Here is a 72,089-nt window from a genome sequence, read left to right as displayed (position 1 = left end):
TAAAACGTTTTGACACTATAATAACCAGCCTGAGCATTCTATATAACTATATATTGATGATTCAACAAAATCATTTTCTGTATTTAGCTGAGTTTTTTAATATAATACTTCAGTCAAACTATACTTTCCGTGTAATTTGCTTAACCTAAAAATTAAATTAACAGAGATAAAAAAAGATAATTTATTATTATTTATTTTTCTTTGATATTAAAAAAGCTCAAAAATAACAAATTATTCGTTTTGTACAAATCACTAAACATTACTAGTTGTATATCCAATTTGTATAAAAGTTATTTTTGAAGTATATTTGTCGGAAGTTTAAAGCAAAAGTTTAATCGCGTCAAATATAAAAACCCCGTTCGTGTGATAGACCGACTGGATCGCAAAAAGTATCCCGAAAAGTCATCCTACGCCTACCGCGTCGCATAACGTTACATCGAACTTTTGCACTGTTTGCAAACAGTTTTTTCTGTCGTATCGCAAATATGTTTATTCATGATTCACGTTGTTTTCGTTACACCAGCAATCTTCGTTGGTTCTCAAATTACTCGAACAACTCTGGCAATGCCGTGTACCAATCATGATCGACCGAGCAAACTCGATCAGTTGAACGGCGCACTTTATACGGCGCGACACGAGGACTCGTCCCGAAATGGCTTCTTCAAGGCTCCATACTTCCGCGTGTTCCTCCTTTTTTTCTCACTATTTCTCTGTCGTTCATTTCTTTCGCATTTACAATTTTTATGTTTTTCGCGCCTGGCATGATAACCTATCATCACGTCGTAAAATTACTCTAGCCTTTACATAGTTTGGATTTTCTGGCGCCAGCAAATTGGCTAGAATTCTAGTCTGTCAATACAGTTTATTTCATACTTTCTTTTTTTCTTATTACATAATTTTTATTTTCAATTTTCAAATATTTAATATATTCTAGGTATATACATATAAATTTGGATATAAAATAAATTATATAACGTTATACAGTTATTGTAAAATAAGAAATGGAATTCTGTCTAGTCCGACAACAAGTTTTATAAAGCACGGCACGATGGCTCTTGGATTAAAACAAAATCGAATTTTTCTCCACTATATCTACTGTTATGCTTAGAGAACTATCGCGTTTCTTGTTAGGTAGATACTATGTTGGAACGAATGTACCGGAATGCCACTAAATCGGCGACGACATCGTAAGTGTCGCCCACGAGCCAGATTTCCGAACAATACAGCCACGATGCGGAACGGAAATGCTGTCGCGCGGCGCGAGGTTCCGCGTATATAGAGATAGCGGCGGCTATATTTATATATCCGGAATATATCCGGAGGTACATATGTACATACGTACATATGTATATGCAGTATAAATATCGCGTCATAAAATCGAGGCGCGCCGCTCCGCGCCGCATTCATCGTCAATCAAATTGTGCACCGCGGCTGCGGCATAATTAAATGTAATGCCATACATGGCTATCGGGTTATATCGTTAATAAGCAATCGACCACCCCCCCCTCCCTCCCCCCCCCCTCCCCTCTCAATGGTAGGAAGTCGTCTTTTCGCGGCTCTCCGAACACGCCTTGAAGCATTCGGATAAAAGTCATTACTATTAATTAATGTATTGATCGTTTTGTACGAAGTGTTCTATATATATCTGGTGTCTTTTAAATTCACGAATTTTTTGGACAAATTCTGAGTCAATTTTTAAAGGGAAAATGATTGAATATCAATGATTTAATGTGAAAATATATATTGTATTTAAAAATATTAATTTTTTCCGTAAAAATCAAATATTTAGTTTGTCGTAAATCTAACTTCTAATCACACTTAATTTCTCTCTGTTGTCTGTTACCATTGAAACATCCTGTATAAACGTACATAATTCTGTGAATGCAATTTAAATGTATAGTATAGAGTGTAACGATTATATTATAATAGAACTGCAATTCATGGTGAATCCATGCGAGGCTTATTAACTTATTATCTTATTTCTTAAGAATGTATTATAATTCCTATACAATTAGCGCTATTGAACGGTTGTTCAATGAAAATCGTTTCGTGATAAATGATCCCTTTCCTAATGTCCCTTTCTCGGATCAACATCAGACTGATACGCAATAATGATCGATTAACATTTGGTAACAAGTGGCCTTTCCTCTTACAACGCTTAAAAGCGTTGTCATAAAAAAAAAATGTTATGCAATCATTTCATATATAATAAATGGTTTTTTCATAGCTTTTCACTCGTAATAATTAATCAAAAACCATTTATATCACGAACATAACGGCAAATGTCAACGCAATATATTTTTTGAAAATAAGACTCAAGAAATAAACGATTTAGTTACCGAAGTTTGTTAATACGTTATACTCGGTCACTATAGATCGCTGATCTCGCTACACGCTAATCGATCTTTCAATTGCGAGACACGCGGAAAAGCGATTCTCTCAGGCGACCAATGCGAACTGAATCGCTAAATCGGTCGCCCAAAAAAATTGTAATCCCCGCTTGGGTTTTGCGGTCCAATCGTTCCCGTTATTGCCGATCCTCGACGTATGCAAGCGGTGTTCGCTATTGTTCCGTCCGTCAAGCCTAATTGCACGCATGCGATACTCACGTCGAAGCTCGGCCGCTCGCTCGTTCGCTTGCTACCGGCGGCGATCTCGCGTAATCGCGTGAGCATTTATCGCGCACGTAGCATTAATCATTTCCAAGCACCTGGCGAGAGTAAATCGCAGCGCGAATTTCGCGACCAACATGCACGCCGGATTATTTAACCCTTTCGCTTTCAGTACTCCCGATCGCATACTTTTTCTTTCATTTGTGACATGTATATAATTTGTTGTTGTGAAACGTAGTCTTCAGTGTTGTTCTTCCAATTCGTGATCATATTCTGAATTATGATTTCAAATTTTTAACAGTCTTGCCCTTAGACTAGACTTGATAGTACATTCTGCAAGATCACAGTTTTTTTAATGTCTACATCTCTGATCACTTATTTAAAATGAAATTGATTTAAATAATATTAGTACTCCAGTAATTTCAGTTACCAGAACTGGCAATAATATGTAATTGTATTATCATTAGTCTCTAATAAAATACTTTATAACTTGAGAGATTTGAGTTCTAATATATTAATTACACTATTATTGTTTTAAAAAGATGACAGTGTTAATTGTCCGTACCCAAGCAGAACAACACAAGTTACGATAACAGATCAAAATGATGTAATAAAATGAATTGTGATTGACTGAAAAAAAAAAAGACTTTTAATTATCATTTTGGAGTCATTTTGATGTCATCATGACTTCTTGTTTTGCTTTTGTGTATATTCTATCTATTTCCTCGTAATCATTTCTCATATCCTATTGTAAATATTTATAATTTTTCATATAATTTTTAATATAAAATAATAATTTTTATATATAATTAGATATTTACTTATTATACAAATTTATTATATATGATATTTAAAAAATCGGGAAATTGCAATCAAAATTATAACATTTCTGTCCGATTGAATTTTTATTTTTGTTTTTTCGCGTTTTGTCTAAATTTTCACAGAAACAATTTAGAACGAGACAAAAATTTAACTTCTTCTCTTATTTGATAAAAATGAGATATTTTGAAAGGGTTAATTTGCTCACACGTATTCCCTTCGGCGGCTCGATTACAGTCGACGTGTGCGGTGTTTCGCTCTTCGCTCGCTCGCTCGCTCAGCGATTTATGTTTATTTAATTTTACGTAATGACGAGGAGAGCGCGAGAGCGCGGTAAACGCCTAACCGCGTGTCAGCGCCAAAGAAGTCGTGTTGCGCCGAGAGGTGTTTAGTAATGCCCGAGACCAGTTTCTTCCGCCGTGTTTTTCCCCCCTTAACGAGCTCGTGCCCGTGCGAGCGAGAAACGCCATTCGTGGACGGTAGACACGCGGACGTCGGGCTTGTTTCGCGTCCAACTGAACTTAATCGCACCACAGAATATTTCAGTAGCGACTGCGGCGCGACTTAGATCATTAGCGGTACTCATAAAATGGCAATTTTATTCACGTCAGTTAACAAAATTATTATTTTGTGATTAATGGTATACGCTGAATTGGCTTGCGATTAGCTCGGGACAGGTATATCTAACATCACCTTTAATCTAAAAGCAGAAGAAGGAAAATACTTCCGGAATCGGCTGTAATGATTCTCGACGAGAATTCAAATCGCTCATTACAATTTTTGGAATTCAGATATCTTCTTTTTCTCAAAAGATATATACTTCACTCTTCCATCCGCTCGAGACGCAAGTTCTATTGCGATATTTTATATATATATATATATATAGATATATATAATTTATTTCACAGAGATTCCGTAAATTAATGTTAACAAGAAAACACTTTCTCCGCGTGCGAGCCAATTTTGCGAACGCCAACGATTCATCCATCTTTGAATTAAGAAAGAACTACGGAATGCGCGGCTCCCTTTTGCATTACGCGACAAGGAGCTCTTTAGCAGCTCGTTGTCCGAGTGCCTGAGAAGACACTCTCGACGCGCTTCTACTTCAGACAGACACCGACTGCGCCATTAACTTCTCATTAGCCGGCAACGACGATGAGCGCCAGTGTCTTTGTCTTTCGCGATTCATTCGCCGACGCAAAAGCATTGTACGTATCAGAGGTTTTTCGTGGATAGGCTAAGATTAAGAATTTGATTGTAAGATCCTTATGAGAAAATTTCCTTTTCTTTTGGAATTCTATACAGCTCTCCTCTTAATTCTTAAACACTTTTTTGATACGACATATATATCCAACATTTTTCCAATGCTTTTTCCATTGCGTATAACTTTTTTTATTGATAAAAATACATACATTTTTTAATGTCATTATGTTCCTTAATCGTTTTTATCGAAAAAAAAAAAAGTTTACAATGTGGTCATTTTTATGAAATTTTCATAAGCAATTGAATTAATGATAGTCTTATATTGTAGCGTTTAAGGATTGAGATTCTGAGCAATACTTAAAATTACTTGAGCTATTAAAACAAAGAAGTAAAAATACGATTTTTTATTTCTTAAATGATAATTTCTGTGAAAAAAAATTTTTCCATTTCAGTATTGATTTCTAATAGTTTGTGACGAGAGTCCTTGAAAGTTATTTATAGACCGCCTAGATTCATTTCTTAATACTTTCTAGAATTGTCGTCATAAATTATTAAAAATTGATATTGAGATGAAAAAAATTACAAGAAACTTTTTTATATATCTTTTCGAAGAAAAAAAAATTAAAATTTCATATCAATTATCTTGAGAAACTCTGAAAATGTGGTACTAACTTTTACACGAAAGATGCATACGACATTAATATTTAAGATGTAACGCCAGAATTGATACAACGCGTAGAGCAAATGTTTCTCATTAACTTTATCGTCAGTTTGATTTACGCGAAGAAAGCCCGTGTCTATGCTCCTTTGGCTATTAAAATAGCATTATTCCGTCGTTACATCTGTCCGTGTGTTTCAATCTTCGCGCGCGTGCACATATTATTATATTGTAATCAATTTTAACGACCGCGTCGTCTTGCTCCACGTGAACCGTAAATCCTATCTCGCGACGAATGCGGATCTTTAACGAAGGAGTATCGTTACATCCTGACGGGGCGCGTGATCTCAAACGATAACCATTCGTCTTGTGCTGAAATAAGAGATATGCCCCTTTCTCCTTAATCGCGCGGCGAAAAACGCGACGTGCTCGATAAAATTCGTATTCTCGGTATTATTTCTTGCAGACTTATACCCACATGCATGATTCATGCGAGGTGAGAGCATGGGTGCGGAGGAAAAGGTTTAGAGCGTATACCTTACCATACACCTTACCTGCGTGCCGGTGGGCGTACGCGATCCTTCTGCGGACCTTCGTGGTGCAAGGACCTTCAAGGTTACCTGCCGCTATTTCGATCGATATGGCATGCACGTAACCTACTCTCTCTCTAAACCTCATCCTTCAGGACCTGCCATTGACGATCATGGGAATATCGTTCAAACTAGTCTAAAATTCCCTCTTCGTCTCTTTCTTCTCGTGAATACTCTGCAGTCTTGAGAATTCTGCTTGTAATAGATAGGCAATCTTAACAAATGCAAATTAATTATGTGTAACATAATGTAATTTAACATTTAGAACATAAAAATGTTTTTATTACGCGAAAAAAATGGTATATTAACAGCATTATTTGACGATAGTTTAATTGAAAATAATGTTAATTCAATGACAGTATTAATGGAATAAACACGCCATAATTGGAATAAATGCACTTGGCGTATACTTTTTCTTTTTTTAAAAAAGGTTTTTTTTAAAGGAGTTCACTGCTTTTTATAAATTTACTTTTTAAATTTTAGTTACAAGTTATATATATTAAAAAATATTAATATTATATCGTACTATCGTACTATTTCATTCCTATTTACGATTACTGGAAAGTTACTTTATAGAAATAGCAGTGATAACAGTAACGTAAATAACCCTTTATTATCTTAATAAATAATTTGAAAGCTTTAAATTCCTTTGTTGCTTTGTCCTTCTCTACACTACTTTTTAATAAAATGCAAAATTTTCTCTCTTTCTCTCGAGCTATGACTCTCCTCTATACTATTCTTCTCTTATTGTTATGTAATCAATGCCTACCAAAACAGCACTCACCTACAACAAAACTTTAGTTACATATATATTAAAAAATATCAATATTATATCGTACCTACACGATAATCTGTCAGATTGTCCTTGATAATGTTCCTGAATCTCTTATCCTCACTTTACTTCCCTTTCACTGCCTTTTACTTCACCTGTGCATCACACGTGGTTCATTCGAGACTGATGAACGTGCATCGCAACGCACCGTGAAGCATGTTGTATTTTCGTGTAGGTAATTAAGACAGTCACTGTGACAACAAACCTGCAACAAAAAGCAGTTTTTTCCTCTACGATGACTAATGATTCGTCGTGCCTTTTGTTGGATGATAAAGAGCGAGCATAACTTACGTATTTTAGTGAGACAATTGCGGCCTATACCTTTTGCATTAATACTGAAGAGAATATAACCGATCGTAATCGTCTCATAAATTAATTGCAGTGAAATTAAAACGAAATGGCTTAGTAAATTAATGTTATCGTTAACAACGCTCGCACACGACGACGGCGGCCTCGTCAATCTATTTCGGTTACGCTTTATGCCCTTGCACCTCGTCAAGGGACCGATTATTGCTTATTAACGAAGCGACCGGTCGCCAGCAGAGAGCTATTGGAAGCGCGCTGTGATTGCATTTAATCGACATTTAATGGATCCGGAGAATCCATCGCGGATGAGATACACCCAGCAGTCGGAGAAAAATTATTTTATCGATCATTCTGTTATTCTATTGGACCCGACACTCATGCAGTATATATATATAAAGAGAATTCCTAGAATATATAGTGAGCTATATTAAAATTAATATTAATGAAACTATATGAAACTATATTAATCTTTCGTGGTCACACCGGAGTCTAAATAATCCCAGAGCACAACCAAATAATTAACCAGTGACTTTTTTTACTTAATAGAATAAAAACTATGAATATGGCAATCGGTTAAATGCGCTGTGGAGTCATTTAGATCCTGCATGGTGTGACCATTATGGAACTTTTGGGAAGTGTAACCACAAAGGATTAAAACTAAATTGATGAACTATTATATTAGTAAAAGACTTTAAAGCGTGATTTATATCAGCATTTTTTATATGTAACTTTTTATATATTATATCGATTACAACATTACTAAATATCATATACCACTTTTACTTGAATCTTTTTATATTCTTTTCATAAAATAGTTAACTATAAACTTCGTCAAAATGTCCCTATTAAATTTCTTATAATTAGCGCACACTTTCTCTCTCTCTCTCTCTCTCTCTCTCTCTTTTCGAAAGAGCCTCGATATTTCTTTTGATATTAGTGCCATTTTCCTAGAAGCAGATCCCGTGATTTTTCGCCATGCTCGACGAAGAGAGGTGCCGCAAAGATGCAAATCGCGTATCGCGTCCCGTTCCCGCGGCGATTTGCATATTCCATGCTTTTCGATATCTGTCCAAGCTGGTGTACCACATCTGGCGTTTCGAGGTAAGTATTACACTCTCATGACGGCGAAACGTAGCCAGCCCAGCAGTGCCATTTCCCACCGATATCTGCCCATCGCGGCTCGGACTCTCGCGCACAACGACGATTTTCCGACGAACGTCAGTAAATCGTTTTTCCCTCGCTTACTTTTTTTTTTCGCACGCGAAGATCACGTTTGGAAATAAAATTTCTAAATTCCCGTCCTAAATTCACCGCGTTAACGATGAATCTTCACGCGAGATTTCCCGCGCGGCACGATCATATTAACGGCAATTTCGCACGCGAGATTTTTTACGCGCCAAGGATGGTTTCCTATGCAGGTTTTTTCCGCACGACAGTCGTTGAAACTGACTTTGCTCGATATGCATGTTTTTGCACGCGAACAACAATAAGGCGCCAACACAACACGCTACATTTTTCTGGCGAAATTCTTCATACGGCAAATTTTTCGCGACCTCTAGCTTTTGCGAAAGGTCGCGAAACTAAAAGAGCGCGCGTCGTCTGTTCGAGTGCTAAGAGCGAAGCGAAACAAAGTCAATGACCGGCTGTTAATCGACTTTACATGATAATAGGCCGAAGCGAATCGTGCCACGGTTGCCTCTCCTCTAGAAAGTTCGATTCGTGTGCAGGAAAGTCGATTACTCCGAGAGACAAGAGGCTGCTCGAAGACCTACGACGACGTTCCGATAGAGTCCCTTTTAAGCCGGACTTGCTGCAACGAGCTCCAGAATGAAAGAACGCAAGCACTTCCCGCGTTCTCCAGTCTTCTATATCCTCCCGGAATTGAATCTTTACTTATTATAGTTTCATTGCGCCGTTCGAGTTCCACTATCCTTTGACCCATTTTCATTTTTACAACAGTTCTCTACGGATTATCCATTCTAACATTTTTATATTTTACTTTTATTTTTAAGTAAAGTACTTGCTTAATTTTTAAGTTTTCATTTCTGGGGTTCAAAAAGTTTTACATTTTCCAAAAAGATCAAATGCTTTTTTGTTCAATAAATTTTTTAGTAACTTTTTTAAAGTACTTTATTGATGATAGAATTATTAATTTTCAAATACCTTTTATGAATTTACTCCATATAACTGAACTGAGCCAGTTTCATCGTCAAAAAATTATTTATAGCATTTATACAAAAGCAAACTGCGACAAATTCTTTCCCTTATTTTCTCGCTTCTGACGTCATAAAACCAAACTCTTAACTCCGAGGTGAGGTAGCTCGTAAACATCGCATAAGGAATAAATTCTTAAATTAAGGAGCACGTACTAAGTGAAGAATCTTTCTTGAGTACGTGAAACATGTATTTGAGTAATTTCGCAACGCCATTATATCCTTGGGTCACAAGGAATACGATTTTTATTTTCCGAACGTAGTTTTCTGTAGTAATTAACAGTCGCGCGTTGACAACGTACTTTTTATTAGCATCGTGAAATTGTAAAACTATTTAAGTACCATTGGATTTTGTGACACACATGTGTGTATGCTGTTGAGCACAAACCTTATTGTCCTGAGATAGAATAAAAAAATTTTATTAATAATTTTTTTCAATATATATACAAAACGTATAATTACGACGATAATTAATCTAAAAATATAAAATCGACTATTTACATTTTCAAGTAAAATTTCTAATAAAGTAATAATTTTATGTGAATTTACATTTTTAAGAGTAAGTTATTTTCTAATAAATATCTCTATAAAAAGTAACTTTATTTATTAATACACTATTATTAATGATGTTAATAATATTACTTATTAATACTTGCTTCACAAGATTATTATGACAAAAGTTTTGCACATGCGATATTTTGAGTCGCAAGAGAGTAAGCAAAGAACTTTGGCGCGTTTGAGTCGATCGCCGGTCTCGCTGGTATTCAGTCGTTACTGGACCGTGGTGAGCACCAAGCATCAGGTGGGCGTAGGTAGTACCTACGCACTCTCGAGAGAACCCGGAGGCACCTGCGTGCCGCCCACGAGGCAGCCAAAGCACTTCGGGCAAAAGCGTCTCGGACAACCGTTGCCCATTCGATTCGATTAGCTGGCGAGCGATGAAGATCTTAATGTTATTCGCCGCGTAATCGCCCATCTGAAATCTCCGCTTCTTGAAGATAGATAAATAGGAAAACGCACGCGCGCGCAGATAATGAAGCTTCCGTGTACATTGTAGCAGATGGCCGAAGAAGATGCCAACTACCAACTGTCAACTGTCATTTTCTGTTTTTCCTATGAAAGAGATTCTTGCAGACGATGCGATTCTAATGTGATCGTCATTAATCACTCTAGGACATTATTATAACAATAAATGCTTCGATTTTATAACATATATTGTACATTTTTCGGCTCATTTATTTTTTTTAACTTTAATTACTTAAATCTAATTAAAAATTCTCTCTATGGCTGGTATATTTATAGTTTATTCTTATTTTAAAACCGTCTTAAGTAATGTCTTAAGATACTAATTAGCCTTCTGATTGGCTTATGACAGTTTTAAATATAAGAATCAACTATGATTACCACCTTCTGAATGTTATATTCGAAGCTCCTGAATTGAAAGGAAAAGTGTTCCATGGACTTGATGAATGAGAGAAAAAAGGACGATTATCTCGTCAATAAATTCAACTTTCGAAATACACATGCGTATTCGTAATGACTTACATCAGGAAGTGATATTAAAGAGATTAGACTTTGCGTGTGGCTTTCGTGATTTTAGACGAATTGCCGTTAGCTTTGGTCTTTTAGGTTCTTCTTGTTACTATTATTGCCGAGAATGCCTTTCCTATCAAATTTGATGAATGTGAGCGCACGATCGGTTACTTGAGAAAAAAAAGCGCAGATTTCTCTTCTTAATGAAGTTCCACACGAACGCAAAATAAACATCATTGAGATACTTATATGTACTTTTCTAATTGCACGCTTTCCCATTTCTTTTGACAAAATTTCGCTTCGCAAATCTCCTTTACGAAATTATTGACAATAATTTTTTTATATTTCACAAAATATTGTTCTATGTTTATATGTATATGTCATATTGTAATTATATTACATTATCTTGTAAAGAGATTTAAAGAAATTTGAATTGCTTAAAATAAATTTATTACATATTTTACTATATTAATACTTTATAAATGCGTTTTGATACGTGAATGGCTTCTTATTACATAGTAATTTTAGAAGATAGAAGGCCGACCACCCAATATAAAATTATACACATATATGATATAAGACTTAATCATTCCAAGAATCATCTTTCGAGCCACGATTCAATATCTCCGCGTTACTTCCATAAATCATGAATCGCAGCCTTTATGATTGCTTTTGTATCATAAATCACATGGGTATTTTAAGGGTATTTTAACTTTATTAATCGTATCATTCGCTTTATTATCTACGTTACGTAACGTAAGTCTAGGAATCTCTATATAAATGAACACAAAAGAGCGACTTGCTGCTTCATGGACGTGGGCTAAAAGTCGCCGACAAAAAGTAACGATTACGCCATTTGTCGGAAATGTTGAGTATCCGTGATCACTCATATCATCCATTAAAAAAATGTTTAAAATATTCCTATTAATATGCACCTTGTATTCTACACACAGTTTGCTCGTTTCGCCCACCTTCGATTAATTTATCGAATAGCTAATTGTATTTTGATCGCTTCCAGACGGCAGTCATTAGCGCTTCATGTACCACGCATTACACTCCTTACCGCAGATGACAAGAGAGAGAAAGAGAGAGATAGCGTGACAAATTAATTCAGATAATGTTATGTCTAGTCTACCGCTTGTAAATATGAAATCTATACGTCTCATATTTGCATAAATATCTTTACACGAGTATCAATAGTTAAAACACATACTACTAATCCGCTCGCATTCAATCAGTGAAATCGTATCTATAGTAATTAATAAATCGAAAATTGCGGTTGTTATTTTGAGTAAAAATTTAAGAATATGATAAGAGTTGGCATCAATCAATCTTTTTCTCTTATATGTATGTACATTTTTCTTACACGTACACGGAATAGCATGCTTGTGTGTGAATGAATTTAATATTTTTTATTGTGGCACGTTTTACGATTTATTTTATTGCGCGTCCTTCAACGACACAAGTACATCATCTTTTTTTCATATCTCATTTTTATACAAAATGTAACTCGTTCCCAGGATGGGACGTTCTTGGAGTTACTCTTTCTTGTTGAAAATTAAGATTTGCTTACGCGTCATCACGTAAATAATTCTTCTTACGGTGAGATGCACGCGTGCGTACATACGCGTGCGTGAGTGGCGCGTTCTATTTATACGCAATCCGCGTGTTCGCCAGCAATAAAATCGTGGCGCAAATTCGGATGAGGTAAGGTCATCAGCGTGAGAGCGTGGGAGTACTTTCACCGCGATGTAAACGTTATTATACGGCCGAAGCGAAAAACGCGAAACGTAATACCGAAGGCGTGCTGGTCTCACTGACAAGAGAAGCGCCCGTTAAAATTCCACACGTTGACAAATCGCGGTAGCCCCTCTCCAGTGCTCGGAGTAACGTCAAAGCGCGCAATACCTGGTCTCTCTATCGGCGTTAATCACGATTCAACAGCTGGACCGGTACCAGTGTTATAGTGTTATCGCTCGCAGTCAGTCCGATTTTTCTGCAAGATCTCGTTTCTATACATATTCGCCCATTAAATTCTCTGTCTCCACCTGGACTTTACGATCCGTATCTATTTGTTACATAATATTTATGGTTGATATAAAATTTGCCGTAAAATTGTTATGCTCGAACGCGAGGTTTGCGATTGAATTCCTGATGTCAAAAAGTTACGAATATTGTCCAAAGTAAATACTCCACGACGCACCCGTTCGTGTAATCTATAAATATCTTTTCTCTTGAAGTAAAATAAAAAGTGAGACGTGACATTTAAATATGACTTTTATGCGACACACCAAAATGTAATAATTTCTGGTTCATTAATAACATAACATGATCGGCAATTAGCATTAATGAGACTTTATGCATGACGGCAAATTGTAAAACTATCGTGAAAATGTCATACAATATGTATAATGACGTAAAGATTCATTATGGTGTACAGTTAACAAATATTTTAATAATTATGATAAACATTGATAATAATTCCAACTGTGCGATATTTTTGTGAGGACACGCGGATACTATTACGTCTATCGTAACTTCAAAAATGATTTATCCTCAAACATTCGGATAACTTTCTATTTAAATATTTAGGAAAAATTTCGGCGTAAGATTTTTCTTGCTTATTCCAAGCTATTGCAATTCTCGCTCTTTCAAGGAATAATCAAAATTGCTTTGATTTGACGAAAAGAACTCTCGTTGACCAGAGAAAATGCATACGAGCGTTCTCGTGGCTTTTATGCTAATACCTATAAACTTCGACCCAATCGTCGCTGTTATTATCGAGGCTACTACGACCGATCGTAAATCTCTCGCACGACGGCTGGACGTTTCAAAAATGGCTCCTTCCGAGATTCGCGCGCACACTCGGACTCGAGGGGAGTCGTGTGTGCATGCTGATGCACACATACACACACACAAATCACGCGCATACCGCTCGTATACACCATTGTTGGTACTCTCGAGCAGAAAGCCGTCTCGCCATATGCGGCAAGGCCGCCCGTCCGTGTAGTACTGGATCTCATAACGGGCTCCGCATACTGTCTTGCTGTTATCGCAGAAAAAACACCCGTGCGAAGCTGGCCCCCCAATATTAAAAAATTGATTTTTTTTCTTCATGCATTCGTTTGCTCATCGTTTGCTCACGAATGCTCAGTTGGAATTTTCGTTTGCTCACCCTTAGTTCAATAAATATACGAAAATTATGTTTTGGGGGGCCAACTTCGCACTAGCCCCCCAATATTAAAAAATCAATTTTTCTCTTTATGCATTTTCGTTTGCTCATCGTTTGCTCACGAATGCTCAGTTGGAATTTTTGATTGCTCATCCTTAGTTCAAAAGATTTGTGAGCAAACGATGAGCAAACGAATGCATGAAGAAAAAAATCGATTTTTTAATATTGGGGGGCCAGCTTCACACGGATAGAAAAAAAACCCGGAAAATATGACTGATTTTCGCATCGTTCTCTTCGATTCTCTGTACGCCAATATTTAAATGTCCCATTTCACAGTGTTATTAATCATTATGAATTAATTATTTTTCAAAAAGCATAAATACATAACAAATAAATGTATAATAAAGACGGAATTTCTGAAATTGAAAATTATAATTCAGTAATGATACTTCATTAAACCTATTGCTTCTAGTTTTCCGTTATGATAGTGTATCATCGTGGGATATCTTATATATAAATTAAAAGATAAAGTGAACGCAAGAGAAGAGGAAATTAAAACAGACACGCCTGATGTTTTTTGTTAAGGCCTTTTATTAATCTTTTTATATAGTTTTTGGTCAATTTACAACTGTTCGTAGATAAAATAATGTAACATAGGCAACGTTGCATATAATAATAATAGCAATTAATCTTCATTATTCTCTTGAGATGATAATAATCGTAATAATAATACTAATAGTAATCGTCGTCATCATCATAGCGATAGTTGCAATAATAATATTAATATTATTGAGATAATCGTCGATATTGCTTAACGCACGGCCGTGAAATCGCTGGGGTTACAAAAGCTTAGGACTAAGGATTAGCCGTCCGGCGCCTAATATTACGCGCTGTAACGAGGAAACGAATAAAATATTTCTCTTATTACCAAATCGTTCTGGTACACTGTTACGATGCTATGACTCTTAAGAAAAGCGAAACTCAGCCGAGCGCAATTTTCGCGAAAATGCAGGAATCATCGTTTATGAATCGATCGCCTCGGATCGATTGTGTCGTATCGAATTATCAACACGTCGATACGCGAGTACTTGAGATTTCACTGCGATGCTGCAGAGTACGATTCTTCGTATATGAATAAATATATGTTTTTCCAATATAGACAAATATAATATTTTTATTTTTATTGTTTCATATATTTATATAGACAAATATAGTATTTTTATTTTATTGCCTTATACACATTCGTCCTATCTCAAGATTGGAAAATATGATAGATGACGGTGTGAGTATTCGATTGAATTCAAACCTAAAAGAATTGGAGTTTTAAGAAAAAGAGGATTAAGGAAGGTATGACTTTTTTTTTTTTTTTTTAGATAAAACTGATTATCTTTAGGCATTTATGCGCGCGCATGCGATATGAATCTCTCCAGTGCTCGGCTACTTCTGATTTTCGCTGAGAATGGTGTTCGGTAATTCAGTATCTCGCATACTTAACCCTTCAATGACGGATACTCAATTCTTCACAAAAATGCAAAGAATTTTCATGAGATATGTGTATGCTACGTAACATTGACATATTTGCATTATTACTTAAGCGACTTTTGATTCTCCTGACATAATTTTCCAAGAATTATGCCGCATATACTACGCTAACGTTCCACGTGTTGAAAAGTCCAAATATAAAAATATGTTTTTTTTTTCTTCATAAACTAACAAGACGCAACAAATAACCCGTGTTAATCGCGACGATGATTATCGAAGGGTTAAGTCAGCTTAACTTAGCAGAACATATTTTACACTTACAAAACGAAGATATGCTTCTATAACAACGCATTCATATATTTACAAAAGATGAAACGCCCTGTTCGCGCAGCACCGAACTCCAGTCGCAGGTAAGCCCGCCGTATTTCCTCGACCATTTGTTATGTGCATGTGTGCACATTCACTGGACATTATCGCGAGCCCTTTCGAAGCGAACTAAGTGGTACACGCAATGGCTGTCTACAGACTAGAGATCAATTTAATAATTATAAGCCAAGTAAAAGATTTGTCGCCGAAAATTCTTCAGAGATATTTACAGGCAATGTTAGTCTGCGCGTGTAGCAAACGCGACATGTCGTTATATATACGCAAAAGACGTATACGGGAAATCACTCGAATTCCGAATAAGGCAAAAGACGGCTCGAATCCATCGCAGCTAATCCCTGATTTATCGGAATATTCGTCTCGATTCTTGCGTATTTCCTATATAGCGATCGATAGCTGTAAAACGTATATCCAACAGACAATTAAAGAAGACTTTCTTGAAAATTTCGGCGACGAAAACAAACGGAGGAAACAGACCGGCAACATCATTGTTCAAATATCGGAAACGCTCCTATTCGCGGCTGTCGTATATGACTGTCCACTACACACTGTGATACTACAAAATATCCTTCTTTCATACTATTCGTCGACAAAATAAACCTTTTTTTTTTTCTCCGCCTTAATCCATTACTAATTGTAAGACACTTGGTAAAAAACTTGGCGCTACGCTTGCGTTTGGTATAAAAAACAGTTAAACACTGGAATGGCATTTGTCCGACGACATATGTTGCTATCTACATAATGCAGTCTGCTCCAGATTGGGCGGACGGGGAAGGAAGGGGGGGGGGGAGGTTCATTTGATTTTTTTATTCAAAAGGTTTCTTAATCGATCTTCAGCGTCTAATCAATTCCTTTTCTATCTTTCTCGTTCTCTCTTCCATTCTTTTCCCCTCTTTCAGTGAGGTCGTTAACGTTTAATAAATCATCTTTGATAAATATATCCAATAAACTATATAATTCTTTAAATAAAAATGATTAGGCATTATTGAAACGATAAAACAATTGAAACGATGATGCAATTACTATTACGGTCTTTTAACGATCGTTCAAATTTTCCGATTTCATATGATTTTGGGAATCGGCATCGATTTGAATGTATTTTATTCTTACAATCTTTGACTTGTTATATAAAGGATCAGGATAGGATTTCAAAAAATTATAAAAATTGTTGATACATATTCTCAACAATAGTTGCTTAACAATGCGATAAATTATTACTGTTTCAAGAAAATTTTATATAATAATTTAAGAATTATTGTTTTAAGAGCAGTAATCGATAAATGTACAGGAAGCAATTAATGACTGGAAGTAAATCAATTGGAAAGTCATTAACGCAAGACTCGCCATAGAGCTAATTGCTTACTTTTGATTCCGCATTAATCAACTGAAAAGTACGGAACGAATTTAATATTCGTCGACACTCTGTCTCTTTCTCTTTTTCATTTCATTGTCTATCGTAAACGTCGCTTTATTCTTCAGCACCATCTGAGCACCACCCTGATACGTGACTACTAAGAACTACTAACTGATTGACCCCGTACCGTTAAGGCCCGTTAAGTTACTCTCCAGTCGGACGTCTTCGATCTATGATGATAGTCGTTGAAGGTGTAGGCAAAGAGCAAAAATAGAAAGCAACGCTCTAAGCATCGAAGTATTTGATGGCGATAACTCGAGCGTAAAATACAAATTTAAACGTCATTAATGTACTTAATATTATTATGATTTTTTAACATTTAAATCTCAAATATCATCAAAACTTGTGGAAGTTTAAATTTTAGGTTTTTGTAATCTCAAAACGCCTGATTTTAGTCAATTTAAATATCAAACCCTTGAATCAAAATTTTACAAGGTTTTACTTGTTATAAAGGTAATTAAAGAGAGAAAATAATTTTTTAGTGCATTTTAAAAACATTCTTCCAATATTAAAAACTAAAAAACAATTAAAAATGTTAATCAATAAAGTGTTAATTGTAATTAATAAAACAGTTTAATTTGTTTTAGTATTCTACCTTAATTACTGACCAAAGACATCTTATAATATGCTGTAAAAGTAAATAATTTATTCTAAAAAATGATCGGCATGCAATCAAATTCAGTCTCATTCAACTTCATTATCATACATTCTCGATTATACTCATCGCTTTTACTATAATCTATGAGCTATAGATCTTCTTTGAATTCCTCAAATACCTTTTCATTCAACTATGAAACATATTCCTATCCTTATTGTGATCAAGACGTCCGACCTGATCTATCAAATCGAATTAAGATTTAAGCACGGCGAAAAGTGCAATTACTTACGCGCGCGCCTGGTTGTCCTCATTGACATCAGCACCTACTCGATCAGTCTAACTTAGCCTAACACGCGAAGGCTACCTGGTATATCTCGATTCTCGTGGCTAAAGAAAAAGAAGAACCACCCTCAAACGCTGTCCGACGCCACGGACATCGGTCTCTTGTAAGAGAGGGCACGAGGTACTGGTATCCTCGAGCATCCTTCTTGGGGTTTCGGATCCTTCCTGGGAGTGACCGATACCTGAATATCCTGCGGCACTGTCATCGCCCCGTTACTATCCACCCACACTTTGGCAAAGTCCATATCTACCGCATTATCGGTCGTACTAGTCTGGTAGTCTCTCAAGAGACCTTGCAATTTCTGCACCATTTGTCGCTCGTCCTTCAAGTCGCCCAGTTTCTGTAGGATTTGGTCGAGCAATGGATTCGTTGCTTTAGTGGGCGATGATTGGAGGGAAGCAGTGCCCATAGTGGAAGACCTGATCCTCCTGCCGTTTCTGTCATACTGGATACCTAAATTCGGACTTGGCCGAGATTGCAGGCTCTGCCTACCTGGACTCTTTCGTGAGAAATTCGGCGTCGTGGCACACGTGGCCGGTGTAGATCTCGGATCTAAGAAGGTGTCCGTTTGAATGCTGGCTCGCCGCCTAGTCTGTCGGCCATTCCACGTGGCACTACTACCGATTGGAGCTTTGGAGGACTTGGGTGTAGTTATCGGCGACAACACCTTACTCAGACTTCCGGTCGGCGTTGACTTTCGTAGCGTTCCGTAGCTTCCGTTGACCTTGTTGCGAATCGAACCTCCTCGGTTCAGTGGGCTACCTTCCGGACTGGAATTACTGTCTTTAGGCGTCTTGCTACCGGATGATGCTTTAGATAAATTACTATTCTCTCGCGCAATGGAACCGGCACGAGGAGTTCTGTCGCCTGTCGACGAGGATGCCACGCTCCTGGACGGAGACGAAACTCGTAAGGGGCTCATCAGCCTATCTTTTCGGACTACCTTACGTAACCCTGTCTCGATGCTGTCAGTTTCCACACCAGATTTTTCCTCAGGTTCCGCTTTCGGAGGTTGCTCTGAAACAGGAAAAGAGGAGACACATGTTTACATTGGAAATCCGGAACTTACTTCGCGATTCACGATTATCTAACAGTTTTGCTATTTCAATATTAATTACTAGGAACTCAAATAAGTTTAGAATAAATCAAAAAGTAATATCGAAATGAGGAAAATACAAATCAAATGTTGGATAACCATCTTTTCGTATTAAGAAAATAGAAAAATATATAATTTAATTTACATTATGCATAATTGTGTAACTAACAATTTCAGCAAATATTCATATAAAATAGACGTAAAACAGAATCGATTTTTAATTATATTTTCTCACAAATTAACGTTAATATTTTTATTATTCTTACATGTCACATACGCATGCTGCAATTTTCATAGTATTATTATCTTTATAACATTACAATTATACTACTCGTGAATTTATTACTAATTGTACTTCTAACATCTACTATAATTAATAAGCTCGGCGAAGTTCAACATCTTTGGAAAAAATCTCTGCTCCTGTCATTTAAATTAAAAACTAGAAACCGGAAATTATATAAACAGATGTTATATAATTTTGTAATTAGCATTTCAGTCTCGTCGTTTCCGTGTAGCAACTTATTAGCGTCGTTATAACGACATTTTCGATAAGCATGTATATAACAATTGATAATTGTTATTGGCACTGAATTGAAGAATACTTTTTATTATCGCGAAGAGTGTCAATTTTTACAAACACGTGTAACTTAGAAGCCAAAAAATATTAACGATCAATCGATCTCTCTTTTTAACACATTTAATGTAAGCAAGGTAAAGGAACGCAGGCCCTGACACAAATGAGAGTGTCGGTCCTCTCGATTTGCATCGGCAAGAATTCATGCACCTGCGATGAAAACAAGTATTAAAATCCAAGGCAAAATAAAATCGCTCATTAAAACTTCTAAGAATGGTTATCATAAATTTTCTACTTCTGCTTTATATAACATGAGCTTGAATTTTTCATAATTTTTATGTAACTTGTTATGTAAAATTTTATAATATATAGATGTTACAGTTATGTTTCACTGATTTCATATAATTTATGTTACGTTACATAATATTTATTGATCATATATTTACGTGTTTATTATTATTAATATTAGACTCGTGAATATTGTATGGATATTATATGTATAAGGTTATTATCATCAAATGAAATGTACCTATTTTTTATATTTTTATTTAATATTAAAATTTAATATTGTATATTTTTATTACTGAAGAAATAACGATAAAGAAAACTACATTATATAACTTTTTCACAAAATTATCACAAAATTTTTACAATTTAGAATTATAAGAAGTGCATATTCTTCGCATAAGAAATTGAATTTATTAATTAAAATATATTTATTTAATATATTTATATAATGAAAACAGACTTTCGTGTTTCTCTTATGAGATGATGTCACGAATGCTGCATTTCGTCCTACATTTCATTTTCGCACATTTTGTACTCACCCACGTTTAAACTATAGAGAAAGTCCATTCTTCGCGGAAGAGGAGAAATTAGATTTTTTAATTTCATGTATCGATGTCATGTGCGAATGGCATCTGTCAGAACAAATGTACGAATGGAATAATCATAGGACCTTCTCTCTCTCCCTCTCTCTCTCTCTATCTCTCTCTTCGCTGATTCTGAAGAAACTCCTCAAAATACGGTTCGCCGATCACGTTAAATTTAATCCTCGTTATAGTTTTTCAAAAGAATCAATCAGATTCTCGATAACACTTTGCATTTTTTAATCCGGTCAGCAAACCGATGCTAACGCAAAAACGTTCACATAAATATTAACATATCCGGTTGAAGATTGTTGAGCTACAGCCGATATACGTATATCCACGCGAATGCGAATATAACTTGTAATTAAAATCCGAGAATCGAAAATCTATTTCGAGATCTCGTCCTAGTAACACGCTGCTGGTCAAACCGGATTTAACATTCATCGATCTAACGAGTCCTTGGAACTTGTTATTAAAATTACGCAAATGAATTACGAACTGAATTTGTTGAAGAAACCAGTGTTGATGTTTTCTGCTAAATGCAGTTAATATTAGGTTCCATATCACGATATCTATTTGATATCGTATTAGACATTTATAATAATAAAAAAGATAAATGCATAATTTACGCGATTTGTAGTTTATAACAAGAAAATTATAGATTTCTTTAATGTAGCTACTGAATCTTTTATTTATATTATTAGATCTACAATTTTATTTTCACAAGAAAGATTTCTTTTAAAATATAAACTTATCTTTCATCTACAAAAAAATTCTACTAACACAATAGTCAGAAGGCATCGATTTTACGTCTAAATTCTAAAATATAATACTAAACATAAAAATAAGTAATGTTTTACTGGCAAAACAAAACGTAATGTGAGAAATTAATCGTCTTGTATTTTCATCTCATTTAGGAACTACCGTAACGATGTTACACTGAACTGTCAGATGACGATAATACACTTAGGAATGTTGGAATTGAGTGAAATCGTGAAATTATTTTCGTTGCCTTAAAAAATTACTCATCGTTACCACCAGATCTCATTCTCAATAATACTTCATGTAAGACACGACGAACGAGCATTCTCTAAAATCAACTTATAAGATAGTTTCTTATAACTTCCAATTTTTTTATCTTTTTAATTTTGCGATGGTGTTTAGTAAAACTAGATTTATCATTGAATAGTAATACAATATTGAAAGTTTTATATCTATACAGTATATGCTTAAAACATACACAACTATATAAGTTAATTATTGCAAATTTTTCAAGAAAACAATTAATGTAATTTAACAATCAAAATTTAATCCTTTAAGTATCCGAAAAAACTTTCATGACTACGGTCTTAATATACTTTCACGGTTGTCTCGCCTACCTGTCTTAATCGCACGATTTTGTTTTTACTCTCGATGCCAAGGAGAAGTTCTCTCGCCCGAGTGAACGCAGATCTCCTTCGAAACTGAAGCGAAACGCTCGATATCGCGAAAACGTGCTGACGCGCATCAGAGAGCACATTGCGTGCATATTGCTGTTAAAAAGAATCAAGTGCCTCGATGCCACATTTTCAAAAGGTACCCATATGCTTTAACGCCTTCGCATAAATTAGAGATGTTGATGTAAATGAACGCAAGTCATCGGAGATTGCCTCTGGCGGCTTCGCGTAAATCTCAATAAAATCTCACAGGAATGACTGATTTGTATACAGCCGTTTAGGCTTAGAACCCGAACTTGGTACACTGCGGTTATTTACATACATTTATACATCATATACTCACAGACTCTACATATATACTCCCAATAAGAGTAGTGTGTTCTTGAGTGATAGTGTGATAAACACGTTTCAGGATAAGTGAAATTAAGATACAATCTAATCTAAAATTAATAAGCAAAATAGAAATAAGTAGATCCTTATACATATTTGATGTAGATGAAACAGAGAAAGAGGGAGAGAAAGAAATGGAGTGAAAGCTAAAGCTTATTATATTTATGATACGTATATATCTCTCTTAATTTTTAGAATTTTAATAAGACATTTGTTGCCTAGAACACCCACGGATTGTCCTATCATTCCTCGTGAAATGTGTAACGCGAAAGTTCATCTCTCGTGTCAATCGAAAATTGGCTAGAACGATATAAAACCGTGAGTCAGTTTTAAATTTATAAGAAATTATTATATTCTACAAAAAAATCATTTATAGATAAAAGAAAAACGTATACAGATATATCGTTGTACAATTCTAGATATTTTAAATGTCGCCTGCGCCTTATTTAGATAAATTTTTCTGTTGATATATGAGTGCTTAAATATCGATCTTTATAAACACGATAATTGATAAAGAAGGATATGGTCGAGTTCAAAAATAAAATCAGAAATTTTTATTTTTTAATAAAACAAGAGATAATTACAATAATAAATCTTAACCACTATATACAACATACGTTATACAAATTTTAAAGAAATTTAGAGACGCAGTTTAATTGAGTAAAACAAACACATAATTCCAAGTTGTTCAAAAACACAAACATCCCATTATGCGCCGTCACACGCGCGCGCGTTTCGAAATCAATGAGTTTTCCCTTAAAAAAAAAAAAGTTGTCTTTTCGCATCACTCTCTGTGAATAGGTCACTGGGTTAAGTTAGAATCGTCCCAGTCCGTTCAACTTGCTACGAGGAAAAGCATCGCGGAACGATCGAAGCGGGTCGCGTTGCTGGCCGCGGCTGGCCGCCGGGAACTTTTTCCACTTGCGGCAAATGCGTCAACCGAGTCGAGTGCCCAGAGTAAGTACACGAACGCTCGCGCGTGTTCAAGGCGAGAGCGTAGCAGCGTACGACGAGAGTGTTATCGAGAGGATCGACCGGCGGCGATTGTTCCGAGGACAGGTTGTTGGGAGATCGCCCACGCTTCGAGCGATCCCCTCGCATAATCGGCGGTCGTAGCACCGGCTAAATGTCAGCCCGGCCCAGCACGGTTTTATAACCGTGCTCTGCGTGTCCGTGTATACTTTGAATATTAATCGTTCGCAGGGTGGTCCAAATGTCGGGTCAGGCATCCGCGAAAGATTTGTAGAGAGGTAATTCGCGCGGGATGTGGTTTAAACACACGCGAGACACGATCGTGGGGCTACTATCGAATCTCGTATGCGAGGTCTTCGTCATGTTCGCAACTGACAGGACAGTCTCGATGAATCGATAAAGGCCCGCCCGATCCCACGTCAACGGCACTTAATTAATGCGAGACGTTCAAATAGTAAAATATACGTGTGCGTAGATTCGTATAAATTCTCAATAATTTGTGCACATTGTATGTAAATCGCGTGGGATTTATGCGACAGTTCGATCGGCTAGAGATGCAAACTAGACTTTCATCGCGCGGGATCGTAATATAGCTTTTGCAAACTCACAGATCTTTATTCTTAATTTCTACTCGTTATTGAATTATTCCTTAGCTCAAATGGCATTAACGAATTGTTTTAGATCGTGAGAAAATGTACCATCTAATAAACCATGAGATTATATTTAAATCGAGCGATTATCTGTGACGAAATCTCTAAAGAATTTCCTTAAACAGACGCGCGCGGTTATATCTTTATAAAAATGGCTTTAGTAAAAGGTTGTGAGAAATATTAGTAAATTATTCAAAAAAAAAAAACAAGGAATTCGCGTATAAATCTTTTGGCCGCGACTGTATGTGAACAGAACAATTTTGCTGGAATATCTCAAAATTTGGATGGATACAGATTTGAAAATATAAAATTGGAACAATTTTGTTGAACAAAAACAAAAAAATCAAGCGTATAATGAGTAATGCTACAGAAAGTTTTAGCATTCTAGCAATCAGTTTGAGTATCTAATTATTATGATACCCATAAAATTATTTTCAGATCTTTATCTGTCTCAATTTTTAGATACTTCAGCAAAACCGTTCTCCTCGTACGGCATGCTCTATTTAGAAACAACCTGACAGAGTCAGGTTAAAACACGTTAAAAGATCGATCAATTTTCCAGATTTTATTTTCAATATGTATCATATATTGAAATCGTTCGCTTTTTTTTTTTCACAAAGCGACTTTCTCTGTACGTATTATCTGTTTCTTTCTTCTTGACAAAGAGAATTTATCGCCTCCATCTATCGTCGCGTAAAACGCCGCCTCTACCGGCGAATTAATTTGTCGTTGTCGATATACCCGCGGAGATCGACAGGCGGAGATAAACGTCCCGTGCGCGCGGCGAAGTATTAAATTTCGCTCGCAAACGCGCGATCTTGTTCTCTCTATTTTCGTGTACAAAGCACCTTCTCGCCTCTCCGCGCCGTCTAATCGAATTTAATCTCTCAATTCACATCGGTCGAGTTTTTTTTTTTTTTTTTTTTGCGTCCCTCACCCTGACACGCGACATCGCTGGTCGCACAATGCGTGTTTGTTCATGGATCGCGCGGCGTGCCTACACCTCTCTTCCTTCTCACCTTCTCCTTGTCCCTCTCTACACTCTTATTAATTTCGATGACTCGCTCGCGAATGATGGCGAGTGCACGTCCAAACCCCGGACACTCGAGCCTGATCACCGTATTCACTCGAACGAGCGAAAACGAACGTCGCGAGACCTTATCAATCTCCTCGAACAGGAACGATCAATTTTATCATTGGGATAAGATGGCGTTGTGTCTTGGGATATACCATAAAAGGAACGAATGTTTTACTTTCGCTGTTGCGAAATACGGAGCAGCGTATTTTTCTGATTAAATCCCGTGCGGAACGCGATATATATGTATGTAACGTCCACTTACTTTGACAATCGGCAACCGTGGGCGAGCCCTGCGTGCTGGCGGAATTTCCGTTGGCGGTGGATGACTGGACGGCACCGAGACTACGGTAACCCTCGTCGGACACCTCGCTGCAATTGTCCGAGTGCTCTCCGTCACCGTGCGGTGACTTCTGGGTGTTTGCCGTAGTGTCTTTGCCGAAAGTCTCAAGGGCCGGCTGTTCCTCCTTGCTCGGCGTTGGGCTGCGGCTGCCGCTCGAGTCCTCGCTGCACTTGTAGTTGTAGATGGACGGTTCGTACTTCGGTGTGTCGTCCCTCTCAACGGCTCGACGTGCCACGCCACCCTCCACGACGTATCGTTTCGCGAACTCGCCCGGCACCTTGAGACCGCTCTCCTAAACAGCGCAAAAAAACTCCATAGTACCTTTTCTCCAATGTATTTTGCTTGCAAAATTATACTGAGAGAGAGAGGGAGAGAGAGAAATGGTTGCAGTTACCATAATTTAACTATAATTTACAGTTATTTTTTTTCAGTATAAATTATATATTTTTTGGTAGAGCTGTAAATATAGTTACTATTACCCATAAAATTAGAGTTCCCACCCAAAATTATTTCACTATATAATTACAGTCATAAATAATAAACACTTTTCTTTTAGTGTAATGCGGAAGGAGAGACGTTATCGCGTAGTTTCAACAAGTTAAGTTAATATAATCGAAAGTAATTCTGCTGTGTCTTGAAAAAATTCAGCTTTTCAAAGAACATAAAAATATATGATATATTCTTTGTTCTAGAAGCTGTATTAGGGCATCTTCTAAAAATATTTTCTCTCTCTCTTTCGTAGAACAAAAAATAAACTTACTCGACCATTTTCCTGTGGTTTTCCGTAATACGTTGGCGAGCGTGCTTCCTCGTTAGCATTTCTTCTGGACGAATCTGTGTTCTTCCGTGGCGTTGGGCTTCTCGATCTCAGATTTGCTCTGGGCGTCGGCGATCTTGATCTCTGCTTTACCAAGTCGGTCTGATGATTCGGACTCGCCAGCAATTTTCTATGCGGCGTCGGACTTCTCGAGCGCTTCTTCTGCTCGTCGTACGATTGCTGCTGATGCTGTTGTTTGTTGCCAGCTGTCGGTCGATGAGGTGTGGGCGATCGCGAGCGATTGCCGGAAATGCTTCTGGGTGGTGCGTGCAGCTGCGCCGATTGTAGATTCTGCACCGAGCCGACGCTCGACGCGGAACTTCGTCGGGTTCTTGGAGGTGATGATCTGGTGGCGGAAACAACAACCGGGTGTTACGGTGTAAATTGATGTTGGTCGTTACCAGGACGTGCTGACCGGGTTGTGCACCGAGAAATTTTCAGTTTCCGCGATGGCGACGAAATGTCACGACGTGTACAGTATCGCCCATAAGTATCGCGAACTTAAGATAAGATCAGGAAGATTTATAGGAAAAATCGTTAATGTTAGTAAAGTTACTTCGCGCCTATTTCCTGTAAAAGTATGAAGGAGATATAACACTCAGTATGGTACAACACATGTCTGTTTTCACAAAAGGCTATTTCTCTTTCATGTAAATCTAATGCACTCGCTGTACGCTTTACGACGGTACTGTAAGCTATACGGTGTATGCACAACTATAATGTTTATGCATCCATGTATTTTACTATCCTATATAGAGTGACTTGCGATAAAATGTCCATAGCTCAGAGAGCGTAGCTAATACAACATCGGATTTACAAACTGGATGGTATTTACACTCAAAACGTAGAGATAGGCGTATCGATGGGCGATGATCATAATCGTATATGATTAGCATTGAATATCGAATATATTAAATAAAGCGTAAATTTCAAAGTGATAAAAATTTTGTTATTTAATCATTTAACATTCAAAAAGAATTCATGCAAAATAACGTAAGACAGTATAAGAGATCAAAAATAAATTTCGAACGTCGTATAATATAATGATGCGGCACTAAATGAGTGCGTAATTAAAACCGAAATGTGATAAAAAAGCACTCACCGTTCATAATGCACCTGCGCGTTGCCGAGATCAAAGGATCCACCAGCTTTTTGAATGAGTTTCGCCGAGATCATCGAGCGGTGGGCTAGAAAATGATTTTAAAAAATTTGTCATTAAATTCGTTAGGACGCAGCTCGTTTAGAGCTCCTTTTAGCAAAAAGGATCCGATAAAACAGACGCGAATACTCACAGTTTCTGCATCGGCATGGATCGTGTTTCTCCAAATAGTGGCTGAGGGTATCCCATCCTCCTCCAACACGTACCATCACGTGACTGCGCAAAACCCGGACGTAGATCGTGACCTTGGTGTCGCCGATTCGATACTTGCCCTCAGCCACATGGATCATCGGGAACTGTGTCGGACATGTGCATTCCTCTACGATGTCGCGAACCTGAAAGCAAGAAATAGGTTTTATAAAATATTTTATAAGTATAGGTACATTATAAAAGAGAGAGAAGATATTAATTTTATTAATTCTTCTTCTCTAATTTTTTTGGTATATTTATAACATTAAAACGTTGAATTAAATTCTTACTTTTTTTTTCTAATAATTAAAGGATTCGCAAAGCGTGTATACTTTCTATCTTCATTACTTTTTAATTTCAACATATAATATAACATTCTTCTTGTAATACGTATGTTTAACATTTTTATATTCGACAACATTCAAATATAAGATTTTAATACCAAATATAAACCGGTACTTTCAGTCATTGTATTCTTTGTCTGTATATTTCAATAAGTATGTATATTTTAAATCGAAATTTTGGTTCGGAGATTTTTGAATCCTAAAACGTATATAAGCGATAAAACTATATTGATGGACTGTTTCTTTATTGTTTGAAGTATTCACACCAAAACTCAATCTAGTTTATCCAATACAATGTTTTGCGAGCAGAAATATCGCCGAACCGAGAGGAGAGAGAATATAGAGCTCCTTCGGTAATTAGTAGGAACGAAACAAAATTCTTGGAAGCCATGCCAAGATGGGTTCCAGTGGACGTTCGTCGTTTCTTTAACAAGGCCGCAGAGAGCAGGTAAAACCGCTCGAGTTCGTCTTTCGAGTCGCTTTCAGCGACGGCCGCTCGCTGAGTCACGTTGAACAAAAACGCAGAGTCGCTCGTGTAAGATCAATTACCAGGCCGGGAAACCTTGCTTTTCCTCACGAGAAAGTCGCTCCCGCTCGCGGCATAATGAAGGAAAGGTCGCGCGTCGCGATTTTGTTTGCCGATTCGCACGTTGCAAACGTAACGATCGCTGTGTGTTTTATCTACGTAACACAAATCTCTAAAGTTGTAACTCCCTCTTATCAGTTTCTTCTTCCAGTTAAATAGATGATTTCTATGAAAAATTTGCTGGATATAAACTGACCTTTAGAAGTTTTATCAATTTGTAGTTTTATGGTATATTAAGAAAGGATCAATTTCACAGATTCTACCCATCGCAATTGAATTTTTTCATTCGTACACTTGACACTCGACATTCGAAAGTCTCATAAAGTTAAATCCCAGGAAGGGCAGGTTATTCACTTGACAAATGATACGGCGAAAGGGATCGTTTTCACAGATGTCATGCAGACGCTCGAATTAGAAAGCAGAGATAATTACGCGCATTAAAATACCCAATTCTCTTTAACATTGAAAGAACGTCCCTTATTATGGAAACGAACTCGTTTCACCAGTCAGAAATATGAGAAAAAGACGCACGCGACTTTTTTCCCTATCTCGAAAACTTTCGAAACGCTGAATTCGAGCTGACAAGTTCAACTGGAAGGAGAAGATAGACGAATGCGCAATTCACGTCTCTTTATTGTCGAATAAAATAAAATTGTTCCTATAAAAACAAAATTACGCAACAATTCATGCTCATGTACGTCTCGGTATATTTACGATTATTACAAACATTGCACACAGCATTAATACTTAATTTCCATCGAAAAATCATGCGTGCGTTTCGTCTTTCAATGCTTAATTAAGAAATAAGAAATTCATGTTTTAACACTTAATTGAGAAATTTTATGACTTTTTTATTTAAGAGATCTTTAATTGGTGTCAAATAAAAAAATGAAGAAAATTAATCGGATATAAATCGTCATATGATGAAAAGTAAAACAAAAGTATATTATAGAAAAGAATTTTGAACTTTTAGATAATTCGACAATGTATAATGAAGAATAAATGTTACAAGAATAAATCGATATAATTATCCAACTTTTTTTATATGTATTATATATTAATTAAACGCATTCCTAAAATTGATTTTAATTTTAAGAATGTATTAAATGTATGAGTTCTCTGTAAAACACGATTGGAATTGAAAATGTATTTTTCATATAAAAATAAATGTTATAGTTTAAATGAAAAACTTTCTCGTTTTATCTGGATTATTTATTAAAAATATGTCTACTTCTTATTGAAATAATTTTTTTATCCAGTAAATTGTTGCCTTACTTTTTATATTACTTTTCAATAAAATATAGAACAATATAATTTTTTCATATTTGGTTAAAAAATACATATAATACATTCTTAAACGATATTGGGGTATACATGGAATTCTCTATATTAGTACGAATTATTTTTACATGTATAACGATACTGGCTATAACATAAATTGAAAAAGCATCTAGTAGCGTACACACACGATGCTTCTACCACTGACCGATTCAATTCCTCAACACCGTCGAAGTGCCGTCCCCATCGGCGTCACTGACGATTTATTGTCCCACTGTGTAGGTACACGCCCGCGATCGATGGACCGATCGCGATACCCGTGGCTCCCTTTCTCTCCTCCCGCGCGCATTATTGATCGAATCGGCTGATAAGCTGGCAGATCGATCGATCCGCCGATGTGGTGTCGCAGAAAGACGCGCCCGTGTGTGCAACGGCTTTCGCTTCATATTGATCGCGGTCGGCCCAGTGATATCGCGGTCGCAAATCTCTCGCGTCGATACAACACGCGAACACGCGTGTCCTTGGGCGTTCACGAGGTGACCACCCACTGTACCCCGTGCGACGTCACTGACGTAATCATTTATCAATGAACGTGCGCCGATATTCCCCGCCGGAAGTGATCATTAGCCGGGAGTATCGATGATCGCCGATCGGTGAGATCCGACAGTTTATCGGCGCCTTTATGCGCGCGCATATGCGCTTATCGAGTCATCGAGGCTGCGATTTACGACGCCGAGAGTGTTCCGTTTGTTTCTTGACCTGACAGCAGTGGCACGGGAAGGTGTTCCATCTCATTGTTATTTTTGCGTGCCTCGATGAGGAATTGTTTAAACGCGCTCAGCAATTAGTTACGTTTATCGCGGAGAAGCGAGCAGCGAGAAGTGCTACCTCTTAGATTTTCTAGAGATAGCTATACTCTTCTCCGTGAAAGCTGAGAAGTATTTTTCTGCTGTCTTTAACTTACTGCGCGTGCTTCTTATTTTTATATTTTTTTCTAGCACTTACAAATTATTTTATAGCTCGTCTTGAGAGGAAACGATTTATAGTTTCTGCAAATAATTTTTCAATTTTTAGTAATTTTATTAGATTTCTGATAAATCTTCTCCGATCCACTTCGGCATCCATACTTCAGTAATCGCGTTTATTTATCGTCTTTATCAGTAATTCCTTCAGTCGGCTTTATTTTGAACCGCTTTTCGATAGTTTAAAGATTGGAATTTTCTCTGTAACGGACATTAAATCGGCCACGCTATCGATCATTCCTCCTTATCGCCGAGTCGGATCACCTTAAATATACAGGATGTCTATGGGAGATCCAATCTAACTCCAAGAACGTGTTTTACTGGTTCCCAAGATCGACCCAGATCCAAGTATCATGTACATGTCCGTATTTACAATCAGTTACGACTGTTTGAAATTTAACATTTACATGTCAGACAATTTGTTCGGACAGTTGGGAAACCATGTCCATCCAGTTTATACGCACTTTAATCCCTTTCAAGAATTCTGATGAGCGAGATCATTTATATTCGAAGAAAAGCATTATCGAGAATGCTGGCGAATTACGCCGTAGAATAACAAACACAATTTTGACTTGTCAAAGACATGTGCTTAAACCTCATGCGTCAAGTCATCTCCTCCTTTCTCCCATTTTTCAATTAAGTAGATAGATATAAGTCGATAGCTTGTATATATCGAAATTAATAAATTAATATACAGGCTGAGTTGCTCGGAACACACAAAAAAATTTTTAATTTTATAAAAAAATTGTCAATGAAATAAAAAGGCAATTAAGAGTCAAAATTATAAGTGTGATCTAATAAACCATTTAATATTATATTATAAATTAAAATAAACTAAAAATTCACGCTATAAATACGCACGAAAATTTTACTGCGTGAATTAATATTTGTATGTACATCTGAGGATGGCTCGAATATGCAGCCGAAACGTAATAGTTTTGACTTTTAATTTGTCATATTTTAATTTATAATATAATATTAAATGGTTTATTAGATCACACTTATAATTTTGACTCTTAATTGCCTTTTTATTTCATTGACAATTTTTTAATACTAAGAGTCCTGTATACTCGTTCTATTTTAATTTTATAGTTATATTTTTTACTAAAATATTACGTTATAGTTAAATCTATATTAGTTAACTCTTGTATAAAATAAAAATATATAAAAATAATAAATTTAAAAACTTCTAGACATCTCACTCTATAAACAATACTTTTTATTTCCCAAAATGTTTAAAAAACATTTAAAGAAAACTATATCTGTGTACCCGCGCATATATAACTCTTATAAGATAGTTCGGTATCGTTATGTCATTGCTTAATTTTTTTTTAACTATATAATAAATCTACACAGCGATATCGACTCTAACGTTAAGAGTTACAGAATCGGGTACTGAGAAGCCATCCCATCTAAGTATTAATCGCTCTTAAAGATTTCTTAGGAAGAGCTTCGAGGCATCCTGTGTCACCCGATTGTCTGTATTCAACGGTATGCTTTTGACACTCGCGGCGATAAAAAATTATTTATCGATACCGCATCGGTCCGCTCACATTTGCAATGTGTAATATGACAACACAACGGCGTCGTGCGACGAAATTCTTGGTCACGGACCGCTGGGAAACGAACACGTGGCCAGAACGCCGCATTTTCTTGCTGCGAGTGCCAGTGACACTTTTCCAGCAGACGATTTATATGGACCGCTCGATAAATTAACGTACGCGGGTAACCGTGACTGTCGCGAGCAGATTTTTCTCGATGATGTAAGACAGCGTGAACTTTTTTTCACTCGTATCTCGAGGTGTTAAAATAAATCCATTGCGCAGAACGTTACGTCGTGCCGCAAACGCAAATATGTTCGCGGCGAGAAGACATGATATCCGTATAATAGTTGTGACATACGTTTCACATGCTGTATAATTGCAAGTTTTACGGAGAAACTGTTGTATCATGTAGGACAGAGATTTAAACATGGATAAGATATGTATATTTAGCGTTAAAATACCAATGTCATATTAATAACATGCTTTTATCATATAATTTTATTGCAGATTGATAATAATATTGACAGACACTTCAAATGAAAAATATTCTCGATTTAAATTATCATTTATGACATAAATATGTTCCCAGAAATTTCAATACGAAACTATATTATGTTGTCATATTATGGTAACAAGTTTATTACCTCATCTACCTCCTAATTATCATAAAAAGTCGATCGATTTCGTCCCTCCAATTTCGTGGCCTTAAATTGTTATGCATTAAAAAAACTCCATGCGTGTCTCCGTCAAGTACTCCATCTCGCAAGTCTGATTGACAAATTGACGCATTATGTAAGAGACAGAATTGAAAATTTTCGATGTACGCGGATGAGGTCTTCGTGGAAGGAAACAACGACGGCTCAGTAAATCATCGTGAACGAGCGTCCCATTGCGAATTCCGAAGGCGTTCCAGCCGACGTCGATTGTGAGCTTCCACTTACGTCACGTTGTCTCTCCTTTCAAATATTTAATCAGGTCGCGAAGCTAGTTAACGAATCCAGTCGCATCGCATAACGTACCGTTCGATAATTAATAAGCTGCGAATATTAACATCGTTTGTGCCAAGAGTCGTGAGTGTTGCCAGATATTTTTCATGGAAACATCATAGAAAAAGTCAAACCTTTTAGAGTTTTTTAAAATCTAAAAAAAAATTGTGATTATTCTCACTTATATAAATAAATAGCATCCCAAAAATTACACTTGTACATTATATAATACGCATTGTTTTAGAAATATTCAAACAAGAGGTTGATATAGTTTAATTGAATTTTCTATGAAAAGAATTAGAGGCGCAAACGTGAGACAATTAGACAATAAGACAGTCATGTCTAACATTTTTCAACAACGCAAGCGATTCGAAGCCGAGGAGCACGAAAGGATATAAATCGGATCGAATTACGTTGTTAGCTACCTCGTGCGTAGAATAGTTGAACAATTCGCGACGACCACCAGCCAGTGCGCGAGTGGCAAACATACGGAATGATTTGCAATTAAGAGTCACATTAACAGGGCAAGATTTCGTCGGCTTTCCAACGAACGCCTCGACGCAACCAATCGGTGACTCGACCCTAATGGCACACACTGCAGGGCTCGGCGCGCAGATTTATTTACTCCGCCGATTGCGATATCGTTCTACATCGGCCGTGCATCGAGGAGAACCCGTTCCGAACGCTATTTTAAGAATCAATTATACGAGATATTAACTGAACGTCATTCGTGTATCATTAACGCATTGCATTAATTGCGGATCAAAACAGCAGAGGGAGAAATACTCATCTTCTATACGAAGGAACGAATCGCTGATCTATCAAAATTATCAATAAGAAATAGCTTATAAACTTTGCCTACAACATGGTATATGATGAATGAGAATGTTTAAAAACTCAGAAATAATATACAATATTTTAATGTACAATATTTAGCTACGATATTTTAAATGGTACACATTTCTAAATAATACGTTATATGCTTTTCTCTTTTTCTATTAATTTTACGGATTATAATTCGATGACTTATTAAATAATACCTGAAAGCATAAAATTAGAAACGCTAGAGAGAATTGTCGGACTACAACTTTTAAATACAATCTAAAATGGCTCTTATTGGCATTGTTTATTATATATGATTTACAACTTAAAAGTCGTAATCCGATAATTCTCTAATATCTTAAATTTTACGCCTTCCGATATTACTCAATAAGCCATAGAGTTATAACCTATAAAATTAACGGAGAAAGAGAAAAGCGTAAGGTGTATTACTTTGAAATAATTACAAAAGAATACAAGTCGATATAACCACACGTGTTTCGAGTAGAAACTTTATGACAAAGAATTTACCTCTATCTCGATAAGTCTTATACAAGATCCATCCATCTTAACAAATAAATTATCATTAGACGTTATTGAAACGGGCGTACTGCAACGCGCGAGGATATATTTGCATAACGTGCGATCCTTCCTTTATTACGGAATAACGAAAGTATCATTGACGATAACCGGTTCGTCGATTTTCTAATGGCCGTTAATACACGTTAGTGCGGCGACAGGCAAAATTTATAACGTTTATTAAGCGGATCTGGCTTGTTGTCCTTTTAGCTATCAAATATGTTATGGGCAGCGAGACTAATGGCGGTATTAGCGTCTCGTAATAAACATCAAAAATCGATCGCGGAGAAAATTATATCGACTGATTACATGTATACTTAATTGCATCGTGACTTCAAATTATTAGACCAATTTTCCGATTGTGTCGATAATCACAAGTCGGGATTGGATCTAGGACACAATCACCATCTTCGCCGACCTCTTTCGCCGTCCTCGACCGTTTTGCGACAGACCAATTGTCTACGAGCTACTGAGTTTGTAGGCTATGCGTTTCCGGTTTGCGAATACGCTATAACTCGAATTAAACCGCGCGATTTCGTTCCCGTTTTGCACAAAAGTGACATGTCAATTCTTTAAATATGCAGCTTTCCATTTCCTTTGACTATTCCTCTGTTACTTATTTTACACACGCAAAGGTAGTTAAAGTCCTTTTGAGTCTTAAGATGTCTTTATTTACATAATTCTCTTCATTAAATTTCAATGAAATTATATCCTTTACTTAATATTTAACAATTCTTTTCGATTAATCTTGTAAAGCTAGAAATTTTATAATAATCAGGATATAAGTAAACCATAAAATCTTATATTTTTCCAGTTCAATGAATACTTATTCAAGTAGAAATATTCTCAGAAATTGCAATACGGAGCAACTCACTTGAACTGTGGATATCAAGCGAACCGATGATTGGAAATCAATAGATTGATTTTACGGATCATAGCATTTCCTTTGCATTACTCAAATGATCCACGCAACTTCGTCATAGCTATGACCGGCAATGTTTCGCCATTGGCGAATCAATGTATTTGAATAAACAAAATATCTTCAAAATATGCAGAGTCCCTGCTAATTATTTATCAAATTTAGAAACATTTTCCCAAGTTCTTCGACATTATTAATTTTCAAAAATCTTGGTAATTAAAAATACTTGAAAAGTCTAATTTAGGAAGAAACAAATATATTGATGGATATTTTTACTAAATGAAAGATTATTTTTCTACTTTCAACTTACTGTTAGCTCGCAAAGCTCGTTACTTGCGATCGCTTACGAGCCCGTTGGTGCGACAGGACATATCGGAAGAAGTGACAATTTTCTCAGCTCGCTCTCCAATGTTTACGTAGAGAAAAAACACGCGATGATCGAGGTATACCCGTGCATATTCTTGTGCATATACATATCTATACATATTACTCGCTCGGGACAAATTGTGTGGCGCATTGCAGGTGAACGGACAGGATGAATGGTTATGATGCTATAATGCAAGGCCGTCACGGCTTACGTAACACAACCCAACCTAGCGATACGGAATACGGATTATTATGGTGTATTCGTTTATAGAGAACGATAAGTAAGGGGAAAGGGAAAAGGAGAGAAATAGGGAGAGAGAGAGAGAGAGAGAGAGAGAGAGAGGAAGAGAGATCAGGCATGAGTTGTATCGCCCACGCGTATCGAGATTCGTTGGTCGGCTGCGAGAATTTTTACGGATATCCATATCGCGCTCTACGCGCGAAATGACTTTGCGATGCACGCTCCGAGCGATGAAATACACGCGATTCTCGTAAAGCAACTTTCTCGCGTGCACAAATCGGATGCAGATAGAGATCTTTGCTCTCGTGTAGCGCGCGCACTAATGAATTGCACGTAGTGCGCTCGGACTTAAAACGTTTGCAATAACGTCACGAAATTTTATTAATCTGGGTTTATGAAAGGATATCATAGTAATAATTATGACTACGTCGGCAGCGATATTGTGTATATCGTTTAATTGCATTTAAACGAAATACAAAGATCATATACGTTTCGATATTAAGTGTCGCGTTGTTACACAATCAATATATTATGCAGTCCACGCTGAAATATATATATCGAAGTAATATTATTAAAATTAAATCCTATAACTAAAAATAACATTATTGATATTAAGACGTATGAAAAACTACTTGCTATTAAATTGCTATTAAATGTTTGCTAAATCAGTGTGAACGAAGAAGTTAAGCGCTGTTTCTCATCGAAAATTAAACAGCCTATATAAATAATACGTAAATACATATCTTAATATAGACCATGCAAGTCTCATCGTCATGCAATAATTATAATAATTCATATATTGCCTATGTATATTTATTCATATACCCGCAGGGCAACGAGCTCCCTCGCGCACACCTGTTTAATTGAATTCGATTCATAAATGTGAATTCTATTATTATAATATAAGAATTTCGTTAGCGATCCATAAATAATCTGCCACAAGCTCCCGGATATCGTAGGTTATTCCTGTGGCGCATATCTAACGAGTTAATTCGAATCGCTCGCGTGTCTACGACATAAGCGATCTCGCGCGCGTTACTTACGTTCATTAATTTATAGTATCGTAACTTACGTTATCGTGGCTTAATGAACAGCGGCGGGTACGGCCGTTTAATTACTCCCGTGTACCATTACATGTCGTATCTTGTAAGCGCTACCGTTGTACGTATTAAAAATCGATGTGAACGGTAACATATCGCGTAATTACGTTTCAATATATTCATCTTCCTCCCTCCACTTGTCTTTCTTTTACATTTATCTACTGTTTTTTCTTTATACAATTTTTAAGGGACATTTAAGTTCCTTATTAATCACATGTGATATGAGGAGGCTCAAGGAATCCGATGAAAGACAAAGAATGACGAATCCGAAAAAGCGTCTCTTTTTCTGCATATTTTCTTTTTACCTACATATCGATGACTTTCTAATTCCAACGGCGAATCCGCGTGACGCATCGAAGAGACTTACTGGAGCTTGGGGGCGACGAATTAAAAAGTCGTACGGCAGGTGCACTTCCTGTGATGAAACACGCCAACCGAAAGAGCCGACCGCGGTAAATCCTTTCCTTAATTGACGACCATTAAATCTGTTCACGGTGATCGATCAACCGTCCTACATACTTGCGGCCATTTCTTGTGACACTGATACGCTCCGCGTGTAACGCCCGGCAATCGAACAAAACGTAAAACCGATTGATGTGTTCGCGATATACGCTTGACAAACGCCGACAATCGCATCGTAAAAGTTTCTTACGATTTTATTACATTGATAGAAACCCCGCCCCTCCCCCATTGACATATATTATTTCTTATGTCATCGAAGATTCCTGTGTCATCAATCTCGACGTAGCTCAATGAAGGGGGGCACAAAAAGAGAATCCGTGACAGAATTCACAACAGAAATCTTTCAATTGATTACGTATAACATTTTTTTACGAAACATTCTTCATCGAAAGAAGTGTCCTTTCTTCGCGTCTGGCGCGAAGAGAGGACATTTCTTTTGGTAAGTAATTGTGATATTTTCCAAGGCAATATTGCGCGATGTATATGATATACACGGTAAAACGGAATACGCGGATAGACCGTCGAGCGGAAAGCTAGAAGAACGGGTTTGACTCGGAAAAGGTTAATGCGACGAACACGTTTCCTTGATGCGGAAAATAAATCGCTAATTACCAGAGGGTGTCTTCTTTTAGTGCAATTAATTTATAGACTTGCATAATTGCCGGCTGCCGAGGTAGGATCGTATATATTTCTTAAGACAAGCAGAATGATCCCTGATTTTACATCAGATATACTTTATTGGCACGTGATATTAATAATCTTCGTTTATTACTGCGTATTAATATTAACTAAATGTTAAGGTACGAAGATTAATCTGTCTTGATCGTCTCAAAATGACTTATAACTAGTGTAGATTAAATAATCTTGTTTAGTAATATTACTGTATCCTTTCATAAATTAAAAGGCTATTTTATCATAAATAAAGAAGGCAATTTAAACGGAACGCAGCTAGAATTAATTTACAAAATTCTCACATAAATCTAACTATAAAATAAATCAATTCTAATTTTTTATCGCGTTCTCTGTTTATCTCTGAATACCGCAACATTGTTGATTCATCGATGAACTTACGAATGACAATTGAAAGTTTGCAGGAAGAAATTAATAAAGAGTAATCCACAAATGGCACATACATACATATATACATGAAAAGAATATTTCAAGGTAATACGTGTAATTTTCACTGTGATTAATTCAAGTATATTTCGCGTATTGGAAAGAGACGTGACTGTGTCTGATAGAATCTGCATCCCAGACACGCGCTCTCTCCTGCAGAAGTTGCTCCTGCGCGGGAATAGAGTAATTCGCTCGTAAGATCAGGAGATCGCCGCGCGCCGGTTCGGCTCGCGCAGATTGTATACCGTGGATCGCGCCGTGGATTGCACGGCATGCGCCGTCAGTATGTAGCCGCATTTAAGAGAACGATGTTGCACGCGGTGGAGGAGGCACGCGCGCCGGGGTCACGCGAATGTGGACCTCGAAGACGGTGATGGAGAAGAAGTGGATGGTGGAGAAAAGTTCCTTGCGGGCTCCGGCGGCGCGGCGGCGGCGGCGGCGGCGGCGGCGGGATTAATTTTCCTAGCGTTGTTATGTTAATAGATACGTCGACACGCGGAAGTATTGCCGCGGTATACGAAAGGTTGCGCTGAACAAACGAGAAGTGTCCCGCGGCCTTTTAATGCGCTTGTCAGCGACGTTACTGCGCTCGAACTGCCATCGATTTTACAATGTTACGCGCTCGCGAAGAAAGTTGCCACGGATCGAATGTACGCGGTGTCCTGAATCTACCAAATAGTCCTTCGAATGATGAAAAATTCGATGCCAGACTTACTTATTGCAATTATAGCTCCTATGTATACACATAAGTTTTTCTACTAGATAGAGAGAGAGAGAGAGAAATAAGAGATTTTTTGTAATTACAGATAAAATTTCATCTACAAGAAATTTAACCTAAGACATGTATATATTATGTAAGCTAATTATAACTCTATACATATCATAACATTTTAATAAATGATGAAGATTCATCTCAAGTTTATAAAAGAATTTTCAGTTAGACCGGATTTAATAGACATGTATAGAGACATACTGTAGACAGACATTGGAATAATATAGACATAGAATACGGTTCCGCGAGATATGCCGGAACTCTTTGTGAATGCGATCACTGGAGCGTAATGCAAAAGACTTAATTGCGTGGACTCTGAGCAATAGACAGTTGGAATACGCGGAATTGAAGTTTGGCGACTGAGAGAAATACAGTGGTATGCGAATACATAAATAAAACGTGAAAGCTGACAGACTTATTTCTAATGATGTGATATAACAATGTTAGATCCTATTATTATCGAGAGTTTGAAAAACTGATAAATATATGTGCATATATATGTTTATGATATTTTCTCTGACATATTAATATTGATTAGAATTTGCGCCTTTTACTATTATTATATTTCATAGGAGAATAAAGCAAAGAATGTAATTCTTTCTTCTATACTAATCATCAATTAAATCGATTATTAATTAAATTTATACTTTGTAAGTCGATTTATTAGTCTAAATTAATCGTATAGTTTAAATGATGCAATTGATTAAAAATCATTTTGAAAATTCCTAGATACACCTATAGGTACATTAATGAAGGATTGTGATGATTATAAAATCAGCAGAATGGAGTGAGATTGATTAAAGATGCATTACTGATTATCACCTTGCCATTTTACTCGTAATTATGAAAGACTCGAAATTTGATCAAATCGAGTTAACCTTTATAATTGCGACGTCTCGATTCATATACTATATAAGAGTACGTAGCGAAAGTGGCGGAAATTTCATTTATCTCTCGCTATTGCGAACTGACCTACAACTCGAGAAACTCCCCTCGTCGCTTAAAAATCATCCCAGCTGTTGCTATTAATATACATCTGTAGTTCAAACCTGCACTTTCTAAATAAAACTTTGAAGTAGTGTCCACTTTAGAAGGAAATTTAATTTTATCAGAGATAATTTTAAATAAAATTTTATTTAGTCGAATAAAATTCACGTTACAAAAACTTTCATGTAATTATTGATACTACGTTGTTCATAATTATAACATAGTTAAATGTATCTAATTAAAATTTCAGTTCTTATTTTCATACATTATAAATTAGTCAAGTAGGCAGACATAAACATGTATAATTATATTTCTCTTACTCATTAATTAATTGATATTTACTGATAAAATACTAATAAATATCAATTAATTGTCATTATCAATATTTTATATTGCGATTGTTTGTTAAAGTCAAAAGACAGCAGCTTAAAATTTACTATCCAACCAGTCTTCCTATCTACACAATGACTAAGATAAAATCATCGGTCCGCAGGCGTTTTGAGGAATATCGATCTCGACAGACATTAATCAACACACCGAAGTGCAATGACCAGGAGTATCGAACGGATGACTCAAACGAGGTTACGTCGCAAGTGTTGATTTCGTGACTGTCAAAATAGATTAAGAAGGAACTAAAAAAATCGATCGTCTGATCATTTCCTAATCATGAGATCTAAGTCTTGTTACGACACATAGATCGTTTCACAAGTGAAGACGTTATAAATTCTGAAGTAGATAATCCATGAGAATTTAAATAAAAAGAATCAAGCATGAATATTAATGAATTCATAGAAAATAAAAAAAATATAACTGCTTAAATATAAAATGATCGGGAATTTGAACGGAAAGAATCACGCATAAATATTGATGAATTCATAGAAAATAAAAAAATTATATAATAGCTGTTTAAATAAGAAATTAGATATACACATTAAAGAGTTAAATAATTGTGAAAACATTTAACACAGATCTGTCGTATGGAGTATCATCGATTTGTAAGGAACTTTTCTAAAAATTGATGAAATTAAATGCGATAAATTATTTATTGAGGAAGACATACGATTCATATTTTTCTTCTCTCAAAAAGCTCAAAGCTTGTTCTCTGAAATACTCTTGACGTATTTAATATATCTCCTTGGAGCTCCATAGCTGCAGAACTGCACCTTCATTTATATAAACTTTTTCTCCAGAACGGTATCTTACAGCTTCCGCATATATGACACTTCTTCCTGAAACACTGTGTATAGATGTACACGCCGCGGCGGAGAAAGTGATGGAACCTCCGGACGAGATACTGATCGCTATCTTGGCATTATCATCACCGACCGATCTTCCCAGGATCGTGTGCGGGCGGGGGAGGCTTTCGTGGGAAGAGAGGAGTACGATCTACGAGACGCGATTTCGTTTGAACGATACTGGATCTTGATCGCGAGAATACGAGTCCGATCATGTCGCAAAGATATGTTTTGTGCGCTTTTTGTTTATCGCTAGCGAAAGATATCGAGCGAAAGTAAGAATGTTCTATTCTCGTCTAGTTTGTCTCTGCCTCTTTCGATCACTTTCCAGGTTATTTATTGACGATTATTTATATAAAAACTACTACAAGTGAAGCTACAATATCTTATTAAAGATAACATTCTTTGATAAGTTAATATTACAATTAGTTAATATCGTTACTATTTACTTAACTTTTAAATACATAAAATTCAACTAATAAACCTGTATTAAATAAATAAGATAGAAAGAAGGATTTAGCTATAAAATGAATTTAATAGTTGACATAACCGAATTAGAGATAAATAATTCTAACTACTTACACGAATTTGTTTAATCTAATTGACTTTAACTAAATTAATTTACATATATACATATATAATAGCGAAATTATTTATTATCGCGTATCATAAATTCACGATTTATAAGCTTATTGAAGAAATTACTGTAACTGCCAATCTATACCTGCTCACATAAGATAAAATCTGTAATATTTTATAAAGATACTTAAGGTAAGTTTCATATCCTGGGAAATTCATCAAGGTGTCTGAACAGAAATAATCGTGCTCTCTGTGCGCTCGCGAAAACGTTTCGACGCAAATAAGGCCTTAAATAATATCACAAATAAATTTCCCCAGGGAAACAACACGTTGTAACAACGCACATTGTAATCCATCTAGATTTATGGCAATTCGATCGTTGATCGCCCATTACATTCGCAATACATACATTGTCTCGTTTCCGACTTTAGCTCCATACGTAATTCAGAATGTGAAACTGTACGGGTGAAATTTATATCTCGAAAACCCGCTCTATAAAGCGGGCGCACCGCTATATTTGCCGAGGGTCGATTAGAGGCGGTTACACGATCAAGGAAATCATCTAATGAAACGCCGTGGAATATTTCAACCTATCGCCACGCTCACTCTCGTAATTGATGGACGCACTTACCGCGGATAATGTAAGACTCGCGCAACACTCGTAACGCCCCGGCGGGAGTAATTAATAATGAAATTAATTTCTTACCGTCTTTGTCCGTCGACAGAAAAAATCGGAAACTTTTACAAATTACTATAAATATATATACAAAAACTATTTTGAAAAATTCTAAATAGACCAATCAATTCTGAAATATGATTCGTTATTAATTTCAACGAATTAATTAAAAATAATTATTAAACTCACATTTGCATCTTAAATTACTTGATTTTTTTTTTCTTAATAGCATCATGTGTGTGTGTGAGTTTTATACAAAAAATTTTTATGTAATCGAAGAATTACATACGTAGTATCTATATAAATTCACACGCAATTATTTAGAAGCACAATTTCAACGAATTAATTAAAAATAATTTTTATACTCACATTTGCATCTTAAATTAATAGATTTTTTTTTCTCAATAACATCATAAGTTTTTTTTTTACAAAAAATTGTTTGTAATCGAAGAATTACATACGTAGTATATAAATTCACATGCAATTATTTAGAAGTACCCAGCTTAGACTGCTGTGGCATTGTTTCTTTCGGTTAAAAAATTTTTAATTATAAGATAGAAAACGAGAGATCTTAACAATAACCTTGCAGTAGATTAAGGTTTACCTTCTTCCTATTAATTATTTTGATCGAAAAGCGCGGACCTCAATTAACTCAGAATGCATGCGTGAAGTGGGACAGCAGTGATGTTAAAATTGCATATTTACGCATTACAAATGAAGAAAAAGTATGTTCATGATTGAGGACACTGGCAGCAGTAAGGGTTAATTAGGAGGTCAATTAGTTCTCCCGCAATTTTATTCCGCTTTCGGCAAACGCTCACAATTTACACGTCATGCGATACGAATATGCACACTACAATGCGTATATTCATATGTTGCGCATCTCGCATGTTGATAAGCGCATTGGGAATTTATTAACGACAATGTAACGTTTCAAATTGAAAACTGTCACGTACGTATGAAGGGGGGGAAGCTCGATATCTATTAAATTTCCCTACGTACACGTTGTTATCGGAATAAAGAGAAATATTGTTATAAAGCGCAAAAAAGAATATAAGCATTTTTATAAATTGTTATTTTGCCAAAATATAAAGTATATTCTGAAAAGTTGCCAAATAGAGTCGAGACTGAATCTTAAAGTCCAATATTTTTATGTAAATTTTAAGTAAAGTGTGATATTTTTCAAAAAGTTCTTTGCTGCTTTTTGAAACGTTAATCAATATCATTATTAAATCGACGCTCGTTTTCACTTTGATATTAATATTGTACTCCAACAATTGTGTTTCAAATTCGAACAGTAATTAATAAATAGTTTGTATGATATGATTGAAAAATGTATTGAAAATTCAATATTATATCAGGCACTAAGATCTGATTTTGTTTAGCGATTCTTTATTGAAATTCTGAAATTTTTGAGATTTTATATTTGATTTATTTATCTAAAAATTTCATTAAGAAATTATTTCGTCTCAAAGCACTTGTCGCCATCGACAGTAAGTAAAAGGTGTGACTACCTTACATCAAATCAATTTATGTACACGAAATACCGTCGTAAGAGTCGTCACGTAATACTTATAGCTGTAGAAAGATCGCGGTGTCCGAGCTCGTCTCTTACACGTGTCTTTTTGTACTCCCACGCGTCCGTCGTCGGTTTTTTTAGATAAGGACGAGCAACGTTCGACTGGGACTATTTTTGTTTAACGACGTCATGTTCGGCATTGATAGTTTCCTGAGGGCCATATCGCGCGGTCAGGGACAAGTGTGGATTTCTCTTATCTCGTAAATTCTGAACGTTTTCGAAATGTATGTATATAACTATCGACACAGCCGTAGGCCGACTGATATGGTACATTTATGATGCAATCGGTAACATCCACACAGAAATATCGTTTGTAATATCAGTTACGTCATTTTAGCTACATCGTTTATAACAAGATACATCGTTTTACTTTTTTTTTTTTTTTTTAATTTATTCTTTCCTACCTAATTTATTCTTGCTGCTACTAAAAGATATTAATGATTGTCAACTAATGGAGGTAATAACGACGCTGAAATAACAACCCACGCTCGTTCTCCACGATAATCTATATCGTTCGCTAAAGCTAATCGGAGTACAACACCGGCTTAAATGTCCCAACTGCGAAATTGCACAACCGGTAACGTGTAGAAAAAAAAAAAACGAAAAGCATTCGAAAGGCGATTGCAAATGGGAAAGAAAAACAGTTATGTGGGCGGTCCGCTCCATCGTGTCCGCGCGACTCTTAATAATCGCCTCGATTTGTCAGTGCGCCGATTCTAATTAGAGCGACTCCTCCGAGATATGCATTGTGTTGCTTTCTTTTCCCTTTCAGAAGCGAAGGGACCAGAGCTCGTACCCATGGTTGTTTTCAGCGTGTCGCGGTAAATTAAAAAATACCGCAGAAGGAATGCATCGCCTCGTCATTGCCGAAGGCGTGTATTGAGTTATTCGACCGAGAAGCGCGTCGAACGACATTTCTGCAACTGCGCGTGTGTTGCAGTAAATTATCAATGGTGAATTTCAGTTAACGATTGATGTTGTAGGCGAAATGGCGTTGCAATAAACTCGGCGTAAATTCAAACTGAAATATTGCAGCTGGTAAACGAAAAGGCATATACTTTATGACTTGCGCGCGTTTCAATAAATTACTTATGAATTGCACTACACAGAACGCAGAGTATAGTTTTTAGTACTTTACTGAAATGTAAACAATTCAGCAGGAAAGAGTGTATACCGTAGGATTAATAAGTATTGTACATAATATATTTATCTAATATTTGTTATACATATTACATATAAAAAAAAATGTGTATTGTGATTATGTTCAATAAAAGAAAAAGAGAGTTATTTACACGCGCACGTTGAAAAATGTCAAGGGAAAAATGTCTAATGAGAGGTTCTTCGTGCGAAACATCCTCCTTCTCTCTCTCTTTCCGAAAGAGAACGTAATTTCTTAAAGAAATTACGTGTGATTTCAACGTTCTAATTAAAAACGTTCAACAACGTGAGAGATAGCGGACTTCTCCGAACGACGCTCGTCGCTCACACTCCTCAAGGTGCTTCACGCTCCTCGACGATCTCTGGAACACACCCTAGAGCACCAATTAGCCTAACGAAAGAGTATAACGTCGCACATCGAGCGCCAGATCTCACGACGTCGCGTGAACATAAACGCGTCGCGCGCTACATAGCTCGTCTGCGGGTAATCCCCGGCAAGTTAAAGCGGCGCGATTCTTCTGCGAATACACGTACGCACGCATACACGCGCACGTGCACGTGCACGGCAGGTGAATTCCGGGGAATCGCGGCGCTTTGAAGGCGCAGCAGCTTTTACAGCGGGCGTCCCGGCGTCGAGCCGCGCCGGCGTCCCGGCAATCAATACGGCGAGAGAGACGACGTCCCGCAGAGAGCTCTCAGCTGTTCCAATCCACAGCGGTGACGGTCACGTCGTGCTTTTTCGTCCCGCACGATAATTTGTTTTCGTGATTCTCGAGACGTGTGATTCCGCAAACGTTTTACGGCAATTGAAAGCCCCCCTAGGAACGCACACTTCGACGAAATCGTCCCGTCGCGCCGTTTCACGAGAACGGCTCGTCACGCCCTTTATGATCGCGCTTGCTTGCATCGCGGTCTGTTGCGGTTTGCCGGCGTTATTATATCGAAGCGAAAATGTAATTAAGTCGGGTGGTAATAAAATAGGATCTACGAAGTTGGTCTGCAATTTGCCACAATTTTCGTATGATTTTAAATTTATATATAATCTTTTTTTCAGTCTCACCTCTTATATATGTATATTATAGTCTTAATAAAATCTGCTCATATGTAATTATAAAAGTACAGATTCTGAATTATGCTTTCTAAACTCTTGAATTTAAAATACATCTATGAAATCGATATTGAAAAATAGTATACAAGTACTTCAATTTACAAAAAGTTCTTGACTCTATCTTGGTCGAAAAGAACAATTCGTAAAAGAATTCCAGAAATATTCTATCCTAATAGTATAATATTTTTACGAATTGTTTTGTAGGACACGTATAAATATGAATATTCTGTGAAGGTAGTTTGAATTTTCAAGATTGCGCGAACTATCTCTATGATCATCGCGTGTGTATTTAACGGAATTCGCAACTTCCGGTCGATACGCCCGACATCGCCGTAGTGCTTCGGAATAATTGACAACGTTTAGAAGCACTTGCAATGCACTTTATTGGAGTAACCTACATGTGCCGGGATAGAAAAGTTCGTACGTAATATGCGAGACGTCTCAGGATCCCCGAAGGATTTCTGCTGGGATTACTGGGGCGTGCACCCTAAAATTTTCTTTGATCCCCCTTCTGTGCAGAACTTGATTATTGACGTATCGATTTGACGTGGTACGGTATTCGTCTAAATTTAGGTGACCTGTGCACGACTGCGGAAGAATAATCCATCCGGAATTATCTTACCAACATGAGAAATTGTCAGGTTTTGCTCCAAAATAATAAGTTTTTTTTTGACAGAAATGTTATTAATCTATTAATAATTGACAAATAAATATATATCAATTAACTCTAACAAGGGTATTGCTATAATATGAATAAATGATACTTGTGATACTACTATAATATAAACAGATGACGTACGTGTATTACTATCATTCATTCTTATTATAGAATTACCCATATTTGAGTTAATTCCATAATTTATTTGTCCATTTACTTATAAATTAAATATTAATGCGTAACATTCTCAAATTTGTTATGCCATCACTTTTCAAAAGAAAATTGTCTGGTTAAATCTACTAAAATTTTAGTTGAAATAACCGGAATTCTGATTAATTTCTCAAAGTCAAAATCTCTGGTTTTTCCATTTTCAACGAAACCATTTTTCTCAGCGTATACAATATTATATAATTCTAGTATAAACGTTAAAATATAAAAAAATATATTTATTTGAAAAAACCGTGGCTTTAAACGTTCGCAATAACTTTCATGTTGATATTTGGATCCGATGTTTCACGAATCAAAATCCATACGATTCCCTCGAGGTTATACCTCACCCTTCCTAACCATCGTGCTCTCCAGTTTGTTAGCTAATGTTAACTGATCAGTTCCATGATCAATCGTTCGTTCTGTTTGTATCCTCTCAATACGCGCGTATCAGATATCTCAACCCAGAAATAATTATGCTCACCTGCGTCACGAGACTACATATAATTACTGATTGACCCCGAAGTATGGCCGATCCCGCGGTATTAAATTTCTAAGTCATTTCTTCGCTCGCTTTCCGTTTTCCTTTCTCTCTCTGTTTAATTCGCACTCGGCAAACAATGATTAGCTAAGCGTCAGACCGCAGGCAGACCTTGCGCGGCTCCGGCAGCCCTCTCTCCCGACAGCATCTCAGGCTAATTGTATGTAATAACTGACACGGAGTCCCGAGGAGAGCTCAACGCCATTTATGGTAGTCCTATGCGAAGGCGCGAGCGAATTCCTCTCTCGTTCTCCGGGCAAATAGTAACTCTTTCTTCCGAATCATAAATAAATTGCAATGACGATCGAAGGCCGATCGCACAGCCGATCGAGGAAGATTTGAATCAGCGATAAAAAAAAAACTAATAAGAAAGATATACTTGAAACAGTATCTGATGAATTCACTGTATTTATTCAATGGTTCAATGTCAGGTATTTTTAGCGAGACGAAATTTGACTCATAAATTATACTGACTGAATAGTCTCTTATATTTCATTTGTATAATACTTTCATTATGAATTTAACATCACAAAGTATCTATGTATTCACGATATTAATCACATAAGAATAGGTGTATACCTATGATATTGTTACATTTTACCTACTTCTATTTTCGAACAAATGATTGTATGACCATACATGCGAATGACGTGTGCGCAAATATAGAATACGTGGTAACTTTGGATGACAAGCGAAGAAAGCTTCAACTGAATCATGCCTTCTCGAAATACACGTCATTTTCAGTATAACAGTATATACCTTGAAATTAATAATTCAAAGAATACTCATAAAATAAATGTTTAATTTTAAGATGTTAAAATGTTTCATTCTCGTTCCCGTTTTCTTAAACACTTAAAAAAATGTTTTAGTTTTAAACTTTTTCAACAAACAAAGCACTATATTTAAAACATTAAAACGTTTAAAATTTGAATATCTTTTATTATTAAACGTTTCTTTTGTAAAGATATTTTAAACGTAAACATTTTAAAAATTATCCTTTTTATAGTATATGAAATTATTATAGAATTTATATTGTGATCTCTAAAATAAATCTGCTGTTTATATAAAAAAATAGTTTATTATGATACATTAGAAATATGATAGAAAATAGGAAACTTTAAATACTAAAATACCAAAGATGCTTATAAATATTTTATTTGTGTTTGTGAGTTAATAATTGAATAATTATGTAAAGCTATATATAAAATAATAAAACATTTAATATTAATAAAAAAATTATACATTTCTTTATTAGTATTAGTCACAAAAACTTTTTTATATATATATAATATATAAACCAACGATAAAAATACCGCGGTGTAAATCTGAAAATATTGAATCTAAATTGAAAGCGAAAGCTTTCGACAGAGGTCGAAATATAGAGCAGAAAATGGAGACCAAAACTGGCGATAATCCAATGTGGTTTACAGATAAAAAGAAACGACATGTCGTTCAAGATTTCATAAAACTGTGCTTATCATTGGAAATAAATCACGATGTCACATATCGAATTGAAATAACAAACGCGAAAGGATGATAAAATAAATATTTCTTTCCTTTAATAAAAACGTTCTCTGATATAACAAGATTTGACAATCAGTTTATATATATTGTGACAATACTAAGTGATACGAAAAATAAGGTCAAAGAATCATAAAGACCAGAAAAATTGAAAAGGAATATCGTGAATATCGCGCCGCGCCGCGCCGGTAAGAAAAGGTGTCTATCCTTTGAGGTAACTTCGTCGACTTTGCTCTTGAACTTGATACGAAATGGGCTAACGGCGATCAATACGAGCTTTCGGCGCTTGCGAGGCGAAGCTCGGTCTGGTACGGGTGGCAGTAACTTCCGCGAAACTCGCAATAGACTCTACCGTGAGTCTCGTAAAATATTTACTTTGATGTAATTTTTTCTCTGAACTGTTATCTATTCACGATACAGCTGTCTGACATAAATTACATAATTATTTTAGCTTGCTTAATTTTTTCATTCTTTTTTATTCAATTAAATCTGACTGCAGAAAGTAACCGAGCTAAATCTTCGTAGAAAATATTGTGCAAATATAGTTAAATATATTATTATAAAAATTAATAAATTTTATAAAAGTGTATATGAAATTCCTCAATAAAACAGTTTCAAAAAGATAGAAATAAGGCGAGATAACTAAATAATGGTAGGGCATTTTTTCAAATATATAATCTTTTTCCAGTTAACTGTACAATACGAAAAGTCGCATCGCGATGATGATTAAAGACGCGCGCTGAAAACACAGATTCGTTAAAGTGACGTGAACAGAGAACCCACGGTGCGCGAACTCGCGGCGCGGCTAACTGTTCCGTAAGATAAAAAAAATATTATATAATTGCGTATAAATTTAAGAAAAAAATCCTCCCGTCTTCTCACACGCCGCGAATCCGCTTCCACGATAAGCGAACGTGCTGCCGGCAACGACAACGCGTGGTTTCGCATTGCGCCATTTACGGTAACCGCCCGGTCGAGGGAACGAAACACACGCGCGTGTGCTGCGTGGTATAGAATTGCACAGTTTACCTCGGCTATCGATTAGATTCAGCCTTGTTAAATGTGCTATCTTATCGTGGGCCGCGTGAGACCGCGGAACGCATCGCTGCCAAGTCATTGTGAATCACGGAAATCGCCCGCGAGCGGAAGTTCCGCAAATGCATTAGGATTGTGAAGGACACTATAAAATATATCACGATTTTCAACAGTATACGAACGAAATCTACAGATAGACAGAAAATGCTGATATAAAATATTACAAACTTATATGAAAGTTTTATACATATATAAGTATTTTTACAGACACAAAAGGTTAATGTAAATTTTATAGTTATTATATAAATAAAAAAATTAAATGTAAAAAAATTATTAAAGATTTGTAATAACATAAATAACAAAATATTGTATTATATTTTATTACAATTCAACTTGGGGGGGGGAGGGAGATTTAATCGGTCAATAATTAACCGAAAACAGAGATAAAAATTATTCAACGAATAATTATTTATCGCTTAACTTGATACAAGAGTTCTCGTACAAATATCTCATACAACAAAATTCCTGCTTTAGAATTATCGTATCTCGGACGCGATTAGGCGGATCGCGGAGTTGTTTATATCAAACGCGACTAACAAAGTCGTAACGCTCGCGATAAGATAATACGCGTGACAAGAGCGAGTCTAATCGATGGACGGCGTAAAACACGTTCTTACTCTACGGCTCCACTCGTTTTCTTCTCTCTCCTTGAATCATCGCCGCCACACTGCCGCGAGGAAAGGCTTTAATGCAAAAGCGAATGCTTCGGAGAATGCACCTCCGCGTCGTCGTGTCTTGCGGCGCAAAGAGAGATTAGATTAATTATCAATAAAGCGGCGAGTTGCCGCTTTGAACACTCCGACACTTGACACGAGACGACGTAATCGTCGTTTCGATTCAATCGCGATTCAACGTGTTCCGAGCTCAGGGCCAATTCTAACGAATAACATCCGTGACAAAAGAGGTATAAAAATGTTAAGTGTTACTTTTCTTAGTAATCAGAAGGACATAAAAAGGTATCAAAATTAAAGTCAACATTGCGAGCTATTTAAGTTGAATTCAAATCGTGAATTATCTTTCCTCTTTGTTCTCTTTTATAATATTTAGATAATTAAAAATTAAAACCAGCCCAGTCCAGAAGACGATTAAAAGAAATTAAAATTAAAATATTCGAACTATTCTCCAGATTGAATCTTTTCAAATTCTGAATAAAAATTCTGTTTCTGTTGTCCTTTATATTTAAATATTAAAAAATTTAAACCGGCCCGATCTGGAAATTAGAAAATATTTCATTAGGACCCAAAATTCGTTTATTTACAATGGAAATCCCACATCCGGGTAGCGATCACGTAACCTTTTCCCCAAAGCAAAAAGATGAAAAGTGGAAATTTTTTATCATCGGGGTAACGGAAATTTTTCACTCTCCACGTTTCTGCCGTAGGGAAAAAGTTAAATGATCGCTATCCTGGCATATTTTGTTACTTTCGCAGCTAGGACGCGGTAAATATTTCTGCTAATTACGGAGCCGACAAAGCGGCTTTAGCTCGCCTCTACTTTATTGGAATCGGAGGGCAACGCTTTCACAGTGTATTACTACTTAAAGCCGGCGCGCGCGGCGTCGCTCGGCCTCCCCGCGGCGCAAAGTGAAATTTATCCGACGATATCGGCGTCCGATCGCGAAAATCGACGCACAATACGCTCGAACGGCGGCCGTAATGACGGTCCCACGAGATTTACGGCGGTAACACGCGCTCGGTCCTACTATATGTATGCTGCACTGTTAACGCTTGCAGCGCTTATCTACCTAAGGGTGTTGATGATACTATCCAAGCATTCATGTCGCTTCGATACTTACCTCTTTTCTTACAAAAATCTAACCCTAGCCAATTTATTGTTAAAAAATAATAATTAAAATTACTTGTTTGTGTGGAGCACTAAAGAGGTACAACTTTGCTTTCGATACCTAAAATAAGTAATTAATTACTGTCTTTCAATATTGGCCAGTATTAGATTTCTATAAGGATTGATTCTTTAAACACTACGCATATTATTTTCATCAATATTGCAATCTCAAAGGAGATTATGTGATATACTGTGTTCTAAGAACAAATCATGCTATCATTTTCTTGAAACATATCACTTATTTGTGATGTTGTTAAGAATCAATGTCCGCATTCAGCAGAGTGTTTATTTTGCAACTGTTGGAAATTTTCTTCGAGCTGATTGATCTATATTTTTAGATCTAAAAAAAAACGATTCAATCTTAACGAGGAAATCTTTCAACAACTGCAAAATATATGTGCTAAATATTGTGCTAAAGATATCCGATCAATATTATCACTCTATATTATGTAATTATATTTTAGAATACGTTTATACTTCATTAAAAGATAATTTTTAACTCACATTTTGCTAGTTAGTTCCTTATTGCTAAAACAATCTTTCTTAAAGATGCTAATGTCTAAATTAATAGTGCAACAATATTTTAAAATATCCTATCAATATTTCTTCTATCAAATGTAAAACCTGTAATTCAATGGAGTTCTATTATGCTAAGATGAATAAGAAACATTCTCGAATCTTCTTGTATTTTCAATCTCTCTTTAATTCCAATTTGTTTCGTATCATTTTCATCCTGACGTATTTCTTATTTCATAGATTTAAGAATGACAGTTCTCTTCTCGTTCCCGCGTAAAAAGGAAGGATTAAGGATTTATAGCGATGAGCCGATTTATCGTAACATTCTACGATTAAGTTAAAATTTTCTTTCGAAAGATAAAGCGCTCGTAAACCTTCCACGAGGTGCATACGCCATGAGCGTTTAGTGCCACGACATCGCGGGAAAGCGTCCTGGAATTCCTGTATGCGGCAAAGCCGCGACGTTATCGCCCGGCGCGGCGCTGTAAGCCCTGGGGAAGGAATTATTCCGCTTCGTGAAATGCCGCGATTTAGCCTCGCAAACACGTATCCCGGTCGCGTGTATCGCCGCCGGTAATCGCACGTTAGACACACTCGCGAGTCAGCTAATCCAACATTTTTAGCCAATACAAGCCGGTCTCTCGGTCGAGCGGAATTATTATTATATATTGCACTGCCCTTTAATTGTAAAAAAATAACATAAAGCGACATTACTAGACAATCATGTAATAATCAAACATCATTTATTGAGCACAGTTCCATCAGTATTAATTTACCAATCAAATTATTAAAGTAATGGTCGACGCAATTATATGTTTAAGTATTATTCTTTCTATAATAATATTTAATTCTTTCAAGTATTTCTGCCATTTTTTGAGCTGTTTATATTCATAACGTCGAATCATTCTTAACCATTTCTAAAGGTCGTCACTGTTTTCCTACAAAATATGTCATTAATTCAATCAAAACATTGAATTAAACAATTTAATTCAAGAACGTGTAAGTTTAAGTCAAATCATGGATATTGTTTACCTTGAAATGAACATTACATTTGACATACATGAAAGTTAAAAATAACAAAATATTATTTAACTCAAAGAATTAGTTATCTGATTGACTCCCCTTCGATATTCAACAATGTAGATGCGGCGCAATGCAGTAAATAATAGAAATTGTTGTCAAAGCTAGGGCCGTAGTTCTCCCTAAATTTGGCCTGTGAAATGGATGGAAGAGACTCTATGTCAATGCCTTGCCTTATCGTGATGTCTACGGCGGAAGCGTAAAGAATAAGATACATACAGAATGTCGACATCCCCAGAAATATAGAGAATATTATGTTTCCATCGTTGGAAAGAGGTGTCGGTCGATGTATTGCGTTCTCCGCCAACGGCAGTGCAATTAACGCCAAAGAAATGGCGTTATCGCGACGTCGGGCCGTCAACGCGATTCGCGTGCACGACGGGACATTTAACGCGCCGTGCGCGAGTCATCGTTACCCGTTAATTTATAATAAGCGGCCGACAATAAAATCTCGAATAGGTCGTGCGCATGTAGTGGGAGCGGTCGACGGCTTAGTCCTTTCTTTGCCAAGGTGAGTATACATATATATGAGAAAAAAAAAAACTAAAGAAACAAAACGTGACACATTGCGACCCAAAGTGGTTTAAAAAGTTGACTCATTTCCTTACCCCAAGAATACAATAACTTTGTTTTTTTTTTTTACAAACTTTGACGCGACATATCGTTGGCGCCATCAAGACATAAAATTAACGATCAAAAAGTGGCATGAAAATGATTGTAATCTCGAAGTGTAAAATTTATTTAAACGTACATGTAGGTATCGCACAATTAAGCATAAGTTCCAGAAACTAACTATTTCTTTTTTATTACCTTTCAAGATATCATCGCAAAATGTGCAGTGTGTCTTACGATACTTGATCCGAACGAGTAAAACTATCGACACTCTTAAATTTCAGCACCGCGACGTCTCTTATTTCCGATCGCACGATATTCACAACTCGACGTCGGTGTTAAGATCGACCATAAATACATACGGATGGACTGAAGAGTTGCGAGTTATTTTCATAGCCGTAGCACGTTACGGCCGTTGGCAATGATACGCGACGAAACGCGCGATTCGAATACGTTCAAAGCCATCGAGATTTAATCAGCGAGCCATCGAAATCGCGGCGCCGCAAATCGCTGAGAAACTTGCAGACTACCGAGGGAGTTTCCGAGAAGCGTCGCAAACACGGTCGTTATACCTCGAAGCGATGCTTTGAGAATAAAAAGAATCGAATTCAGAACATTTGAAATGTGACTTGCTCCAAGTTTATAGGGGGAGAATTAAATAAAAACTTTTTGGTTTCTCGTAAATGCTGATTTTTCCGTCGCGTATATAACGATAACATCCTTAGGACGTTGAATATTCTGTGGACATCTTTAGGACAGGAGATTTGTGCTGTATGAGTGACGGAAGCATGGAAATGTCATTTCTCGTGTCGAGACCTGTATATACATATATATGTATATATTCCAAGTATCAAGATCATATTTTCACTCACCAACTCGTGGAGAGTCTTGAGATCGTTCGTGACGATCTGCGGCTGCGGTCCATATATGAGGCAAGGCTCCTCCTCGTACTCGTCATCACTCTCCTCGTTGCCGGCGCCGTTCGCCGCTTTGTTCTCGGCGGCGATCTCGCGGTCGATCTGCCTCTCCATCTGCACGAGCAACGGCGCGAGCATGCCGAACTTGGCGCCGCGACGAGCCACTTCCAGTAAGCACAGTATTACATGTCGCTCGTTCTTACGCATTATCAGATCCTCGGTCTCGAAGAGCAGGCATTCGATGATGCCGAGGCTGTTGCGGCACCAATCGATGAAGTTCGAGACGTTGTCGCGGGCGAAGAAGGTGCCGGCCTTGGCGTTCGGCAGGTAGGGCACATCGCCCACCTGGCTCATCGGCAACGCCAGAGAAGTTATCGAGCGTGTCATCGGCATCTTGCGGGCTTGACGGCGAGCCACGTAGTCCGTCGCATACTTCCGTACGTTATTTGCATGCTGAAAAGAGAAAAAAAAAAATCACTTTATAACGTCTGATGCGGCGGCGATAGATATAACAATTTCCGGCGAAATCGCGTTTTTCTTCACTTTAATGGTCTAAAGCTTATTTATGTAAATGATGCTGAAAGATCACCCTGAAATCACGGACGGAGAAAGAATTGGCCGTCGCATTAATCGAGAGTACAGCACTGTTAAATTCATAAATTATATTCGAGTTACTTTTTTATTATTTCTGTCACTTACTCCCATTCAATATGCCGTTGATTTAACTAAAACAACGAAGTTAAACGATTTAACTCAAGGAAATGTATTATCTAAAATCATAATGCCCTAATTTACAGCGTCCTGGATTGCAATTCATAATACTCGCATTTTAAGTTAAAGTGTGTTACGAGCGCATCATATTTCACGCCTATAACAAATGTCGATATTTTATTTCTGTCGCTTGTATGCGCATAAAACGCGATATTTCATTTCACGCTATTCAACACTTTCTCATACATTGACGTCGTCTCCTCTTACATCGTGCGTACACATATGTACATATACGTTATTCAGATGCGAGACTTGACGCGGCATCAAAATCCTGGATTTAATACGAGCATTGAAATGGCAGATGGCATCTGATGACCGTCATCCCCCGAGAAAAAAGGCCTTAATGCAATATCACGTTATTGATTTAGATGAGTGCGTGCCGCTAAAAAGATTCAGGATGCGCGTGCCCTTGTATTATATGTCAAATACAAACAGGGATGATGGACAGAAAAGTAGTCCGATCGCGATTCATAATACAAATTAAATAAAAGGGGCATAAATTCTTAAGACAAAATTAAAAAAAAAATCTTTTATATTCGATAAATTGTATAATTTTTAAAAATATTACAAATTTTATAGTAGAATCTTCTATTATTATTTTTTTCAGTATAGTGAGATTTAAATAATATCAAAATAAGAACAAAAATCAGTTGCAGTAATCAACTCTTTATTTTTCATGCTTCCAATTGACTACAATCAGTACATATATCACTAGCGATATTGTTATTTCATCCCTTTAATCTTTTTCCGTTTGCTCAATGCTCGTTTTCCGCCGAACATCTGCTCAAACGACCGTGTTAGGCTAACTGGGCGCACGTTTTAATGACAGTTCATTGACCCTCTGCGCTGCTCAAACAGAGTTGACGCGAGATGACTCGTCGGAAGGTATTTGGGTTATGTTGGGAAAAGAAATGAACACGGAATACGATCTGAAAGTCCCTGACTTGTTTAAACAAAATCATATTTCGTCCGCGCAAACATCGCGCCTTACGTGCAACGTGCGTCCACTCACGTGCGATGTCACGTTCAGCTAATCCCCTGTTATGATTCTTTTTTTTTAATTTATATTTCCAATTATTTTATTTATGATTCTTAGTCTTCAACCACAGTTTTACAAAATTATTAAAAAATGTTTACAAAAAGTTTTACGATTAACTGAATTATTAATCAATTCATTAAACTGTTGCAAAATTTTTTGCAAAAATTGTGAAGAATCGCAAAGATCACAGTTAAATTAACAATTATTTACTTATTTTATAATATTTACAAAAAATCTTTGTGCAGCGAATCTATATTTAAATTTCTATATCTGTTTCGATTTATTTATTTTCTTAAAAATTACACGAATTAGTGCAGGTACCTCAAAAGCAATAGAAGAGGAAAAAGTTCAAATATTTAAAAGTAAATGTTTATGATCAAATCACCTTCTTCTTTTATTAACCAATGACAGCCAATTAATTACGTTATAAAATTCTCATATTGCTGCATCAAATCGGAGACAATATTATAATTACCTATTACAATTTTCATGCATCTTCAACGCATGATTGAAGTCAAGCCTTTTACGAAAGACCTTCAGTTAAGAGACGATCGCAACGTGTATTTTACGAACACGTTTTAGGGATCCCCAAGAAAGCGTATTTCTCGTCTGCACGTGGACACCATAAGGTCGTGGAGCTGTTTACGCGCGCACTCCTCGAAGCACACTCGTAAAAATTATATCTAACAGCATCCGGTTGTTTCGTCGGCCTGTCTCAATACCTCCCGAGGGGTAATATAGAGATTAGACGAGTCTGCCAACAGGCAGTTACAACCGAAGGCGAGCGACGATAATGACAATTCAACAGCCGGACCATTTTGTCGAGGACTCTTAAAACTGACGAGAGCGTTCATCAGTTAGGGAGATTAAATTCAGGAATAAAAGCGGTACGACTGTATCTTTCTTTATACTTAAGATAAAATGGGATACGTATCCAGAAAACGGAAGAGTTGAAATGAGCCATCTTTTGAAAATTTTGACGATGAAAGAAACCATTATGAAGTAAAAGAAGCCGTTCTTATCTTACATTAGTCTATCTGACTTTTAACATCATCCAATAATGGCAAGCCAAGAAATTGATTAAAAAGACAAACAAACGATTTGTAAAACAAAATTGATTCTCGGTAAAGGTGGCTTTTGAAGCAAGCTGGATCAAAGTGCTGAATAATGTTTAAAATAAAACTAACATTTGTTATTTTGTGTATTATTGACAATCTTACTTTACACAACGATCGTACTTCGACCCAGCTCGGCTCTTTCCTTTCAACTGATGCATTATCAATGCGATATCAAGCCTTTCGATGATGCGTTGAGCATCACTGGCGAGAGGAAGAGCCGCACTTATAAAAGACGAGAGAAGTGGCGCATATGGTAATACGGTCGGCAGATGAAGCGACGGCAGGATGTCACATTACATGGCTCCTGACCCCTCTCGGTATCGTCGTCGCCTACCAATACGCCTAATGAAAATGGCCACTGCACATTCTACGTTTGTAAATTGGAGCGGTTGCGAGACGATTCATTGCGCTCGAGGGGGAACGCGTACGAGTTAAGCGTAACGCTTGCACGACGTGGAAGGAAACCAATGAGACGTAACCAACGAGAGCGCAAGTAACCATTACTCATAACTCCGTAACTTAATTTAGTCTTCGGGACCAGGCTTACGCGATAAACCGTTGCGGAAATTTATGGCCGTTTCGCGCCGCTGCGAAATGAAGCGGCGAATACATTATCGAAAGCATATACATAGCGTAGTCTAATTTGATTAAAGTTATTAACTCTACCGTGTTAAATAAGTATCGTGACATCAGTTATTGATTATTATGTAAATAATTACTGTAACACTGTGTACTTTAAAGTTGTTAATATAACTTGTGAATCAATTGTGATTAATTACTATCTTTAAGATTATAAATGCAAACGCCAACTTATTCGATTAAGAAATGATCGACAATAATATTTTCCTAATGTTAAAAAATTTCTTTTTTAATTCTGATAACGTTTGCCAATTAAATGTATATCTTCAACATATATATGTTGAAAGAGGATTACGTGCCATGTACGCAATTGGTACGCGCACAATTTAGATTCTTGAGCGGAGTTAATTACTTTTCAGCCGGTCATTCTTACAACTGTGACGAAATTCTTTGCTCGGCAAAAGCGCGAAGAGATTCCCCGCTAGGATTGTTCGCGATCCTGTCGTTCCTGCGCGCCGAAGGTTAATAAACCTCGACCGTTTGTATACTCCTAACAGCGAGACCTCGCCTGGCACAAAAGCGTCGTGAATCATCCCGTGTTCTACACGCGCGCTATAAGATGCCTTCCAAAGCGTCGCACGCGCGAACAAGTATGTAAAATCGTGCGAACGTGCCTTTGCGAGTCTTTATGTGCGGCTGCGACCAACGACACGTCGCGAAGTATTGTACTTCCCAGGAAGTGATTCGCATATCGCCGTTGAGGTCAAAAGTGATAGATCGACGTTGAATGTTTCGCAATGAATATTCATGACTCCGTGAAAATGCAGAGAAAAATTTCTGATTGAAAGTAAACGAACAAGAAGATTCTGATTATTATCACAGAATTTTAATTATCAACTATTACAATCATAATAGATTCAATAAAAAAAATTCTTATTTGTCCATTTTCTCCTCCAGAATTTTAATTAATGCAACGAGATTCTTAATAAGAACGCTAAACAAATATTTTAATTCAACTAACAAAAGGTCTTGAGAATTTTGGTGAAATCAAACTTATAATATAATCAGAAATCTTTTCTTTGTCATTTTTGTTGAATCCTCTGTTAGTTTAATAAAAACACTCTTTAAAGGGAAAGGAATTTGTGTCGGGAGATGTATTTTCAATTGCGAGAAATATTATATTTTAATTGCGAAATGTATTTCTCAAATATATCTTGCAATTAAATACTTTTATAAGATCTTAATTGATTTCTATTAGCTACATTTTAGTGAAGGATAACGATGTAACAAGAACTATCGGCATTTGCAATAATGGCCTAAAGAAACTCTATTGGATTATAAGACAAGGCATATCTCCCTGAGTGATCGCCCTAAATTACTTAATAGACACTTAATGTCGATTACCTGATGACCAATATATAACAGGGAGAAATATCTACCGCTATCATCTCACTTATTCCGTTATCATTATTTGCGCGATAATTTATCTAACAGTTATCCCAAAGATATTATCAGTTTTGTTCTATATTACATTGTTTAAAAAATATTTATACATATTAGCATTAAAATGTCTAATTATCTTTTAAAAAAATTAATAGGGGAAAATCACCGACATACCACTTTGCTTTTAGATAATATTTCTTAAATTAAGATACAATTTCTAAATACAATTTCAAAAACATAAGTATAAACTAAAAAAATGTCTTCTATCAGATAGTTCAAGCAGATTTTATAATACTGTTTGCAATTTTATAATAATTAAGTTTTCCGTAAGAATCGTAAGATAAGCAAAAATGAGGGTCTGACAAAATCGGCTCCAAACATAGTAGACAGTAATGCCTCTATATTCCTATTCTATAAAGAAAACTAATTTATGAAAGTATAAGCATTTAAAATGACATAATATTATCAATAATACAGTCACTATTATTTGAATTACGCAATTTGCAAAAGAATATCGTAAAAATTTTCTTCTCGGATTCGTAGAATTTGTTTTTATAATAGCTGATTTGATATAAAGATAAGCCATAAATATATAAATTATAAGTTTTGTATTTCTTTAATTAGCTAAATAGATCACGTTTTTATTAGTATTAATAAGGTGCGAAGGTTAATATGATATTACATATAAAAATATTATTAGACACCCCAAGATCTAGCCTTGATTGTATTAATTCTTTCCTTATTTATAACTGATTTATTTACAAAACAATCTAGATTAACTTATTACTATTATTATACCATTATTAATACATCATTTATGTACTTAGAAGATACCGCTATTGCATTTGCATCAATTCACTCTGCTCTCTATTGATACCTCCTTCCGCCCCTTGAAAGGAAACGTTCCGCCGCCTATGAAGCGAACATACCTACATCGAAAAGGTACAATGAACCTTTTGAGACCGCGAGCAGTTACGTGCGCGGACGTCGACATTGGCATTAAAATGCGTCGGGACTATAAAGGCGATCCCCGAAGGTCCTAGACCGCCCGTCGTGGCTGTCGACGTCGCAGCGCGACGCGCCGTGGCGCCCGCCCGATTTTTCGCCGGCTATTTCCGTCTGATGTTTTTACGACACATCCCTTGCGCTGCATTTCGGGAGCGCGGGAGAGACACGATATATATTTAGAGGTTTGGAGTTAAAAAGACCACCCCCGGGGGGTTCACTCATCTCCGGTTCCGAGAGATTATGAAAAAAAACATCCGGTCGCGGTGTAGGATTCGCTTTCCTAGAGACAGAAAGAGTCATCGGCGCGTCTCGAATGACTTTGGTTGCTTGAGCATGAAAGCATCGATGTGCATCAGTAAACCCTGTTCTTTCAATATTCCCCGCGAAATTAAAAGATGCCAGAGATATTTAATGTGGGAAGCACGAAACGCGTCTCGTCATTAACTCTCAAATTTCTGCGAGAGTTTATCGTATGTTTCATTATATTCAATATAACTTATAGGTATTTATTGACTTTCTTTATCATTTAAATCATATTTTATATTTTATTAAAATTATTATTATTATTATTAAAATTATTATTATTATTATATTATATAAAGTCCAATATTAGCAAAAATAATAATTTTGCCATCGAAATAGATATAAGTATTCTCTAATATAAGCTTTATATCATATTTTACATTTTATACGTTATTATTTATTGTATCGTATATTTGTTAAATCATTATATAAGTAAATCTAATAGTGGCAAGAAATAATTTCGAGATGGAAATATCTACTCTCTCTCTACTATAAGCTTATGTAAGCTTATGCGAATGATTCTTCATGCTACCGACATTTCCAAGCATAAACAAGCTAGATAAAGGACTGGGAACTCTCAATAGAAATGCTAATAGAAGGCGGCAGGAAACGCTCTTGACCTCGCGTGTAATACATTTCCTTGATGTGAAATACGCAGGAACGAGCATGCGTCAGCCTTCCACGCACCTCGTTTTACGACTATCTTTCGAAAAGGATAATCGGTTTACAAGGACGCGAATCTGCGATCATTTCAAATGTATGTATCCTACATAACACATAGAAGATAATATGAGAATTACCCTTGTCCCGCGAAACGTGTGAAAACAGATTTTTGCTTACTTTGTGTTAAGACAGATTGAAATATGCTATCCTACTTCTCGCGCAATTAACAATTCCATTCTAGATATGGTCTTAGAAAAGTCTCGCACTTTCTCTAAAAAAATAAAAGTTGGACCACTAAGAAGAATGGTAATTGTTTTAATGTTGACAGTCTACAATTATGAACTAATAAAAATTCTGTTTTTACCGGGATTTGTTTTGTAGAGAACAAAAAGAAAGGCCTTAAATCAATTTTCGAATCGATCCGATTTCACGCTTTTCTATAATACATTTCGCGTCGTCACAGAATGGCACCAATCGTCATTCTATTTACGCCATAATTCTACGACGGAATCAAGTTTCATCAGCTTTCCACTCGATTTCAATTAACTGCAAGAAATTTCAAGGTCGCCGACCTCGATTCCACCTTCCTTCCAATTCCTCCGTATAATCACGTTATGATTACGTTTACGTTGCACATTTAGATTTTCTCCCGCGATCCCGATCAATCATTTCAAATCTGAATTTTCTATAAGTTTATTTGTGATTAAAGTAACATGAAACGCGCATAAACATTCTTTATAATTGATTATGCATAGTGATAAGTAACTATAAAGTTATTTCTATATACAATTTAAATGTTACAAAAATTAAATTAAAATTGTTTAATACCTCTATATATATTTCCTGAAGATTTAAATTATTTTTTACAATTATTTCTTACAAGATACAGAACTTATATCTTCATAACAGGAACGATCACTATATTATACATGATCGATTGCGCGTATGACATAAAATTGATCGGCTTTGCATTCATCATAGTGCAATCGATAACGCCAACTCATTGGAGGGAAATCGCCAATCCCGTTTGCATTTAACAGCTCTTTAGGTAACTGATAGATATACCGATAAACTCGGTTAACGAGCGACTTGTCGCCGAGAAGTAACCCGCTCTGCCACGCGCGTCAGAAAAGTCGACAGACAATCGTCTTGTCGGGAAAGCCGAGCTCGTAACTCTTCCGTTAATTGGCTCATTAATGCGGCCAGCTTCCTCGGATCCTTGGGATCGACCCCGATCTCGTGCGATCTTTTAACGCATTTGATCATTGATCTACATAGTTATATACTTATCTATTCATTTATCCAAGTATAAGGATCTAAGTACCGTCATTTCAAGTGCCGAATTTTTTGCAAGAATATTGCCAAGAGTATTACATTTGCATCTTTTTTAATGCAAAAAAAATTACATGATTATAAATAATAATTACACAGTCAAATTATACGGCATTATTTTAAATATTTAACTTTTCATGTAAAAGCACCGACCGTACTAACTTTATTTGGCGTCAAAAATTTAAACAAAAATTTAGACAAAAATAATACTTTTGTTCCTTTTGAGAAAGAAGTTTCAGTGCTCTTTAAATTATAGACAGTTTTAATGGTTGCTGTCCACTTTGACAATTAAACCGCCTTGCTTAAATAGGCTTTAAAGGAACAAGCATCAGGATACGCCCGATGCCTGCCATCAATTCCAATTCCGAATGAGAGAAAGAAAGAAGCGAGCGAAAAAAAAAAGTAGATGGCAACAATTGCGGTTAATTAATCGCGCACACCGAACATCGCCTGGAATTCCACAACATAATCCAGAATCCGATAAGAAGAAGGTCACTCTTCTTTCTACGTATTTATATAACGTTAGTTATGGGATTATCATCGAAACGATGTCGAGATTGGCGCGAAATGGCATCGACGCGATGTCCTTGCGAGAAAACTACCAGATAATATTCCAGAACGAGGCCTTGCGAGAATATATACTATTTAAACGTAACAATATATTATTAGTACTCTTTAGAAACAAACTCTCGATACGACATTTTATAAAAAATTAACAAACGAGTTTAACTTAAGAAAAAGAAAAAATAAAGTTAAAAATAAGTGTAGGACGATCGATTATTTTCATTCAATGTGACGTAATTGAAGTTAATATTTTTAGATCGATATTACGCACAGCGGTTGGAGATATAACATTGTCAGTCGATTTCTATATAAGGTTCTTCATCAGAGTGCCCAGTATTTGTCATTTCCGACAGGAAAGGCTATACGCCGTCACTTCTGACTCCTTTCGCTTTCGGAATATCGCGCGAGAGTGATTAATATGAATTGCCTGTCGACCTTTAACCATATGACAAGTGCCATTCTCGAATTTACTTTGAAAAACGCTTCTTATGTGGCGATTTTGGAGGCCTCTAATATAAAATTCACTTCGACAAGTTTATTTTCGGACTATTTAGCGAAAGACATCTTTACAAATTGAATCATCATCGTTATTAAATTTATCACAGCCAAGAATCGCTGGAATATAAATTATTTGACGGTAAATGTATTCTTCATGATATTAATTTTTATTCAACAATTTTTTCTGAATATATATAAATGTCATATTGAAATTTTAACTTTATAAACCGTTATAAATATCATATTATATACAGTTCTGTAAAATTATTACTGTCTGTACAGAAATAGTTTGTCATTACAGATGAGAGAGAGAGATATCAGATATAAAATATTAATCTCTAACTAGAAAAGAATTAAAATAAAAAGTCTTCAAGACAATGAGTTATCTCCTTAAATTGACGTAGTTAAATTAATGTTACGAGAATAACGTTATATAAACAACGATACCATGAATTACAAAAGAAATTGTTACTAAAAAAATTATTCGAAACGAAAAATTTTAGCAATTCAAGTGAAATTAAATATTTCTCAAGTCCATCGCTGTGTATCATGCATAGTAAGTTGAAACACGTATATTGCGTGCTGGCGCCTCCCCCACCGTAAACAAAGCGCAAAAATCACAGTCTGTAAAAAATTTATCGCAAACGAAAGAAAAGAGAAGGAAAAGTAGAAGGGAGCCCCTAGAAGTGCCAGTATCGAGAGCACTACGATTCCTTATTGTTCCTTGTCGCGCACCTTATTATATTCCCCGTCTCACCACTCGCCACGGCTCGTAAAGTCGATATACGCAAAAGCACTGCTCCTTCCCCTGCCTCGCTCTGCCGACTGCTGCAACCCAATCTACTACCCTCTGCCACAGGTAAGAAATTCCAGCATCTCACTTCGAGATCCGCCGTAATCCTGAGACCCGATTCAGAACCTCCCCCCCCCCTCCGCCCGCCATCTTGTTCTATAACTCATCTAACATGTCTAATGTTAAATGTCGAGACTTATCATTCGCTTTTCAGTCATCGTAATTGCAATAAATCAATTATATTCAAACTGCACAGCGCATTCGGTATGATTAATATTTTAAACATTTCGCATTTGAGGCTTTCACGGGTATTTTCTTCAATTATACTAAAAGGTTTGCGGGTTATCGTGTCTTTCTTCATTATTAATGCCGTTGGCATAATGCCAAGTGAGATTCACTCCAAAGGGAAAAAAAAATCTTACTACTTTTTTTTAAAATAAATCTCACTGCAAAAGTGTGAAATTTCATTCAAAAAAAAAAACAAGAGTAAAAATCTGTCTTTTTTTATTCAAGAGTGCAAATATTTTCACTTTCTTAGAGGGTCAGATTTTACTCTCAGAATTTTAGAAAGTAAATGAGGTAAACTCTAAGTCACACACAATCACCAGATAATGAAAAACCTTAATATTAATAATTCGACCTAATAATTCTAACTAAAAAAGAATTAAAATAAAGTCTTCAAGACAATAAGAGTTATCTCCTTAAATTGACGTAATTAAATGTTGCGAGAACAACGTTATATAAACAACGACACCACGAATTACAAAAGAGAAATCATTACTAAAAAAAAATTCGAAACGAAGAATTTAAGCAATTCAAGTGGAATTAAATGTTTCCCGAGTCCATCGCTGTGTATTATGTAAGTCGAAACACAAATAACGATTAACGTCCTATTGATGAATCGGGTTTTAGACGTATACTCGATGCACCAGTGACTTTCTCCGATTTGACACATAGGGAACATACGCGTGAAATGCGAACGAGCTGCCGCGGTTTTATCGTCCTCTGCCTACTCTAAATATTTCTCTAGCATAAATGTACAACGACGATAGTGGCGCGTATAATAACCGCCGCTAATAACAAGCCGGAGTCTAGCGATATCCTGATATTTATATGAAGTCTGGCGGGTGTGATGGGTGCACGCGACAGGGCCCGTGGCGATGAATGGAGCTCGTTTCGGTCGGCTCGAGTGGATCGTCATCGGTAGATCAGTGAAAGTCTGCTCGAACCACGATCCGACACGCGGACCGACGATCGACGTTGGATTGCGATTGATCGGGCGCGGTATCGTTCCGGGAACCATTACGGATAAAACGACGATGATAAAAGTATGAGAATCCATACAGCGTGTGTTCGGACGGTTGTTTATATCGACTAGCAAATTTTAATTAGCGGATTATAATGACGCATTGCGCTTGCACTGACGGGCTCTTTGCTTTCCCGCGTTCCCAATAATGAATCAACCGATAATATTCACAGCCAGCGCGCTGCTCCATCGCCTCGACACTTATCTCGGCTCACGATTGCGTACAAACGTGCAAATCTCAAACCCGTAATTTCCACGCGGCTGTGGCCCGGGCACGTAACAGCGTCGCGATTGCCGACCCGCATTAATCGGGTAATTAAACCATTACTCATTGTGTCTCGTATTTTTTTTTAAACGCTCCAATTTGCCGTGCCCTTAATGACTCGTTAAAATTGCTTTAATAATACCCGAGCTAATAAGCTGACCGTGTACACCGTCGACAGCCGATCGGTCACGCTTGCGAATGACTACTCTATTCGCCGCTACATGTTGAGTGGCATGATCGTGTGGGAGATACAGGTTGTACGCACACGTTTAGTTTTTCAAATATTTCTTTTTTTTTTTTTGTTTCAACACCGCGCGTCAATAAGAGTCGGTGATTTTAGCATACAGGTTTTACTCGTTGACGCTTATTGACGAAAAAGTAACACGTGTTGTCACATGCATAATTTTAACTTCGTTTAAGTAGACATCTACATTCGCTATTACATGTCTCGTGTGGAGAAAAATATATTTTTACAGTAAGTATATCGAAACGGAGAAAAATATACGTGCGCTCTTCGCGTATTTATATATTTCTAAAAATATAAATGATTAAATATATATATTATTAAAATTAAATGAAAATAAGGGAATGAACTTTTAATAGACAGTCGCGATTCTCTATTAATAAAATAGATTACCAATTAGATTATCAATAAATTACTATTACTTGTTAATTAATAAGTGAAAATAGATTTCAAGTTTTTAAAAAAATCGTAGAATTAATTAAGAAAAATTATTATTGATTTATACTCTGAATTTTTATTATCAACATAATAATAACGTTTTCGTTTTAATAAGGAAGAATAAAAACGGTTGAAGAAATAAAAGAGGTCTTTAAAGACACGTTTTACTCGTTGTTCCTCCCACTTGCATTAAGATCAATCATAATTCACGCCACGCAGGACGAAGAGCTTCCGCTGGACGTCATCCGCATCCTTCTTCCTCCTTGTGCACGTACGTGTAGCTTTTATGCGTCTTCAACGCGTGCCGCGTGTGTTTGTGAATGACGCTGGTGTGTTTCGACAGGAAGCTTCATATCCGAATTTCGCAGAACTAATTTAGCATGACCGAAGTTTTTCCTGCACTTCTAACTCGCATCCGCATCTAATGCCCCATCTTATGTCATCAATATATCATGCTAATATTTACATTGTTCAAAGATTAAGATTTACAGTTTACAGTTCGAATAACAACCCGGTCACAAAATGATCGCTAAAGAACGTGTTACTTCTAAAGAAATCACGTCGCTAATGTACTTTCGCGATACTTCGTATATAGGCGGATGTTTACCAGCCGGCGAGAAAATAAACGCGGAACGAGCGGGAGAACCGTGACAACCGTGTCCTAAGATTGAGGTCAATGGGTATATCGCGATTGCAAGGGGAATTTTTCGACGACGATAAGTCACAGATAAGGATCGCCTCGTTACGAGCGCGCGGCATGGCGAACGTTAAACCGCACGGACAATCGTGCTTCCGCGATAGTTGTAAGTTGACAGGCAAATCATTGTGACACACTCACTTTGCATAGAGCGACGCCCGTGTCCAGCCTGTCCATGAAATTGTCAAGATTGATTCTGAGCTCCGGGTACAGGGCGTTCAGCCATTCCGCCAGGTCCTCCTTCATCGCTATCAGGTACTCTTCCGAGGACTTGAAAGGCCTGTACGACCTACCTTCCAATAGCACCGACATGATTTCGACGATTCGGAAACTGAAAGTAGATATATTCAATTATGTTCAATTTTTAATAAATTATCAATTACATTTAAATGTATGTATATCAATCTGAGCTTGTATTTAGAAAATTATTCATTCTCTCCACTTTCTCTCGTGCTCTTCTCCTTTATATACTTAAATATTACAAGCTAAATATAATATACATAGCGTGAACACTTTTAAATTATTGTTGATTTACATCATATTTGCCTGAAAATTTGAATATTATATAATATAATAACTTAATAAGATATATCTCGTTACATTTATACATCGTTTTATATATCGATAAGTTTCCAAGTTTTGGACTTTATACTTTCTACTTAGGAATTTTGCAATTTGTATTTTTTCACCTATGTTTGTTTAGAGTGTTCAGCGAAAACTGAGAAAAGACTTCGATGCTATCATGACAAAGGATTTTTACACCTTTTTAAATCTACATGGACCCGAAAAGGACCAAACGGGACTCTATGATTGCTCACAGCTGGAAAATGAGCAACATTTTAACATAATTTTTAGAGATTTCTTAAATTCTTAAAATCCTTAAAATTTCATCGATTTTTCTAACTCCGTAACTTTTCAATCGATCAAGATAACGAATGTTTTCCTTATCTGCATTTATTTTGTCTTTTTTCAATTTTATTTGTTTTTCCTCTCTTTTATTTAATATATAGATATGCATATATTTTGAGTGCATAAGATATAATATATTTAAAAAAAAAAAACAGTTGTAGATCAAATGCCATTTAATATGTAGTTAACTGCATCTATATATTACATAAATTTTATAACTGATACACGTTCCATTAAGTTTTACCATTTTTCAACTCTCGAAATATTCCGGATCATAATCAAAGATTATTAATCGTCCGACGAAAGCTACGTTCGCCACGCACGGGAATTGCAATGTGCCGCTAACGGGGCCCCGATTCGTTTTCTCACGCGATATTTCCACGTCCAGATACCGTTGCGTATGCAAATCCGCGGGCATTATTTCGCAGATGCGAGAGGTAGATTATAAACGTCCGAATGAATAAAAATCGCGGAGCTCCGCCAGACAATGGCCACTCCGGGTGTCTCTGTTGACAATGGCGCGGTCATCCCTGTGATATTTTCCCCCACGCTCGTTATACAACCACCCTTTATACATATATATATATAAATGCCTATTGCATTCTGCTATGATACTCCCCCATGTATGATAAAGTCTCGATTGTACGAGACACAGCTTAACCGAAAACGTAGGTAAACTCTCTGTCTGTGAACTTTGTCGTTGAAGCACGTGTGTAGCACACTTTATCTGAGGGATGTCCTGAGGACATAAGGATACCCTATGGAAACTGTTAGTTTTTAGAAATCTCTCTGTATTGTATATAGGCACAACTTTTCTTTTCATCAAAATTCTCTTTGTTACAAAAATGGAAAGCTTAATTGTTTCAAAGAGAAACGAATGGTAAGAAAAAATGTTTTCCTATTGTTTAATCATAATATATACTTATTTCTGAATGAACAAACATATGCCTTACGTACGTTCGCTTACGTTCTGTCATGCATTGAGTCATTCAGTTTCCCGGTACGTTTCCAGAGCGACCAGGTATATAAATCTCCATCAACAGCATTATACGCAACTCGTCGAGTAATGTACAGGTAATATCGGGAGCTCGACGAGACTCACAATGTCGCAAGTGAACTCATTGTAAGACACACGCGGTCGCTTCGATACATATAGCGACTGAATAACGTCGCGTCGCAGGATGACGTTTTGGCTTCGAGTTTCGCTGAATGGAAATCTCTGGCGGGAGCAAGAGAGGGGAGAGAAAGAGAAAGAGAGAGACGGACGGATCTTAGGTATTTGATAAATAAGCCTACGCCGCGCGTCGCGGCGGATTAATGAGTAGACATTGCGCCAGTCGAATGGGCACGGATGAATTAATGCGCCTGGCTGTATTGCCGGGTTCTAAAGGAAGTCCGCGACAACCACGAGATCAGTGACCGTCAATAAATTTCAGAATATTTGCGTGAATGAACAAAATTAAGGTTGGTTCTTGCATACGATAAAAGATGCTACTGAAAATTGTGTCATTTGTTTTCTGTATTTCATATTAAACTCTTAATTCTGTATGTATATGTGTACAATATTATATATTATTCTTTTTGAAGCATTAAGGGAAGTATTTACAATATAATAAAGACTAGAAACCCTTTGATAAGAATCTAAGTGTAAAACAGTTAATTTTGATTAGTCCGCCGTGTTTTACTCCTGAGAAAGGAGAGAGAGAGAGAGAGATCAAAGAGAAAGGGAGAATGTCTTCTCTCGCGTGATTTTACTAAAGATTCTACATACAAAACGCAGCTCGTGTCCAGGTTCTCTAGAGGGTCTCTAATATAGACCAGAGACTATAGTACATGTGCACTAGTAGTATAGTATACATAATACATGTACTAGTTATATTATAGGCACACATGTTGTACTATAGGGTCTCTAAAGCTACTATCAAACAAGAGATTGAAATTGAGG

The 72,089-nt window shown here is 36.5% G+C and overlaps 1 protein-coding gene across 1 annotated transcript; it reads right to left on the bottom strand.

Moving 5' to 3' along the window:
• Window positions 1–18,134: 18,134 nt before the first annotated feature.
• LOC108773752 (GAS2-like protein pickled eggs) lies at window positions 18,135–69,547 on the bottom strand. Its single transcript, XM_018539675.1, has 7 exons — window positions 69,377–69,547; window positions 56,130–56,627; window positions 27,674–27,875; window positions 27,484–27,568; window positions 26,310–26,727; window positions 25,487–25,856; window positions 18,135–19,176 (listed from the first exon to the last, which is right to left on the bottom strand). Exons 1-7 carry the CDS (start codon window positions 69,545–69,547, stop codon window positions 18,227–18,229), a joined length of 2,694 nt encoding a protein of 897 aa, XP_018395177.1. The 3' UTR covers window positions 18,135–18,226.
• Window positions 69,548–72,089: the final 2,542 nt, after the last annotated feature.

This window comes from Cyphomyrmex costatus, unplaced genomic scaffold, assembly GCF_001594065.2.
Source record: "Cyphomyrmex costatus isolate MS0001 unplaced genomic scaffold, Ccosl1.0 scaffold219, whole genome shotgun sequence".
In the NCBI taxonomy this organism is placed as follows: Eukaryota; Metazoa; Arthropoda; class Insecta; order Hymenoptera; family Formicidae; genus Cyphomyrmex; species Cyphomyrmex costatus.
The sequence above is the reverse complement of the archived record's forward strand: the minus strand, read 5'-3'. Positions and strand labels throughout refer to the sequence as shown.

Excerpts from the sequence above, each read along its gene's own strand:
- LOC108773752 (XM_018539675.1), bottom strand. The coding sequence starts at position 69,547 with ATGTCGGTGCTATTGGAAGGTAGGTCGTACAGGCCTTTCAAGTCCTCG. Across the intron at positions 27,876-56,129 it reads TCAAGACTCTCCACGAGTTG|GTTCGCGACATCGTAGAGGA; the intron begins GTGAGTGAAAAT and ends TCTTGCTTTCAG. Across the intron at positions 27,569-27,673 it reads TCCATGCCGATGCAGAAACT|CCCACCGCTCGATGATCTCG; the intron begins GTGAGTATTCGC and ends ATCATTTTCTAG.